Source organism: Mandrillus leucophaeus, unplaced genomic scaffold (genome assembly GCF_000951045.1).
Source record: "Mandrillus leucophaeus isolate KB7577 unplaced genomic scaffold, Mleu.le_1.0 Scaffold29, whole genome shotgun sequence".
Taxonomy (NCBI): Eukaryota; Metazoa; Chordata; class Mammalia; order Primates; family Cercopithecidae; genus Mandrillus; species Mandrillus leucophaeus.
In genome coordinates this window covers 1,181,369-1,251,213 of record NW_012103031.1, presented here as the reverse complement: position 1 = coordinate 1,251,213, position 69,845 = coordinate 1,181,369, and the positions used below count along the sequence as shown (strand labels likewise).

Sequence of the window (69,845 nt, the reverse complement as noted above, 5' to 3'; positions counted from 1 at the left end):
ATCTGGTTGGCAACACTTTTTGGTGCTGGGGCAATGTCCTCCAGGATGCAAAATATACTCTAAATCTGCATTCAACTTATCCTGCTGTTCCTCCCATAGCAAGATTCATGGAACCAGAAATCACCAGGCAGAAGCGAGAACGAGTCATCTCACTGTAGTTTCTGTAACTGTGACCCACCAGCAAAATTTTAGCTTTCTATCCCTTCACTTTTAGGTTCTGCTGTTTTAGAGGTCTTAGTTCCAAAGGGAGAAATTCTTTCACCAGGTGTCACAACAATAATCCCATTTTCTGATAGTTAAGACTGCCACCGTGCCACTTGGGGCTTCTCATAGAACTGAATCGATAGGCAATTAAGGTTACTCTATTGGCTAATGAGACTGATTCTGACTAGCAACGGGAAACTCAGTTACTATTACATGGTGAGGATAAGGAGAATTATGTCTGCAATCAGATTTTCTAGGGTGCACTCTCATGTCCCATGATGTAAGCCAATAGAAAACCACAACCCAATTCAGACAAGACTGCTAGTGGCCCAGATGCTTCAGGAATAAAGGTTTGGGTTACCCCACCAGGCAAAGAATCATGAATAACTGTAGACAAAGAGAATTGGAATGGGTAGTGAAAGCAAGTCATTATAAATACCAGCCAAAACCATGTAAGCAGCTGCAGAAACAAAAACTGTAATAGTTATGGGCATTTATTTTTGTGTGTGTGTGTGTATGTGCGTACTGAATATTTGTTTTCTTCTCCTCTGTCATCCCCTATATCTAACATAAGATATATTAATAATTGTTAATTTCAGGCTGGGCACAGTGGCTCACATCTGTAATCCCAGCACTTTGGAAGGCCGAGGCAGGCAGATCACCTGAGGTCAGGAGTTCGAGACCAGCCTGGCCAACATAGTGAAACCCGTCCCTACTAAAAACACAAAAATTAGCCAGGCATGGTGGCACATACCTGTAATTGCAGCTACTTAGGAGGCTGAGGCATTAGAATTTCTTGAACCCAGGAGGCGGAGGTTGCAGTGAGCCAAGGTTGTGTCACCGTACTCCAGCGTGGGTGACAGGGCGAGACTCCGTCTCAAAAAAATAAAACAAAAAAGATGCTGGAGAGGATGCGGAGAAATAGGAACACTTTTACCCTGTTGGTGGGACTGTAAACTAGTTCAACCACCGTGGAAGGCAGTGTGGCGATTCCTCAAGGATCTAGAACTAGAAATACCATTTGACCAGCCATCCCATTACCGGGTATATACAAAAAGGATTATAAATCATGCTGCTATAAAGACACAGGCACATGTATGTTTATTGCAGCACTATTCACAATAGCAAAGACTTGGAACCAACCCAAATGTCCATCAATGATAGACAGGATTAAGAAAATGTGGCACATATACACCATGGAATACTATGCAGCCATAAAAAAGGATGATTTCATGTCCTTTGTAGGGACATGGATGAAGCTGGAAACCATCATTCTGAACAAACTATTGCAAGGACAGAAACCCAAACACCGCATGTTCTCACTCATAGGTGAGAATTGAACAATGAGAACACTTGGACACAGAGTGGCGAACATTACACACTGGGGCCTGTCGTGGGGTGGGGGGAAGGGGGAGGGATAGCATTAGGAGACACACCTAATGTAAATGACGAGTTAATGGGTGCAGCACATCAACACGGCACATGTATACATATATAACAAACCTGCACATTGTGCACATGTACCCTAGAACTTAAAGTATAATTTAAAAAAAAAAAAAGTAACCTTAATTGATCCCTCAAATATCCACCACCCTATTCTTTTTGTGTTTTTTCTCCTAAATGTCTTTCTAGACTTTCATGCAGTGCAGATTATCTATTTACTTTTTAGAGTGAAGAACTCAGAAAGAGTCACATCTGGCCAGGCACGGTGGCTCACGCCTGTAATCCTGGCATTTTGGGAGGCTGAGGCGAGTGGATCACCTGAAGTCAGGAGTTCGAGACCAGCCTGACCAACATGGAGAAACCCCATCTCTACTAAAAATACAAAATCAGCCAGGCGTGGTGGTGCATGCCTGTAATCCCAGCTACTCGGGAGGCTGAGGCAGGAGAATCGCTTGAACCCGGGAGGCAGAGGTTGCGGTGAGCCAAGATCACACCATTGCACTCCAGCCTGGGCAACAAGAGTAAAATTCCCTCCGGGGGAAAAAAAAAAAAAGTCACATTTATTACTCTGTCTCTTCTAAGGCAACCTACAGTATCATCTTTCTGGCTGTCACTTCACACTGTTGTTTCATACTCATCTTCTAGTGGACTAAAAGCTCAACTTCCCCCATGCTCCTTCTGATCACTTCAACCCATTAGAGATATCCACACACTTCCCTTTTATTTAAGTATCCATATACTTCTCCATCACTTTCCACATTAGTGTCCATCTTTCTGTACAAATCTCCATGGTGTAAGTTTTTCACCATCTGACCCATGTCTCTCTTCCTCCCTTCAGCAACTTTGCTAATAATTTTCCATTCTGATTTGTGGCCTTCAAGTGACTTTTTTTTCTCTGTCTTCTGAGGAAGCTCTTCTCATGGGTTGGTCAAATGTCATCCTCTGACTTAAGGGATAAGCTGACAATGCCCTAGTTTCTAATGAAGTTTCCTAGATACTTCAAGCCTTAATATTACCTTACCTGGAATTTCCTCTGCAGAGACTCGTAGGAAGACAAGCATAGAAGTGAAATGCAGAGGGCAAGAGAGGTCCACGCTGACCCACGTGTTGGCTACTGGTGATCAAAACAAGCCTTTTCTGAGGTGCTCACCAGACTTCCTTCCCTAAGCCTGGAAATTTCCATTTACATTACATTTTGGTGGAACGGCATAGGAGAAATTGCCCCAATGCAGCCATTGTTGTTTGCACTAACTACCCTAATGACAGAACATCACCAGGACTAATGGGACACATGTGTGTTCATATCATGAGCTCCATCAACACACATCAGGACAGATTAAGCAACTGAACTTCTTTAGCCTCTACTAGTCAGGCCTTTGAATCACACATATGCTTCCTCTGGCTCTATATGTATATTTGAGACAACCCTCCCTTCCAATATCAGAGCTTGGGCAATAGGAATTTCCATTAATATCACTTTATTAAGAAGGTAAACTGAACACCAGTTTAATCGTGAATGTGCCCAGAGTCAAAATAAAATCTGTTATGGTTTTCCATTGTTTTGGATCTCTCAAGGCACTCTCTTCTTAGCTTTACACCTCCTCCCCTCCTTAATAAAATATAAATTTGGCTTTCTGACTGCATAAATGTCTTCTCAATAGTAATCATGGGGGTTAGAGTAAGAACGGTCTTGGTCTGATGTGAGCCAATCATAAGAAAAAACGGACATCATCTGGGAGAAATAAAACATCCCCCTAACCCAGAGGACCTATGCCAGCTGAGGCAAATTGAGGACACTAAATAGAATGGCATCAGGGATTCTATCCCAGAAGACACATCTTGCATCACTTCTGGAGACCATTACTCAAGATGTCAATTAGACTGTGCTGTACGCACTGACATAAGCATCCCCAAAGGGCTTTACTTGGAGTTTGTTCCAAGTGATGAGGAGAATGAGATATTCTGCGGAGTGAGCCTGAAGATAACAGAATATTCTCCTCAGGGGCCAATTAACTGTGGAGATAAACAATTCTTAGAGTCCATTGATTGTTTTTCATTTGGGAACCCAGATTTCTATAACCCCTTTCCACGCAAGTCTTTTGAGAAGACAGTCTGAGTAATAATATCTAGTCTCTTTTGCCCACAGCACCCTTTTGAGGGTTTTCCATGTGCCATATCATAGGAAAGAAGCCAAGGAATAGAGACAGGCAGTTCCCATCCTAGCTGTTGGTTGTACTCCAATGTCATAGACTACATGAATATAACATGTCAAGAGATTTCACGTAGAGTGTGGTGACTCACACCTTTAATCCCAGCACTTTGGGAGACCAAGGTGGGTGGATTACTTGAGGTCAGAAGTTTGAGACCAGCCTGGCCAACATGGCAGAACCCTGACTCTACTAAAAATACAAAAATTAGCCAGGCATGGTGGCACACATCTACAGTCCAAACTACTCAGGAGACTGAGGTAGGAGAATCACTTGAACCCAAGAGGTGGAGGTTGCAGTGAGCTGAGATCGCACCATGGCACTCCAGCCTGGGTGACAGAGTAAAACCTCATTTCCAAAAAAAAAAAGATTTCAGATACAGAGGGAATAGAAAAAAATGGCATATCCCTACCTCCCCTTCTTATGCACTCCCATATCACTCTCATACCCTGCTCTTCCTTTCCATTATAGGGTATGTTGACCTCTTCTTTTTTTCTCCATCTCAACTCAAATCCTAAAATGCTTTGCTTCACTGATATTCGCTGGTTGTTTAAAATTGTGTAGCACTCTCCCCCACTCACTCTCTCTCTCTCTCTCACTCCTGCTTTCTCCTGCTCTCACTTTGCCTTCTACCATGAGTAAAAGCTCCCTGAGGCCTCCCAAGAAGATCATCGGATACAAGCACCATGCTTCCGGTACAGCCTGCAGAACCCAGAACCATGAGCCAATTAAACCTCTTTTATTTATAAATTACCCAGCCTTGGGTATTTCTTATAGCAATGGAGGAATAACCTAATACAGATTGCAAATAATTTCTCTCATTCAATAGGTGGGCTTTTTATTTATTTTTTATTGCTTCTTTACTGTGCAGAAGCTTTTGAGTTTGATGTCATCCCACTTGCCCGTTTTTGCTTTTGTTGCCTTCCTTTGTTGTCATACTCAAGAAATCATGATAAAGGCTAATGTCAGAAAGCTTTTCTCTTATGTTTTCCTCCAGTTTTATGGTTTCAGGTCCTACATTTATGTCTTTAATTCATTTTATGTTGATTTTTGTGTATGGTGTAAAATAAGGGTTTAATTTCTTTGTTTGCATGTGGATATCCAGTTTTCCCAAAACCAGTTATTAAAGAGACTATCCCTTTTTTTCCTTCACTTTTGTTGTTGCTGTTGTTGTTGTTGTTGTTGTTTTGTTTTGAGATGGAGTCTCACTCTTTCGCCAGGCTGGAGTGCAATGGCATGATCTCGGCTCACTGCAACCTCCGCCTCCCAGGTTCAAGCAATTCTCCTGCCTCAGCCTCCCAAGTAGCTGGGATTACAGGCACATGCCGCCAAGCCCAGCTAATTTTTGTATTTTTAGTAGAGACGGGGTTTCATCATGCTGGCCACAATGGAAAAGAGACTATCTTGTCTTTATTGTACATTCTTGGCACCCTTGTTGAAGATAAGCTGACTGTATATGCACGGGTTTATTTCTGCACTGCCTATTCTGTTTTGTTTGGTCTATATGTATGTTTTTATGCCAATATTGAAGCGACGTCATTTGTCTGGGGAAATACCCAAGGTTCGTTGTCTTGTGCTAAGGAAATCAAATATGAGGACTCATACAAGGAGTGGGTTTAACAGCAGAAGTTTAATAGCGAAAGAAAGAAGAGAGAGCTTCCTCATGCAAAGGAAGGGAACCAAAGTGGGTTTCCAGGTTTGGGTGAGATGCAGTTGACTTTATAGAGGGGCTTAGAAAGGCAGTGTCTGATTTTCACAGGGCCCAGGGGATTGTTTGGACCCAGTGTGCCATTTACATAGCTGTGATTAGGCTGGCCATCCCACCCTAATCTTTTATTATGCAGGTGGGGTCTCCACCTGGCCAGTACCATGACATTTGCACATGTGGCAACAAAGAGAAGGGAGGAGAAAACCTCCATGTTGGATGTACCTGGCTTCCAAGTATCTCTTTTCTATTGGCACAGCTGCCAGTATTCACCTATGCAAGCTTCCAGCTTGTATATCTATGCTTGCAGCTTGATTTTTCAGGCTGCTTTTTGTTAGAAAAGAAATGATGTGGGGTCTGCTTTTTATTAAAAGGAAATTCCACTGATAATTCTTTTACCCTTACTAACTGCCTAAATAATTCCTTTTTAACTCCTATATCGGTATCATGCTGTTTTGATTATTGTAGCTATGAAATATAGTATTAAATCAGGACTTGTAATGGCCCTAGCTGTGTTTTTCTTGCTCAAAATTGCTTTGGCTATTTGAGGCCTTTTGTGGTTCCATATGAATTCTAGGATTTTTTTCTATTTCTGTAATAAATACCATCAGGATTTTGATAGAGACTGCATTTAATCTGTAGGTTGCTTTGGGTAATATGAACATTTTAACAATATTATTCTTCCAATTCACTAACATGGAATGTCTTTTCATTTATTTGTGTTTTCTCCACTCCAAAAACAAAATAATACACATTCTTATCATCTGCAGTGGCACATACTCTAAAATCAACCAATCAGCCATAAAACAATTCTCCACAAACTGAAAAAAACCAAAACCATACCAACCATACTCTCAGACCACAAAACAATAAAAATAGAAAACAATAAGAACAGCACTCAAAACTAAACAATTACATGGAAATTAAACAACCTGCTACTGAATGACTTCTAGGTAAACAATGAAATTAAGGCAGAAATCAAGAAATTCTTTCAAACTAGTGAGAACAAAGATATAATATACCAAAATCTCTGGGACATGGCCAAAGTGGTATTAAGTGGAAAGTTCATAGCACTAATGACCACATTAGAAAGCTAGAATCTCAAATTAACAACCTAATATCACACCTTGAGGAACTAGAAAAACAAGAGCAAACCAAACCCAAAGCCAGCAAGAGACAAGAAATAACCAAAATCAGAGCTGAACTAAATGAAATTCAGGTGCAAAAAGACCATACAAAATATCAATGAAACCAGAAGTTGATATTTGAAAGAATAAGTAAGATTGATAGACCACTAGATAGACTAATAAAGAAAAAGAGAGAAGATCCAAATAAACACAATCAGAAATGACAATGACAAGGGGACATCACTGCTGATCCAATAGAATTATTTAAAAAAAAAAAACAAAAAACCTCAGAGTATAACAAACACCTCCATGCACACAAGCTAGAAAACCTACTAAAAGTGGCTAAATTCCTGGAAACATATAATCTCCCACCATGAACCAGAAAGAAATTAAAAATCTGAACATACCAATAACAAGTTCCAAAATTGAATTAGTAATAAAAAGCCTATCAACCAGATAAAGCCCAGGATTAGAAGGATTCACAGCTGAATTCTACCAGATGTATAAAGAAGAGCTAGTGTCATTCCTGTTGAAACTATCCAAAAAACTGAAGCGGAGGGACTCCTCCCTACCTCATTCTATGAGGTCAGGATCATCCTGATACAAAAACATGGCAGAGACACAACAAAAAAAGAAAACTTCAGGTCAATATCCTTAAAAAAACATAGATGGAAAAATTCTCAACAAAATGCTTGGCTCGGCGTGGTGGCTCATGCCTGTAATCCCAATACTTTGGGAGGCTGAGGCGGGCAGATCACAAGAGGTCAGGAGTTTTAGACTAGCCTGACCAACATGATGAAACCCCATCTCTACTAAAAATACAAAAATTAGCTGGGTGTAATGGCGGGTGCCTGTAATCCCAGCTACTCGGGAGCCTGAGTCAGGAGAATCACTCGAACCCAAGAGGCAGAGGTTGCAGTGAGCCAAGATCACGCCATTGCACTCCAGCCTGGGCAACAAGAGCGAAACTCTGTCTCAAAAAACAAACAAACAAACAAAATGCTAGCAAACCTAATCCAACAGCACATCAAAAAGGTAATCCACCACTCTCAAGTAGGCTTTACCCCTAGGATGCAAGGTTAGTTCAACATATGCAAATCAGTGAGTGTAATTCATCACATAAACAGAACCAAAAACAAAAACCATATGATTATATCAATATATGCAGAATATATTGGGAGTCATCCACCTACCCTCCCACCTGGGAGTTGGGAAGGCAGGTGGATGACTACAAAGGGGATACACAGGGTAACGATAGGATGATGAAACTATTCTATTTGGTACTGGAGTGATAAATACATAACTCATGCATTTGTCAAAACCCATAGAACCATACATCAACAAGGAGTGAACTTCGATATACACAAAATTTTAAAAATTAAACAGGATGTTGGAAGAATTCCAGGATGAAATGCAGACTGTGAGGAAGAATCTATATTACAAATCTACTACACAATCTCACTGAAGAATGGAGTGGTAGGGGAAGGAGCTGAACAACTTTGGAAAATGCTGTTTTAATAGGAAAACATAAGGTGAAAAACAAAAGGAATTGTACACATATACTCCAGTTGATAAATTTCTCACTGGGATACAGGTTAACAATTCTGAATCTGCTTCGCGTGTATGATGGGTAGATGAGGAGAGCCAGGTTTCTATCAGAGAAGAAAATTACACATGATAAGAAAGGAGGGAAGGCTAGAATGAATCTCATGGAGCTGGATTAGAGTTGGAGACATCAGTATTAATTCATGCTTCGCTTAATATAAATATAGATGGGTAGACACAGAAATAATTCTAGAAGTGTTTGTATATATGGGTATTGTGATGGTTAATACTGAGTGTCAACTTGATTGAAGGATGCAAAGTATTGATCCTGGGTGTGTCTGTAAGGGTGTTGTGAAAGGAGATTAACATTTGAGCCAGTGAGCTGGGAAAGGCAGACCCACCCTTAATGTAGGTGGGCACCGTCTAATCAGCTTCCAGTGCGGCCAAGACACAAAGCAGGCAGAAAAATGTGAAAAGGCTAAATTGGCTTAGCCTCCCAGTCCACATCCTTCTCCTGTGCTGAATGCTTTCTGCCCTCAAACATCAGACTCCAAGTTCTTCAGCTTCAGGACTTGGACTGGCTTCCTCGCTCCTCAGCTTGCAGACAGATCTTCACGATACGCAGGCACCACCGCGAAGTGGACAACCGCAGCACTACAGCACCTTTCTAGGACATCCCTGAAGGATAGGAGGTCTGTTAGCTAATTCACTGCATTAGATTGACCTGTAAGGGTGTGTGACTTAAGGTCTGTCATGGCCTTTGGTCTTACTTACGATTTGGTATCTTATCGTCACAGAGCCCATTTTGTTAATCCTGTTGTCTCTATTTCACTCTTAAGGCTGGGCAGTTGTTGTGTCTAAACTCCAAAAGGGAGGAAATGCACCTGAGGCATGTCTAACTTCTCAGTCAATCATGGCCAGAAATTTGTTGTTCAGGTTTCTCTGGAGTCCCCTTAGCCAGGAGGGGGTTCATTCAGTTAGATGGGAGGCTTAGGATTTTTAGTTTACAACTGACAGTTTATTTTCAATCCTGTTTGTATATCAAGAAGCATGGAAAGAGTTTATGGGTGGGGTTTTGTGTTTTTTTTTTTTTTTTTTTTTTTGGTCGGCTTTTTAAATAAAAATGAACACCTAGGTCCCACCCCATACCTGATGAGACCAGAGGGGTCAATATCAAGACTCAAGCACAGAGACAAAGAACTGTGAAGAAAAAGAGAGGCAGAGGAAAAGAATTTTTTTTTTCTCTGTTGAAGACGCAAGTTCTTTGCAATTGTATGAAGGGGGACTCATGAAGGCTTAAAAGGAAAAGTTTGGAATCATTGCCACCAGATGTAGAAACAAGTCGAGTGATAAAAAAGTTTACCATGCAGCTCAAAGGGCCCACTTGAAGGCAGAGAGCAAGGACTTGTAGTAGAATCAACCTTTCAATAACCAGAAGGAAGAGAGGAGGGAAGGTACTGATGAGTTTCCAAAGGATTAGCTATTAGTAAGGCAGGCATTGAAGGATGTCCTGATGGGCAAGCATAGTCACCATTTCCTAAGGTGGCCATAACAAACTTGGTGGCTTAAAACAATGGAAATTTATTGTCTAACCTCAGTTGTTGCAGCTAGAAATCAGAAACCAAGGTGTTGATGGGGCCATGCTCCCTTCAGAGTTTCTAGGGGAAGGTTCTTCCTGGCCTCCCCCAGCTTCTGGTAGCCCCAGGTTCCTTGGCTTGTGACAGCGTAACTCCAGTCCAATCTCTGCCTCCATCTTCCAGAGCCTCTTTCACGTTGTTTCCATCTGGCATTTTTCTGTGTGTGTGTGGGCATGAGTGTGTGAACATATGCATACATTTCCTTCTTTTTATAAGACACCAGTCATATTGGATTAGAGCCCATCCAAATGACCTTATCTTACTTACATCTGCAAATAACCTATTTCCAAATAAGGTCATATTCACAGGCAGCTCTTCGACGTATCTTTTTGGGGAACATAATTCAACCTATAACAGCAAATATCCTGGGAAGTTGAGAACTCAGTAGAAACTGTTGAACGAGGGGGCTGCTCAGGCTGAACAGGAAGACAAGCCAAGATGGCTGATGTGTAAGAAGAGGAGAAGGGGAGGAAGAGTTAGGGAAGATACTGGAAGTTGTTTAAGAATCCTCACTACTGCCATTCAACCCAGCAATCCCATTATTCTGTATACACCCAATACCCGAAGACATTATTCAACCACAGAGACATATGCGTGGATACATTCACTGAAGCACTATTCACACTAGCAAAGACATGGAATCAACCTAAATGCGCATCAACGACAGACTGGATAAAGAAAATGTAGTACATCTATACCACGGAATACTATGCAGTCATAAAAAAAGAATGAGATCATGTCTTTGCAGCAACACGGATGGAGTTGGAGGCCATTATCCTAAGCAAACCAACACATGAACAGAAAACCAAACATCACATGTTCTCACTTATAAGGGGAGCTAAACATTGAGTACCCATGGACACAAAAAAGGGAACAATAGACACCAGGGACTACTTGAGGGTAGAGGGTAGAGGAGGGTAGGGTATCAAAAAAGTACCTATTGGGTACTATGCTTATTAGCTGGGTAAGGAAATAATATGTACACCAAACCCCTGTGACATGCAATTGATCTACAAAACAAACCTGCACGTGTTCCCCTTAAACTAAAATATAAGTTAAAATAAAATCCTTGTTAAATCGCTGCCTGAAAGTCTTTATTGAAAATCTGGGAGAAAATAAAATGTTAGTAGTGCATTACTTTAATTTTTATACTTTTTGTATCTTACAAACTTTCTGCAGTAAGTACACATGACTTATATGAACAGAGAAAAGCAATCATTATCTTAAAAATAACTATCCAGTAACTGCTACAATCTCCTGAGTCCAGACAATCTAGAGCAGAAGGGTAGAGTGAGGAAAATACACACAGTATAAAAAACATGTAACAAAATCAAAACCTGAAACAAAGATCAATATCCAATAAATGATTCCGAATAAACGGAGAGTAGATAAGAGCATGGGCTTTCATCTCAGACAAATCTGGATTTCAGTCCCAACACTGCCATTTACCAGTTAGCCAATACTGAGCTAGTTACTCTAAAGAGTTCGGTTTTCTCACTTGTACAAATAGGATTTTACTTTCCATCTCACTGAGTTGTGATGAGAATCATATGCAACAGCATATGAAGAGGCTAGCAAAAGGTAAGTACTTAACAAGCGTTCCAACATTCTCATGATGACATGAATAACCCCGTACATACAATATAGGAACTTGACAAATACACAGTACAGTTAATAGCTGAGGGCAGAGACATGGTTGGGAAGAGAGAGAATGCAACATGGGCAGAGTGAGGGGGGATTCCCACAATTTTCTAAGACAGAAAAGTGGGGGAATCAGTACTTACTGGAAAGAACAGGCCTGACTGGATAGAAAAAGATTCTTCTATGCCTTTGTCAAATTTCACAAACATAAGCCTATACTGTGGGATGTTCACACTATGTCCCTTTAGTGCCAGTTAGGGTACTTCAGGCTGCAAGTAACCAAATACAACTAAAATTGTCTTAGACAATAAGGGCATAATTATCTCATATAAGAAGCTCAGGATTAAGGAAATTTCAACAATTTCACAATGGCAACAAAAACTATGTTTCTTCTACCTTTCCACCATTCCTGTGTTCTGAGTTCCAATATGGCTGCTAACATCCATATGTCTTCCCCGCACATCTCTTTAAAACCTACAAAAAGATTTCCCAAAAGCACCTTGGAAAATTTCCTGTCCCATCTCCATTGGCCAGAACCACCTCCCACGGGACTGCCTCTTGTGAAGCACACAAAGGGCAGATACCAAATGGTTCCATTAGGGAGACCCAGAAGATGGACGATCCAGGATAGAGACATGAAGGGCAGAAGAGGGCCCGGGGATGTGTGTCCCTGAGCTGGACCACAGGGAAGGAGTTTTGGTCAGGGGAAGAAAAGCCTCATTTCCTGTCAGTCACTGGTGGAATGACTAAAGATGCTAATGGACTCAACCAAAAAAATGGCCGGAGGCGTGAGACAGAAGAACAAGCAAAGGTGTGCAGGTGCACTCCGTCCACAGCGCTGTAGAAGGAGACATTCCCAGTCCCACGATCCAGGTAAACCCCCACTCGGTGGAGAGCTGGCTCTTGCTGGGTGGGAGTTCCAGGGAAGCCTGTCAAGGGCCAATAGCCAGCAGCACTCCAATAAATTGCCCAGATGCCCACATCTGGGGACATTGTTGAACGATCAGTAATTCCCATGACATCCTCCCGACACACCCCAACGGCAACCTCCAGACTATCTCTTCTCTCAACTTCCCAGTAATGTTTCCCTGAGGTGAAAACGTTTTTTCCCAGAACACAGGGTAAGTGCTGAAATCTCTCTACATAAGCGGTCTTCTGAGGATTTCTCCATCCAGCGAAGTAGTTCCATGCTGTAGAAAACACTGGCCAAGAACTGGCTGATGCTGTATTTTTCACGTATCTCCCTTCCTGGGAGAAGACGAGTTTAGGATGAGCTGTGTCTTCAGCTAGGTTTACAGCCACTGTGGGGAAAATGAGAGCTGAGATAAGTAAGTTTACAGCCACTGTGGGGAAAATGAGAGCTGAGATAAGTAGCGCAGCAGCTTATCATCAACCCTTCCCCAGAAATGTCCATCTCTTCCAGTATCAGTTTCATCTTGCTCCTCCCAACAAGCACTCATGACTCCTCACTGCTGCCCAACTGATCCTCAGCCAGGCCTAGCAGGCCACAGCATGGCCTTTAGCAACCTGAAGTCCTCATTTCCCTTCTGCTCTAAAAGACTAAGCCCTAGGCCGGGCGCAGTGACTCATGTTTGTAATCCCAGCACTTTGGGAGGCTGAGGCGGGGAGATTCCTTGAGGTCACGAGTTTGAGATCAGCCTGGCCAATGTGGCGAAACCCTGTCTCTATTGAAAATATCAAAAAAAAAAAACTGGCCCGGTGTGATGGTGGGCACCTGTAATCCCAGCTACTCGGGAGGCTGAGGCAGGAGACTCACTTGAACCCAGGAGGCGGAGGTTGCAGTGAGCTGAGATCATGCCACTGTACTCCAGCCTGGGTGACAGAACAAGATTCTATCTAAAAAAAAAGAAAAAAACTAACCTCTAGAAACTGGGGATCTAATTATTTCATGATCCAAGTTTTCACAATCAGCCTAAAATTTGGAGAGATATTAACAAATTCTCACATGCTGAATCAAAACTAGAACCAAAGCTGCTGACTAGCTGGTTCTTTGGCTAGATACACACAGGTGTCACATAGGACAGAAAATCGAGGTCTCTTCAGGGGTTCCAGTTGTTTATGGGACATCTCTACAAATCTCCCCAATCATTCAAAACTGAGCTAATTATCTTACTTACTCCCCCTTCTATAATCTCGGGACTAATCCACTTCACATGCAGCTATCTTGCCTTCTACGTTCTCTAAGGTGTCAGAGTCACCTCCACCTGAACACCATGCTGTGAAATCTTTATTTGCGACTCCTTTTCCTCTAACCCTCAACAGCTAGTCAGTCACCAAGTCCTATCAATTCTACCTTTGAAATTTGTCACTCAGGTTCTTTTCCTCCCCTCCACTCCCATTGCCACTGCTTTTACTCCAATCTCCAGCATCACTCAATGTGTTAACAACGTCCTCCCTGGCCTCCCTGCCTCCAAATTCCCTTCCCTCCGACTCTCCATGTCTCTTGAGTTTGAGGACTTTTCTTAAAAATCAGGAATGTATGCTAGAGTTTGACAAATGCTTTTCCTGCTTCAACTGAGACAATCACATGGTTTTCCTTTTTTTTTTTTTTTTTTTACTTTAATGATATAAATTACATCGATTTTCAAATACTAAACCAACTACGCTTTTCTGGGATAAATCTCATATATTGTGATTATTATACATTATCCTTTTTGTATACCAAAGGATATATAAATTCGTTGTGATTAATACATATTATCCTTTTAATATATTGTTGGATTCAATTTGCTAAAGTTTTCTTAGAATTTAGGTATCTATGTTCATGAGAAACATTGATCTATAATTCTTTTCTCTTGTAACGTCTTTGTCGGATTTAGGCATCACGGTAATACAGGCCTCACAGAAAGAATTGGGAAATATTCCCTCTTCGTCAGTTTTCAGTAAGAGTTCTTGAAGAACTGGCATTTATTTCTTAAATATTTGGTGAAATGTTTCACCAAGAAAGCCATCTGGGGGCCAGGCGCGGTGGCTCACGCCTATAATTCCAACGCTTTGGGAGGCCAAGGCAGCAGATTATGAGGTCAGGAGTTCAAGACCAGCCTGACCAACATGGTGAAGTCCCATCTCTACTAAAAAAAAAAAAAAATACAAAAATTAGCCAGGCATGATAGCATGCACCTGTAGTCCCAGCTACTCAGGAGGCTGAGGCAACAGAATCGCTTGAACCTGGGAGGTGGAGGTTGCAGTAAGCTAAGACTGCACCACTGCACCACTGCACCCCAGCCTGGGTGACAGAGCAAGACTGTCAAAAACAAAGAAAAAAGAAAGAAAGAAGGCGAGAGAGAGAAAGAAAAGGAAAAACGAACGCCATTTGGAAGGTTTCTAACAGCAATTTCTTTCATAGAAATAAGATTACTCCAGTTATCTCTATCTTCATGAGTCAGTTTTTGTAATTTGTCTTTTAAGGACTTCGTCCATTTCATCTGCGTTGTCAAGTTTATTGGCAAAAGTTGCTCCTGATATTCTATTATCTTTTTAATATCTGTAGAATCTGTAACGATGTCACATTTTTCTTTTCTGACATAAATGTGTTTTCTTTTTTTCTGATCACTTTGATTAAAGGTGTATCAATTTTACTGAAATTCTCAAAGGACCAGCTTTTGGTTTCATTGGTTTCTGTTGGCTTTCTGTATTTTACTGCAATGACTTCTGCTCTGATTTTTTATTATTTCCATTCTTCTGTTTACTTTGGGCTTTACTTGTTCCTCTTTCTCTAGTGTTTAAGGTGGAAGCTGAGGTCACTGATTTGAGAAGTTTCTTCTTTCCAATATAGCACTATACACTTTTTTTAAGTATTGCTTTAGCTGCATCCCACAAATTCTGGTATGTGGTCTTTTCCTTTTCATTCCATTCAAACGACTTCCTAATTTGCCTTTTGATTTCTTCTTTAATTCAAGGGTTACTAAAAAGTCTATTATTTAGATTCTTGACATTTGGGGGGGGGGGGTTCCAAGGATATTTTGATACCGATTTCTATCAATTCCATTGTGATCAGAGAACATACTCTGTATGAATTGAATCCTTTGAATTTGACACTTGCTTTACAGCCAGTTTAGTCTATCTTGGAAAATGTTTCACGTACACTGAAAAAAATATGTAGTACATATCTGTTGGGTAGACTGTTCTATAAATAATGGGATCAAGTTGATTGATAATGTTATTCAAGTCTACTATATCCCTGTTGATTTACTGCCTACTCTAAAAATTAAAGAAGTTATTGAAAACTTCAAAAGTAATTGTGAATTTGTCTATTTCCCCTTGCAACTCTATTAGTTTTTGCTTAATACAGTTGAAGCACTGTTAAGTGCATAAATGTTTAGAACTTACATCCTCTTGACAAACTGACCCCTTTATCATTAGGATATAACATTCTTTATCTCTGGTAATATCCTTTGCTCAGAAATCTTTGACACTAATATACCCACTCCAGATCTATTAACATATCTTTTTCCATTCTTTTGCTTTAAACATATATAGTTCTTCATATTTAATGTGTTTCTTTTCCAGTATACAGTTGGGTCTTGCTTTTTTTTTTTTTTAGCCAATCCAACTTCTGCCTTTTGATTAGAGCATTCAGACCATTTATAGTTAATGTGATTATCAGTATAAGACTTGTATCTATTATTTTGCTGTTTTCTATTTGCCCTATATGCTCTTTTCTTCTTTTTCTGCCTTATTTTTTATTAACCATTTTTTATAATTTCACTTTATTTCCTTTATTGATTAGCTACAATTCTCTTATTTTAGTGGTTTAAAAATCATATGGCAGATGCGCCTGACAGCAATAACTCAAGCATACCCTGACAATGACCCTATGGTCTAAGTAGAATGTGTGTTCAGACTTCCAAGCTAAGGAAAGTGGGAGTGGCCAACCCAGAGATCTGCTCCTTATCTAGGAAGGACATCTGAACATCTGAACCTCTGGCCCATTCTTGGAATGCAGGCTGTACAGAGGATCAAGGCCCTTTGTTCCGGGTTAAATGGAGGTTGTTAGGAGGAGGCTGCTAAGTGAAAATGCTATATAATCTGCATGCTTTTTACAAACAGTAGTAATTGGTTTTCATGTCCAGCCCACTGCTCCTGGACCACCCAGCATATAAGTCCTCAATAAACCCTGTGTCTCATTCACTGGCTCCAGGTTTCTTCCACTTCTCAGACACAGTGCCATCCCTACTGAAATCAATAGGGGTCTAGCACAATTAGCCCAGCAGGAGGTCGGAGAAAATTCCACTTGAGTGCCAAGACAATGGGATTAGCGGAGGAGAAATCCACAAGGGAAATCCTGGGCTGGCTGTCTACATGTATGGGGGGCCTGATAGCCACTATCCTTGATGGGTGGGGCCCACCAGGTGAGTATGGAGATATCCCCGAAATGCCAAAAGATCTGGAAGAACTGCTGCAGGGGGTAGATCCAACTAAGGGAAAGTCAAATGCCCAAGCTGTGGCAGCTGCAGTTGGCTGACCGCTCCTGACTGCTTAGAACAGCCCCCAAGGCTGACCTTGCGGCACAGGCAAGGGTTCACCAGTTACAAGATGAGCCGCAACTAGAGAGATACTAGCTCAGGCTGAAGTGTTGGAGAACTTATTGTCCCACCTGTGGGAACAGGATGACAAAATGGAGACACTGGTTTGTTGCGTAACCTGTTTGAAGGGTCACTGACTGCCACATGGAGTTAGAACTATCATGACTAAATTGTCCTGGGACCCTAAGTCCTGGGACCCCGTGGAGAGATCTAGTGGCGAGGAGGATGAGGACTGGGATGAGTCCATTGAGGTTCTCATCCTCTCAGCATGTCTGATGGTCACCACCAAGATAAAAGAAGACCAACCACACCCACAGCGGGTAGCCCTAGAAGACTTGCCTGCACCTGAAAGAAGGCAGAACACCACAATGCAGGATTATACTGCTCTGAAATTGGTGAAGCTGGGAAATAAGTTCAGACAGAGTGGGAGAGAGTCAATCCACCCTCCCTGGGATTTTACACTCTCCCAGTTAGTGGAAATGGATTTTGAATGTTCCCGACGCAGATAATGGTAAATGTTTGAGGTGATGAATATGCTAATTACCTGATTCGATCATTACGCATTGTATACAAGTACTGAAACATCACACAGTACCTCATAAATATGTACAATTATTATATGGCAACTAAAAACAAAAAGAAGAAAAGATTTCTCAGGTCGGTTCTTGCACTCTATGGGGGAAGGGCCGAGAATAGAATACACAGGTCACACCTATTTTACATCCTACTCCCCAACCCCCTGTACTTCTAAAATAACGAATCCCAGTCTTCCTTGTGCAAGGGGACAATCATCCTCTCATAGAACATTATAATGCCCCCCACTGTCTTACTCTGGCCGCTTGCAAAGCATCACAGAGGTCCCAATTCACTTGGTATTATAAACCAGGCGCCAGGCCATTGCCAGGGGTGGTGCTCTCAGAATGACACAACTTCCTGTGTCTTACTAAATGGCTTCCCCTTTCTTGTACCCACTAAACATCTCACCTGTTGCCCATAGATAGGGTGCAGCAAACCGCTTCACCAGCTGGGTGCACACGGTGACCTCTTTCCAGAACACAACAGACTATTGGGTCTGCAGAGAGCTGCCCCTCTCCTCCACAATGGACCTGCCATGGCACATCCACGCTGCTAACTTGAGCACTTGGAGTCATGTCTATAGTCGGCATGATGAGCCTCACCCACTTCCCTTCAGCACCACCACCACATTATGCAGTGAGTTTCCCACCATCGATGAGACAAGATGACATATTTCCCACCTAGTATGGGAGAAGGTTAATGCTACCCCAGCTGTGGGGTATGCTGAACACGATGGACAAGGGTGAGTAACAAGAGTGCAGACACAGGTAGTACGTCACGCACCCTTACGTACTGAAAGGCATGATAATAACATGTCACAAGCTAAACCCATAATATGGATGGCTATCCCCATAGCAATGCAACCAGTCCCTTCAAATAGCCAATAACATGTGGCTAGGGTGGCACAGTGACTGTCTCCATGTGGGGGCCCATGCTCTCCCCTTGGGGATGGCTATGGGTAGATGGCAACCACGGCTGGCCTTACTTACCCTATAACTGGGCTGGTAGGTGCACCTGGGGTCGTCCTCACCTGCTGGACACATTGTGTCCCATTGAGACACCAGTCCTACGAACTGGGAGAGTGTAAAAGCCAGGCGCTTCCAGAAGTGTGCATTCTGGTGGTTCTACCCCTTGGTCATTTTTGCCCCCAAGTGGCAACAACAGGCACAGAGCTGCAAGTTGGAGACCTCACTAAACATATGGCTGCAGCCTTCAAGGATACCTGCGCCATGCCATTACTCTTCTCACTGGGCAACTGTGTAAAATCGCATGGTCCTGGATACCTTAACTGCTGCCCCGGGTGGAAGTTGCACGTTAATTAAAATCAAATGTTGTGTATATATCCCTATTACTTTCACATTATAACCGGGGCTATGTGAACCCTAGAAACCCATATTTCAGCTATAGAATCTCTATCTTATCAACTTCCAAGTGCTTGGAAAAGCTTTCTGTAGAGGATGATTGGACTATGCTTGTCATTGTCTTTTGTTGCTGTAGTTTCTAATGCTGCTGCAGCATCTGGCAGCAATGCTCCTGCACGTACCTTGCCCCAGGGAAGTTGCAGAGAATGACGTGGTAAGAATGTGGGGGCCATTCGAGGGTATGCTGGACTGCAGTGTATGGCAGACACACCTGACAGCAGTAACTCCAGCATCCCCTGAGAATAATCCCACGGTCTAAGAAGACTGTGTGTTCAGAGTTCTGAGGTAAGGAATCCAGGAGTGGCCAATCCAGAAATGCACTCCTTATCTATAAAGGCCATGTGAACTCCTAGTCCATTCCTTGGAAGCAGAGGCTATACAGGGAATCGAGGCCCTTTCTTTTTGGTAAAATGGAGGGTCCCAGGTGGAGACTGCTAAATGAAAATGCTATGTATCACCTGCATGCTTTTTACAAATAGTAGTGGTTTGTTTTCCTGTCCAGCCAGCCATTCCTAGACTGCCCTGCATGTAGGTCTTCAATAAACCCCATGTCTCATTCACTATTCCAGATCTCCTTCGGCCTTTTAGACATGGTGCCATCCTTAATGAAGTCAGTAGGGGACTGGCACCAGTATACACCTTTTTATTAGTCTCCCTTCAAGTGATATTACACCACTTCACATATAAGAACTGTATCATAGTACACTTTCATCTCTCCTCTCCCAATCTTCACACCACTGTCATGCATTTTACTTTTAAATATGTTATAAACTCCAAAATACATCATTTTTTGTCTATTGAAATACTCAATTATTATTAATCAGGGTTCTCCAAAGGAACAAAACCAAAAGGATATATATGTGTGTGTCTGTGTGTGGTGGGTGGGTGTGTGTGTGCACACGTGCATGTGTGCACCTATGAGTTTTCTGGGTTTTGAGATGGGGTCTCGCTGTCGCCCAGGAGTGCAGTGGTGCAATCACAGCTCACTGCGGCCTCAACCTCCTGGGCTTAAGCCATCCTCCTGCTGTGGCCTCCCAAGTAACTGGGACTACAGGCACACACTCAGCTAATTATTTTATTTTTTGTAGAGACACGGTCTATGTTGCCCAGGCTGGCCTCGAACTCCTGGCCTCAAGCAATCCTCCTAACTCAGCCTCCCAAAGCACTGGGATTACAGATGTGAGCCACCACACCCAGCCAGTGCATGAGATTTAATACAAGGAACCGGCTTATGTGATCATTGCTACCGACAAGTCCAAATCTGCTGTGTGAGTTGGCAGGCTCAAGACCCAGATAGAGCCAGTGTTCCAGTTTGAAGGCCATTAGGCAGGAAGAGCCAATGCTGCAGGTGAAGTCCAAGGCAGTATGCTGTAGAACTCCATCTTGCTCAGGGAAAGGTCAGTCTTTTTTTCTATTCAAGCCTTCAACTGATTAGATGAGGCTCACCCACATTATGAAGGGCCATCTACACAGGCCTACTGACTTAAATGCTAATCTTATCCAAAATCACCCTCACAAAAACACCCAAAATAATTTTTGACCAATATCTGGGCACTCTGTGGCCCAGTCAAGTTGACATATAAACTTACCATTGCAATTCCTTTTTAAAGGAATAAATAATGACAATAACATATATTTATTCATGTCATTACCATTTCTGGTGCTCTTTCATTCCTTTGTGTAGAGAGATTTCCATCTGGCATTTTCCTTCTGTCTGAAGGACTTCCTTTAACATTTCTTGAAGTGTCAGTCTGCTGTAAACTCTTTCTTTTAAGCTTTAGTTTATCTCAAAACTTATTTATTGCACCTTTGTTTCTGAAGGATATTTTTTGCCAGTTCTAGAACTCTAGGTTAACAGTTTTTTCTTTCAGGACTTTAAAGAGTTTGCTCACTTGCATTGTTTCCAATGAGAAGTGTAATGTCAACTTTGCCTTTGTTCCACTGCAAGTAACTGTCCTTTCTCCTGGTCGCATTTAAGATTTTCTTTTTACCACTGGTTTCAAGCAAGTTATGATGAGCCTTGGCGTATTTTTCTTCATATTTCTCATACTTAGGGTTTGTTGAGCATCTTGGATCTGTGGACTTAGTTTTTATTATATTCAGAAAATCTTTGGTCATTATTTTTTAAAGTATTTTTCCTATTCCATCCCCATCCCCACTCCTCTCTTTCAGGGACTCCAATCACCATAGATAATAAGGCTGCATAAAGTTGTCCCACAGGTCACTGATGCTCTTTGTGTTTTTGTAAATTCTTTTATTCCGTGTATGTTTCATTTTTTGTAGTTTCCATTGCTGTCTTCAAGTTCACCAATTTCTTCTTTTGTAATATTTAATCAACTATTAATCCCATCCAGTGCATTCTTCACCTTAATCACCACATTTTTCATCTTTAAAACTTTGATCTGGTCTCTATATACCTCTTTACAGAATACACTCATAATAAATGTTTTAATGTCCTTCCATGCTTATTCTAACATCTGTGTCAATTCTAGGTCAGTTTCAGTTGATTATTTTCCTCTATTATGGGTCACTGCTTTCCTCTCTTTTTGCATGCATGATAATATTTGACTGTTGGCCAGGCTGGTCTCCAACTCCTGACCTCAAATGATCCACCTGCCTTGACCTCCCAAAGTGCTGGGATTACAGGCATGCACCACCATGCCCGGCCTACAACATGGTTCTTAATCAAACATGTGCACGAGAATCGCCAGCACAGCTTCAAGAGCATGTACATGCACGCCTTGGTGTGTCCCTGGAGATCCAATGGGTTTATTTTCAGTCTGTCTTACACTCTTCTCAACCTCAACCTCTATCTTTCCTCAAAATACACCTTGCTCTTTAGCCTCATTGGATACCCACCCCTCCATTTTCTCCACACCTTAGCTCATGCTGCTGCCTCTGCTTGAAACAGTCATCCCTGTTTTCCACCTGCCAAACTCCTACTAATCCCTCAAATCTCAAAACTGTCACCTCTGCTGTGAAAACTTTCCCATCTCACCCTCAACACAGCCCTTCCTCTGGACTTCTATAACATTTTACTCCTCCTGCCAGCAAACACTGGCTCCTACTATATTACAGTGAGTGCCGTGTGTGTGTGTCTCCAATGTGCTTATGAACTCATGAAGAAGTGAACAGGTCTCTTTCTTTTTGTATCCCTAGCACCTCATAACGGTGTGTTAAATAAATGTTTCTTGAATGAAGTGTACACCCACTTATTAACCACCTTTCCTGACACTCTATTAGCTGCATGTTGTTTCCTCTTTCCTCTTCAGACTTCTCTCTTTATTCTCTTACTTGAAAGATTCCTAAGGAGCCCCAAGTCCTCCTAGAAATTCTGCTCACCTTGGAACTGCTTTAGCATTTCCTTCATCAATGGTATCTGGCACACTGTCTTCACCTTTACAGCTTCAAGAGAATAATTCATATCCTGGATCTCACTCCTAAGAAGGTAGAGAAGACTGCTCTTAGGGGACAACTAGGGTAGCCAGGACCCCCACTCCCAGTCAAACGTTCTTAGCCCAAAGTTCAGATGGCTTTTGTTCCCATTCCTCCTCGCAGAAGCAATCGGGAGAATTTTTCCTCAGATCCCCTCTTAGGGTGTGTCCAGACTGACCTATGGAGCCTAGGCCTTGTTTCCCTTCTGCTCAGCCTGTATCTTTACCATGCCACCCAGGTCCCCATAAGAGAACAGGAGCACATACCTGGTCAACACTTCTTTTGGATTCTGTGAAAAGAAGGAAGACATAAGCAAGTTACGAACCTTCTCCTGGAGACCTAGGACACAACTGTGTGAGCAGGTATTTTCTGACAGTTGCTTTTGCTCACGTCACATATGATCTCCTGCTGCCAAAGCCAACGGATTGACAGAATCTGGTCCTTTCTTTCACGTGGCCCCTCTGCACTATTCGACAATGCTGCCCGTGCCCCTACTCTTTCTCCTTTGGCACCATAACATGAACTGGCTCCTGGCTTCCCGCCGGCCTCCCCAACTAGTCTCAATCACAGAGCCTGCTCCTTTGCCTGCCTTTTGGTAGGTCCTCAGCAGCTCCAGCTTTGAGCTTCCGCTCTTCTCCTTCCCGTTGTTTTACAAGATGGCTTTTAAATTATAATCGCAAGGGATATTTTATCATGTCCAAATCCAAAGAATGTTTTCTACAGGTGAATTTTACTAAACTTTATGGAACTGAAAATACCCTAAGTTGTAGCAGAAAAGAGAAAAACAGAAATTTTCCCAACTGATTTTTCAGAGACTATTATAATCTTGTTCCTTAAGCCATGAAATGAAATAGTAGAAAAAAATATATATAGACCCATTTTACTTAAAGACATAGATGCAAAAATTCTAAGTAACATATCAGGTAACCAATGGCAACATGTACTTAAAAAATAGAGCTCCTCCAAAAACTTGTAACTCAGCCTAATCAAGAGAAAAACAGACAAATTCCAACAGGGAGGCATCCTACAAAATACCTGACCAGCACTCCTCAAAACTGTCAAGATCATCAAAAACCAGAAAAGTCTCAGCAAATGTCACAACCAAGAGGCACCTAAGGAGAGACAATGGCAACCAAATGTCATCTGGTATCCTAGGCGCGGTTCTGGAAAATGAACACTAGGTAAAAACTGAGGAAATGGAAATAACCTATGAACTCTAGTTAGGAAACAGTATCACTGGTTCATTAATTGTAACAAATGAACCGTATTAACGCTAGATGTTGACGATAGGGGAAACTGGGGGAAGGGGTATGTGGGAACTCTGTCCCATCTTCTTAACTTTTTTGTAAACCTAAATTGTTCATTTAAAAAAAAGAAAAAGGTTAATTACCACAGGAAAAGTGCTCAATCTCACTAGTTATCAGGAAAATAGCTTTATCTAGATGGGTGCAGTGGCTCACGCCTGTAATCCCAGCACTTTGGGAGGCTGAGGTGGGGGTATCACTTGAGGTCAGGAGTTCAAGACCAGTCTGGCCAACAAGATGAAACCCCATCTCTACTAAAAATACAAAAATTAGATAGGCGTGATGGCGGGTGTCTGTAATCCCAGCTACTCGGGAGGCTGAAGCACAAGAAATGCTTGAACCTGGGGGACGGAAGTTGCAGTAAGCCAAGATGGTACCACTGCACTCCAGCCTGGGTTACAGAGCAAGCAAGACCCTGTCTAAAAAAATTTTAAAAAAAAAAGAAAAAAGAAAGAAAATAGCTTTATATATATATACACACACACACACACACACACACACACACATATATCCATATACCTTTAGGAAGAGGAAAGGGGTGCCGACTGAGGGCAGAAGATGACATTTTGCACCTTTCAGGATGGCTAAAATTAAAGAACTGACAAATCTAAGTATTGGTGAGGATACAGAGCAACTGGAACTCTAACTTTACACAGTGGTAACAATAGTGTAAACCGGAACAATCACTTTCTACCAGTTTGAAAATGGTTTGGAATCATCTACTAAAGCGGAACACACATATATGTCCTATGACCAGGAATTGTTCTTACAGGTATACAACTAATAGAAATGTATACAAATGTGCACCCAAAAAGATATGTTCTCACATATCCCTGTGTTTTAATAACAACAGAAACATAAATCATCCAAATTTTCCTCAAAAGAAAAATGAATAATATGCTTTGGTATATTAATAAAATGGAATACGACAGTACTACACAGCAGGCACTACTGACATTTTGGGCTGGATAAGTCTTTGCTGGGAGTTGAAGGCAGGCATGTCCTGTGCATTACAGAATGTTTGGCAGCATCCTACACACAAGAGATGCTGGTAGTAACCACTCTTGAGTAGTGACAACCAAAAATGTCTCTATATAATATCAGATTTTGCCCTCGGAGGGAACAAAATCACCCTGATTCAAAACACTGGTGTATAGCAATGAAAACAAATACCTACTGCATGGATTCATCTCACAAACGTAATGTGAGCAAAAGAAGCCAGTACAAAATAGAGCATCCTGAAACATACTCACTCAAAAATAAGCACAAGTGCCAGCCGTGGTGGCTCACACGTGCAATCCCAGCACTTTGCGAAGCCAAGGCAGGCAGATCCCTCGAGGTCAGGAGTTCGAGACCAGTCTGGCCAACGTGGCAAAACCCCGTCTCTACCAAAAATACAAAAATTAGCCAGGTGTGGTGGCACACGCCTGCAAATCCCAGCAGAATCACTTGAACCCGGGAGGCAGAGGTTGCAGTGAGCCGAAATCGCTCCACTGCACTCCAGCCTTGGCAACATAGCAACACTCCATCTCAAAAAAAAAAAAAAAAAAAAAAAAAAAGGTAAAAAAAAAACAAGAGTCTGAGAAGTCCAGAGGGAGGCTACCCTTTGAGGAGAAGGGAAGAAGTACCGACTGGTGACATGAGGAAGCTTCTAGAATGCTATGTATGTTCTATTTTTTTCACTTGGATAGTAGTTACATGAGTGGTCACTTTGTGATAATCTGTCAAGCTTATGATTTATACATTTTTCTCCACGGGTGTCATCCTTTTTTTTTTTTTTTTTTTTTAAATAGAGGCAAGGTCTTGCTAAGCTGCCCAGGCTAGTGCAAACTCCTGAGCTCAGGATATCCTCCCACCTCAGCTTCCCAAAATGCTGGGATTACAGGTGTGTGCCACTGCACCTGGCCTTAAAATGTGTTTTAATGTTTATTTTATTATGACAATAAATAGGACAACTTGTCAAAATCTGTGGAATACAGAGCAATACTTAAAGGTAAGAGTATAACTTAAATAAATTTACCAGCAAACAAAAGGGTAAATATAAATGAGCCAAGCATTCCAACTCAAGAAGTTGAGAAAACAGCTAGAGAAGAAACCCAAGGACCAATTTAAAAAAAACAGCTGGGGGCAGTGGATCACACCTGTAATCCTCCAACACTTTGGGAGATCTAAGCGGAAAAATTACTTGAGCCCAGCAGCTTGAGGGTGCAGTGAGCTATGAGCACACCACTGCACTCCAGTCTGAGCAACAAAGCAAGACCCTGTCTCAAAACCTAAATAAAATAAATAAAAATAAACAATAAAGAGCAGATATTAATGGTTTCACTGCAGCATTATTTGTAGTGGTGATGGTGTTGGAGGCAACCCAGGTAGTCATCACTGGAGAAAGAAACAGGTAAAATGTGGAAGATGTACATTAGAAGTGGGTCATGGGGTAAAAGTGAAGGAAATCAATTTTTAAAATGGATGGATGGATAGATAGATAAGTACAGTAAGTTCTCTCAGGCTCTGAGATTCTATGTTCCAGTTTCATCTGTTTGTTTTGTTTTGTTTTTTTGGTATGGAGTCTCGCTCTGTGGCCCAAGCTGGAGTGCAGAGGCACAATATCAGCTCACTGCAATCTCTGTCTCCCGGGTTCAAGCGATTCTCCTACCTCAGCCTCCCAAGTAGCTAAGATTACAGGCATGTGCCACCGCCCCCAGCTAATTTTCAGTAGAGAGGGTTTCGCCATGTTGGCCAGTCTGGTCTCAAACTCCTGACCTCAGGTGATCCGCCCACTTCAACCTCCCAAAGTGTTGGGATTACGGGCGTGAGCCACTGCATCCAGCCCCAGTTTCATCTTTTTTAATCGTTTCCCTAACTCTGCATTTCTGTTTCTGATACAACTTTTTGTAAGCATTCTGCTGGTTCACACGTATCTTAGAGGTTTCAGATTCTAAGTAGACGTTAAGCCTGTATTTTAAATGTGTTATTTCAGAGATTCTTTTATGACACACATTCGGATATGTACTAGGAACTTCATTGCTTAAGCATGTTGTAAAACTTTTACATAATTCTTGGAAGTCATTACACTTAATATTAAATGTTAGGTTATATCTATCACATAAAACCTAGCTAGCAATTTCTTATTGATAATAACTAGAGGGTGGGTCCAGGTTTCTGAATTCCTTAAGAGTAGAAGAGAATGTTGTCTCTTCCTTATGAAAAAAAAAAATAGTAATGGTAGACAGAAAATGTTCTTGAGAACACCTTTTAGAGATCCTTTCATCTTCATTCACATGAAATGGAGGAGAGAGAGGTTCTGAGGCATCCAAGACTCAGCATGAATTATTTCAGCAAAAAGAAAAAACAAAGTCACAAATGTAGGACCTTAGCCAAAAACTAAAAGAAGCTATAAGGACACTTCAGAACTACAGAGGATATAAAGGTAAAGATCAACTCAAAGGAGGGGCTTTTGATAACAAACTGGCCTAAAGACCCAGACTTAAGTGCTGAGTTAGAATTACAATCTTTTAAAGGTTGCTAGACATTGGAAATTATTTAAATGAAAGTACCACTCAAAATATAGGGATAAGAACAAAGTTTTATCAAGCTGTGATTGTAATGATTAAAAACAAGCGAGAAACATAAGCGTCTCTTCACTATTGACACGATTATGTACTTGGGAGTTTTATGCTTGCTTTGTTTTATCGTTTAAATAAAGAATTATAAATGTACACATAAGATGAATGAAAAAGTCTTACATGTGCTAAGTCTCAGATCCTAGATGAACTGTGAGACCATGTGAATCAACTTATCTCATATGACCTGAGCTCAGCCTACCTAAGTTTCACATTAATTTCCTTTGAATGGTGAATCTTTGGCTTTTTGGTTGTGTGACATTACAGAACTAGCAAGAGATAAGACATGTCTATGAAACCCACTCACCAGGAAGGATATTCAGCTCTAAAGACAAGAGGGAGTTCAGTTAGTGAAGACGAGATCATCCCCGCCCGTAACTGTCTCACCTGAAGCAGCTCCAGGGTGGGGGCCTGGCTCTTCTCCCCCACCTCTAAGATGAGCTTCTTCAATGAAGCGATCATTTGATTGAGTTTTAACGTGTTCTCATTCAGCTTCTTCTTTGACTCTTCTTCTTCTTTGTTTAGTCTCTGAAGAAACAGGTCCTCTTCTTCAACCAGGAAGTTGTGCAGCTTTGAAAACTCTGTGCTGATTCTCATTCGCTGACTCTTTATCTTATCCTAAGGCCACATGAGATTTGTTCACTCTTTTTTCCTGCCTGACCTCAGCTACTAAATTCCTTACACAATTCCCCAGTAATCCACAGTCAATCCTAAGCAACCCCTCTTGAAAAGCTCCTGTCCACTCCCCTAAAATTTCCATTACTCCTTTATTTATACTTACTTGATAGCTCTGTACTAGTCATTATAGTATTCACTCATTCTTCCTAACATTTCAGTCTCTACTACTGACAAGTTTTAAACTAAAACAAACTTGCACATCTACTACTTAGTTTAGCCCTCAGAACACTCATTGAGTTTTGTTAAATCTTTAGGAGTATGAGTGTGTGTGTGTGCACATGCGTACCTCCCAACTACAACTGGCCTCCCCGAAAGCAAAGTCCATTCATCTGCTTCCTTCCACAATGCCATGGGCCCAAACCAACTCCAACCTAGGGAGTATATTTAGGAAAAAGTAGGAAGGAGAGGGGTGCTACCTTAAAGTAGAGAGATGGGGATGAAGTGTGTGGAACTCATATCACCAAAAGCCACTAGCAGCAGGGACAGCTACTTCCTCTCCTATCCCTGAATCTATAAGGGGCCTGACAACTGAACTGACACCCAGAAAGTTCTTCTTTCAGTCACTATATAGAGGAAACAGAGTTTCTGAGGCATCCAAGACCCTATGTGAACTGCATAACCCCATGACTAAAAGGACCTCAGGAGCAAGAAATGTCCCAGACCAAAAGGACCTCAGGAGCAAGAAATATCCAACCACTTCTGCTATTACCTTCCACTGTGTAGCGTTCTTCACTTCTACATCCTGTAAATGCATGACTTTCTTCATTTTGGACACGAGGTTACGCTGAGATTTAAGAAGTTTCTCCTGCCAGCAGAAACACACACGGGTAAGAAAACATCTCTTCAACCATCATCTTCTTCTTTTTTCTTTTTTTTTTTTTTTTTTGAGACAAAATCTCACTTTGTCACCCAGGTTGGACTGCAGTGGCCTGATCACGGCTTACTGTAGCCTCAGCCTCCTGAGCTCAAGTGATCCACCCACCTCAGCCTCCCAAATAGCTGGGACTACAGGCATGCTCCATCAGGTCCAACTAATTTTTTTATGTTTCGTAGAGACAAAGTCTCCCTATGTCGCCCAGGTTGGTCTCGAACTCCTGGGCTCAACAGATCCTCCCACCTCAGCCTCCCAAAGTGCTGGGATTACAGGCATGAGTCACCATGCCTGGCAACTTCATTTTTTAAGAGCTAAAAGTCACCTAATCAAAACAGAGAATGAGATTGAGAAAATACTGAAGATGGTCACACAGGCCTATGATAAGAATTATTCTGGTCTGAAATCATCACAACACTATATTGAGTTTTCCTGGTAAGTTGGCAAAAATAAAAACTGTTAGATTAGCAAATGTCTACTACTGGCAGGGAGAAGGCCTCTGGCACCACAGGAGATCAAAAAGGTGCCATTTTTTGATAGACAACTGGCAGGATTTAACAAAATTTTAAATGTGTAAAATGCTACTTCTAATAATCTATGCAACACAACACTAGCAAAAAAAACCAATATGTAAAGAAATGGTCACTATAGCATTATTCATTATCCACTAATTAGGAATTATTAAATAAATTATGCTATATTGATACTTTGCATCAATTTCAGGTAGCTGTCTATATATTGACATGAAATACACAATAAGTTGAAAGCAAGCCGTAAGACAATATGTATCATATAATTCTGTTTTGAAAAGAATAAATGTGTGTATGCGCATATGTGTTTATCTATGTGTGCGTATTTGTATGTGAAGGCAAGGGAAATCTGGAAGGATTTATACCCAAGTATTAACATTGGTGATTTCCAAGGAAAAAGAATCGCTTACAAATTTGGAGGTGGGGTACTAGAAATTTCATACATTTTTGCTTTAATTTCTACAAGTGGCATATGCCATTTTTGTAATTCAAAAACCCAAGTAAGTTATTAAAAACTAAAGCAAGTCAATCAACATTGACAAATTGGGCTGAGGGGCAGCACCCAATAATAGCAGAATGCCAGCTGCGAGTGCAGAGATGGAAGCAGAAAGGTTAGAGAAACACACAAGAGAAAAACCCACAGGAACTGATGACCAAATGGCTGCAGGAGGAAAAGGTCCAGATTTAGCCCCTCGGTTCTGGTTTAAGTAACTGGATGGACTGTAGGTTATTTATCAAATTAGAAAATATAGGAAGATGAGCAGTGTGTAAATGGGAGGAAGGAAAATAAATTTCACCTAAATAAATCGAGTCTGAGATGCCTATAGGACATCCAAGTGGGTATGTTAGCAATTAGAGTTGGGAAGGAGATGTATGCTGCAGAAGCAGATTTCGGGATTAAAGCCCAGGTGGCAGCTAGAGCCTCGAGTGAGTGTAAAATCAGCCAGTAAGATTCTATAGAGTAAGAGGATCAAGGCAACAACTGCATTTAAGCCGTATGCAGAGAATAAAATCCTGCAAAGAAGCTAAGGTGAGCAGTTGGTGAAAAACCAAGAGAGAATGGTTTCTCCTATGCCGAAGGAAGAGATCATTTAAACTACAAAACTAGGGAATAGTGTCAAATGCTGGAGGGTGGCCTGGGACAACTTTCTGTAAGTCTGAATATATGTTAAAATAAAATTTTAAAAATGTAAATAAAACTAAAAGAAAAAACAAGAAATAACGAGAACTAAAAAATAATCTGTACAACTTTTTAAATTGTTCCCTAGAAAACTAACTCTTACTCATAGGTATAACTTTTCATCCAATCATTTACAAGGGACAATGATTAAAATCAAGTTAAATAACTGACAAGGCTGATAACATCAAAGTTGGCAAGGATATGGAGCAACTGGAACTCTTACACAACATCAGTAGGCAAATGAAATGCTACCACCATTTTGGAAAAAGGTTTGGCGTAAAACTAAACGTACATTAATCCTAGGATACAGCAATTCTACTCCTAGATCCAGGAAAAAGGAAAACATGTACCCATAAATAGACCTGTACAAGAATATTCACTGCAAATATTCATTGCAGCTTTATTCACAATAGCTAGAAGCTGGAAACAGCCCAGGTATTCACTGATAGGAAGGTGGATAAATAATAGCAAAAACCGCAATTGCATTTGCACCAACCTATACAAAATGGATGAATCTCAAAATCAATATGCTGAGCAAAAGGATCCTACACAAGAATACAGACAATGGAATTCCATTTATATGAAGTTCCGGAACAGGCAAAACCTAATTTGTGTTTGAAAAAAAAATCAGAATGGTGGTTGCCCTGGTAGGGGAAGGGGGAAGAGAATAACTGGGAAAGGGCATGAAGGAATTCTCTGGATGGTAATATCCTTTATCTTGAGAAGGGCATTTGTCAAAACTCAGCAAATGTACAACTAAGATTTGTGTTTTTCACTGTATTAAATTTTACCTCAAAAAATACCATAGACCAGGCGCAATGACTCACCCCAGCATTTTGGGAGGCCAAGGCAGGTGGATCGCTTGAGGCCAAGAGTTCGAGATCAGCCTGGCCAACATGGTAAAATCCTGTCTTTACTAAAATACAAAAGAAATAGCCAGGTGTGGTGGCACAAGTCTGTAATCCAGCTACTTGGGAGGCTGAGGCATGAGAATAGCTTGAACCCAGAGGCAAAGGCTGCAGTGAGCCGAGATCATACCACTGCACTCCAGCCTACATAACAGAATGAGACTCCACATATTAAAAAAAATAAATAAACAAATGTTAAATCTGATTAATGATATACCTGCTAAAGTATTTTGTTTGCAATTGAATTTTAAAGGCATCAAAACAAGATAAGATAAGAATTGATGTATTCAGAGATACAGAAAAATGGACAGCGGTGTGATAAAACAGTCAAATGTTAATGGTAGAATATAGATGTGGGTACACTGGTGTTATTACAAAATTCTTCCAACTTTGATGTATGCTTGAAATTTTCATGGTAAAATGAAATAGGAAAACATAAAATTAAATTATAAAAGGGATTTATACAGTTCTGCTAAATGGCACAATACCATCTGTGCTATTTTGTTTCTACCATGATGTTTCTTAACATTATATAAACCATTTACTATCTCTAGTGGTTAGCTTTAATAGGCACATAACCCTGCTACTCTCTCATATAATTTCACTTCTTTATTCAATTAAAACTGCCACTTTGTGGTCACTGTCAAATTTGATGTTATGAGGTTTGTAATGATATATATATTAGCTCCTTCAAATAGGACCAAGCTTTTTTGAAAGTTTTCACTTTTGCTTGATAATGAAAAAATAATAATCTACTAAATAGAGATTTTCTATGTCTTAAAAAGACTTAACAAGTCATTATGCATGAATTCTCTCATATGAGAGAGTTAACTTGACAACCTTGGGGGAAATTACAAAACACCTTCCCTGCAACAACAGAAACTGCCAGGAGGTGGCAGGAGTGCAACACCAAGCATTTCAATCTGGGTTAGAAATACCAGAAATTTTAAAAATCACTTTCTCAGCCAGGCGTGGTGACTCACGCCTGGAATCCCAGCACTTTGGGAGGCCAAGGTGGGCAGATCACGAGGTCAGGAGTTCCACAGTAGCCTGACCAACATGGTGAAACCCCATCTCTATTAAAAATACAAAAAAAAATTAGCCGGGCATGGTGGCACACGCCTGTAATCCCAGCTACTCAGGAAGCTGAGGCAGGAAAATCGCTTGAATCCAGGAGGTGGAGGTTGCAATGAGCCGAGATCGCGCCACTGCACTCCAGTCTGGGCAACAGAGTGAGACTCTATCTCAGAAAAATAAATAAATAAATAAATAAATAAATAAATAAATAAATAAATATAATATTTTTTTAAAAACCATTTTCTCTTCATTTAGCACCAGAAAATTGTACCTATATGAAAACACAAGTATAATAAAAGAGCATACTTTTATAGAATGAAGACATTTACTGACTTGTGATCATGTAGCTCAGACAACATTAAACTTCCAAAGATCTTAGTTTCACTCTAGACCTTCAAACCAGCTGTACGTCTGTGAGCAAGTCAGCCTCACTTATTTCCTGGATCAAAGCTTCCTTACCTATGAAATGAAGACAACTGGACTAAATGTCTCTTAAATATCATCCCAGCTCCTGAGTTCTATGAATTTCAGTCACTGTAACTTTTGCAATCGATCCAAGCTGGTAGGTCTACCTCGGAAATACACCTCAACTCTACCTGCGTGCCAACCCCACTGCCACCACTAGCTTAAGTCACCATTGTCTTTTGTCTGAATTACAATAACCTCCCGACTGCTCTCCCTACTTACAGTCATGTCCTTCTCTCATACAATATCCACAAGGCAGCTGCAGTGACACCATTATAGCTCACTGCAGCCTCAAACTCCTGAGTGCAAGCGATCCTCTAGCCTCAGCCTCCCGAGTAGCTGGGACTAACAGATGTGCATCACCACATCCAGCTAATTTTTGTATTTTTTGTAGAGATGGGATCTCACAGTTGCCTAGGCTGGTCTTGAACTCCTGGACTCAAATGATCCTCCTGCCTCTGCCTCCCAAAGTGCTGGGATCACAGGCATGAGCCACCACACCTGGTCTTAGAATAACTTTTCTAAAAAATAATCAGATATTGTCACTCTCCTGCTCAAGATTCTTCACTGGCTTTCCTCTTCACCAAGAAAATTTGAACACTTCATTGTGGCCCAACATAAGCTGACCACTGCCTACATCTCGTGTCACATCTCATGCCACCTTTCCCCTTGCTCCTGGTCCTCCAGGTGCAAAGACCTTCTTCCTGTCCCATAAACATATCCAGCTCTCCCCAGCCTCAGGGCCTCTTCCCACGGTTCCTCAGACGGCAGACTCCGCATCCAGCAAGTTTCAGCTGCAATGTCACCTCCTGAGAGAAGACTGCTCACCTGATTGAAACCCTTTGGCATAGCACTTTCTTTTTGGTTTTTTTTTTTTTTTTTTTTTGAGATAGAGTCTTGCTTTGTTACCCAGGCTGAAGTGCAGTGACATGATCTCAGCTCACTGCAACCTCTGCCTCCCGGATTCAAGCAATTCTCCTGCCTCAGCCTCCCGACTAGCTGGGATTACAGGCAACCACCGCCGCACCTAGCTGATTTTTGTATTTTTAGTAAAGACAGGGCTTCACCATGTTTGCCAGGCTGGTCTCAAACTCCTGACCTCAAGTGATCCTTGTGCCTCAGCCTCCCAAAGTGCTGGGATTACAGGCGTGAGCCACCGCGCCTGGCCTGGGATGGCACTTTCTTTTTCTTTCCCAGCAGGCCATCACCATCTGTGATTATTTCATTTATTTGTCTGTCTGTCGTCTACCTCCCACCCTCAGCCCAACTGGACTGTGAGCTCCATGGAAAGCCTTTACCTGTCTTGTTCACCACTGGATTCCCAGCGCTGCCTCTGGTGCAGTGCCACAGCATCTGACACAAAACCAGTGCTCAAGAAACATCTTAAATTAATTAACAGAATGGAGGGATTAGCTCCTAGAGTCAGGCATGAAGGAAAAAAGAGCTGCGCTTAGAGGCCTTTTCCATGCAAACCATTTGCATCCAGAGATTTATGAAGCTATTTCTCCTTCTCTTTTTCTCCCCTCATCAAAACGGGTATAGGATGGGGATATTTTCCATGGATTTAGGAAACTTCCAGCTGTCCAACTTTTAAAACATAGTCCATCCATCTGAGTATATGCTGAGAATGGGATGCTTGGAAATAGGGCAGCTTTATCCAGGGGCAGTGTATGTTTTTCTAACTAACTTGGGGTGGGGATGGAATGAAAGGTGGTTGAATAGGGCAGTGACTAAGCAGAGGATGATAGAGAGATGGGTGGGTATTAGGGAATTCTGCCCAGTGACCTGGCTCCTGAACACCTACCCAGTCAATCTTGTGACATTCAGCTCATCCCAGTGTAACCCTTACCCATCCACTCCTGTCCTGTTGGGCCTTGTATTTAATCCTGAAATCCCATCTCTTCTAAGAAGACTTCTCAGATTAGTTGTGGCAGAGTGAAAAGTGTAAAGGATTAGGGGGTTAGAGGACCTCAGTTCAAGCGTAGCCATTTCCTAGCTCTGTGACCTTGGGGGCATGTAACCTCACATCTCTGTGGCATAGTTGCCTCATCTTCAAAAAGGGGATAACAGAATCCACCTAACAGGATGTCTATGAGGATTAAAGAATTACAATATGAAAAATGCTTAGAACTGTGGCTGGTACATAAGAAGTAATGAACAACTGATAGCTATTATTGCTGAAGATGGAAGATTTAAGGGCTGTGTTCCCCTTTCATACCCATACACTTATATTTCCCTCAGCCACCACCCACAAGTATATTTTCCCTTCCATTTATCTGATGGGTCCTCTCTATGTCTTTTGCTGGCTACTAACCAATGGTGTTTCCCAAGCTTCTCTTTGTGCCTTTTTTTTTACCCTCTATGTGGTCCCCCTAGGAGAATCTCATCTTCTTACTTCTTCCATGACTTCAAGAATAGGCTGAGGATTCTAAAATATTATCTCTAGCCTCCAAGGCACCCCACCTCCTGTCCCTCTTCCTTGGACTTCCTGTCACAGTTATTTTACACTCAGTACATTCCACAACGAGCATGGGATCTTCTGTCCTAAGACTATGCTTCCTCCTGTGTACCTGAACTCGGTTAACCTGACAGTCATCTACCTGCCATCTGAAGCAGAAACCTGGACTACCATCCAAGACTCCTCTCTCTCTCGCACCCACCAAGTCTAACTGATCACCAAGTCATTCGACTCTAGCTCATAATCACTCCATCCCTCCCTCTCCATCATCCCTGCCCCGAACTAATTCAGGTCCTTATTACCTCCTGCTTAAAATGGTACAACAGCAGCCTAATTAGTCTTCGTGGATGTCAAAGTTATCTGACTAAAACAAAAAAACTGATCATATCATTCCCTGCCTTAAAACCCTTTAATAACTCCCCATTGCCTGAAAGAGAAAGTTCAATCTTTTTACTATAGCAAACAAGATCCTTCGTGATAAGGCCCTGCCTTTTTCTTCAAGCTGGCGGCCCACCATCCTCCCTCCCATGCTCCATGCTCCAGAAGTACTGAGCAACCTCCAGTCCTCTCACACATCACATGCTATTCCACTCCACCACATTTGGAATATGGTGTTTCTTTGGCCTGAAATACCCTCTCTCCTACCTCTACTCATCCTTCAAGAGCTAACACATTCAACTCCTCAGTGGAGCCTTTCCTCACTCCTCAGTGATCACTCTGACCTCAGACCTTCTGTACACTTGGTAAATACTTCAGCAACTCTCACACACACTGAAATTAATGTTCTACACACTTAAGTTCTTTATAAGGCCCACGTCTTTCTCATCCATTTATGTCCAGATGCTAAAACAATGTTTGGCAAATAGTAAGCATCAATAAAGGTCACTGAGTAAAGGAATGAAGGTACACTTTCTAGTCCAGCTCTGCATGTTTCCTGTTCATAATCAGCTGGTACAACTGTACAGTATTTTACAGTTTCCAAACATTTTCACTATGTCATTAAATTCATGTGTTTGGCCAGGCAAGGTGGCTCACGCCTATAATCCCAGCACTTCGGGAGGCCAAGGTGGGTGGATCACCTGAGGTCAGGAGTTTGAGACCAGCCTGACCAACATAGTGAAACCCCATCTTTACTAAAAATACAAAATTAGCCGGGCATGGTGGCGGGTGCCTGTAATCCCAGCTACTCGGGAGGCTGAGGCAGGAGAATCACTTGAACCTGGGAGGCAGAGGTTGCAGTGAGTTGAGATCACACCACTGCACTCCAGCCTGGGTAACAAGAGCGAAACTCCGTCTCAAAAACAATAATAATAAAATAAATAAATAAATTCGTGTGTTCATGTACTTACTGCATATCAATTCTGCTGGAGACCACTGGAGTTACACCATCAGTAATGGGAGGGGGTGGGGCTACTCTGGAAAGGATGATCAGGGAAGGTCTTCGAGCTAAAAGCTAAAAGGATCTAAAGGATAGATGTGGGTAGAGAAAGAGAACAGACTTGAAACAAAAGCAAGAAAGCCAGTATGGCTGAAGCAGAGTAAGGTAAAGTGACTTATTTAACTGAAGCTTCTTAACCCATGAGATAGATAGGACAGATAATCCCCAAATTCAAATGTTACATGATTTTCCCAACTGATGAACGAAGCTAGTAATAAGCCAGGCTCATCATTACAAGCCAGGCTTTTCCCAAATCATCAGTTGTCTATGACATTCACAGATACAGACAGGCACAGTCCAATGCAGTATCCATTTAGCCATACAAGCACTTGAAATGTGGATATTCCAAACTGCTATGTGTTGAAAACGTAAAATACAGACCAATTTCAGGCCTATTATGAAAAAGGAGTATAAAATATCTCATTGAGGCCGGGCACAGTGGCTTACACCTATAATCTCAGCACTATGGGAGGCCAAGCCGGGCGGATCACTTGAGGTCAGGAGTTCGAGATCAGCCTGGCCAACATGGTGAAACCCCTCTCTACTAAAAAAACAAAAATTAACCGGGTGTGGTGGAGTGTGCCTCTAATCCCAGCTACTCGGGAGGCTGAGACAGGAGAATTGCTTGAAACCCGGAGGCAGATGCAGCAGTGAGCCAAGATCGCACCACTGTGCTCCAGCCTGGGCAACAAAGTTGAGACTCCAGTCTCAAAAAAAAAAAAAAAAAAAAAAACTCATTGATAATTTTCATCCCAACTTTGAATATTTGGGGTAATCAGATTAAATAAAATATATTATTAAAATTAATGTCACCTCGTTTCCTTATCTTACTAGAAAGATTTTAAATTACATATGTGGTTTCTATTGGACAGCAGCGGCATACACCCTCTCAGTATGTTTTTCTTTATTCGGAGCTCCCCAAGGGCCAGTTTCTTGAAAATTCTGCACAATGATTGCTGAGGGATTTGCACCTCCCCTCCTCTCATTCCAGTTTTAACCCCAGCTCTGAAATTTGTGTGTTGCTTAACTTCTCTGAGTTTCAGGGGCTTTTCATGCCATCCAATAGGAATGACGGCCACTTCGTGGCTCTTTCAGGAGAATTAAGTAAACTTTATTGGGCAATACTGGCAGCCCCGTCATCGTCACCGCGACAGCCAGCTCACCCGGTAGCTCTCGAAGGCCTCGTCGATGGGCGCCATGGCGTGGGTCTGGTGCTCCTGGGACTCCCTGCATACTAGGCACACGGGTCGCTGGTCGTCCTCGCAGAAGAGCCGCAGCGGCTCCCAGTGGCGGCTGCAAAGGCCTGGGGGCACGGGGCCCAGGCGCCGGCGCCGCGTCTTCTCCGTCAGCCTGGCCAGGGCCCAGTTGGGTCGCAGCGCAGCGGGCGCCGATGGGTGCCGGCATTCGGGGCAGGGGAACGGGCCTCCGCCCGGCGCCCAACTGCGGTGCAGGCAGCCGCGGCAAAAGTTGTGGCCGCACTCGATGGACACCGGGTCCTGGAAATACTCCAGGCAGATGGGGCACGTCAACTCCTCCTGGAGGTCCTCAGCTTCCATGCTGCTTCCCTGCCGCGGAGCCGCAGTCCGACGTGAGGCGAGGGAGAGGCCAGCAAGCTGCGAACGGCCGCGGGGAGACCAGACGACTCCCGAACCACCGCCACCGCCTCACGTAAGAGGGTACTGCGCAGTGTCTCTTCCGGGGTTCAGGACCCAAAAGCAACGCGCGCACATTGCCCGGCCTGAGCGCGCAAGACCGGAAGCTACTGGGTCTCCGCGCCGGAAGCGCGCGAGGGTTGGCCCAGGCCTAGGCGCGGGGCAGGACGGAACCGTTGAGCGGCTCCTCCAAACAGGTATAGAGACCCAGAAATGCCCGTGGAAGGCTAGAGAGGACTTGGGCAAGGCATTAGGGCTGGACGTTGTGACCCCTGGTGGAGCCAACCGGGGAAGTGCCTCTAATTTTGGCCTTTCTTTCCAAGTTTGAGTGTTCAGGTCTGTGTTTGTCTGCTAGTTAGACCGATTTAACTTCTAGAGTCCCAGGAGTTCTGGGCGAGCTGCAGCCTAGGGGCCTGGAATGCCAGGAACGCTTGAAGGATCTGTGTTGGTAGGCCTGGAGTTTGGCTAACGTGGGGATGATTTGGATTCAGAGATGCAGATATATTGCCTTTTTGGTATCCAATTTGAAAAGTAGCAACCATTTTGCTATCCCAAAGAACATCCATGGAGGCTTTCAACAAATAATATGCTTGCCTGTTTCAGGGAATTATCTATATCCCTTAAGTGGATTTTTGATCTTGTGTTTCTGAGGTGCTTTGCTTTTTATTCTTCCCACTTTCTTCCTTTTCTTGTGAATGATATTTGTTTAAAAAAAAGATAAAAACTCTGGACTGACAAATTTAGTAGAAGTTATTTGCACAAAGAACAATTCATGAATTGGGCAGCTCTCAGAACCAAAAGAGGTTCAGAGAGCTCTGCCCAGCAGTATGAGCTACTAGCTTTTGTAGGAAGCAAAGTAGAGAAATCACCTGGTTAGTTAACATCTAGGTGTCTGCCTTATTTCGCAATGATATGATGAGGCATTTGCCTTATTGGGGTATGGTCTGATCAGTTGGTTGTCTGTTATTGGCTGAAGGTTGGCTGTGATTGGCTGAAACCCAGCTATTTGCTATAAAAATATAGTAAGTTGGTCGGGCATGGTGGCTTACGCCTGTAATCCCAGCACTTTGGGAGGCGGAGGCAGGCGGATCACAAAGTCAGGAGATCGAGACCATCCTGGCTAACACGGTGAAACCCTGTCTCTACTAAAAATGCAAAAAATTAGCCAGGCATGGTGGCAGGTGCCAGTAGTCCCAGCTACTCTGGAGGCTGAAGCAGGAGAATGGTGTGGACCCAGGAGGCAGAGCTTGCAGTGAGCCGAGATTGCACCACTGCACTCCAGCCTGGGCAACAGAGCAAGACTCTGTCTCAAAAAAAAAAAAAAAAAAACATATATATATATAGAGAGAGAGTAAGTCAGACTTCAGTTCGTTTACATACTAAGTCACGTTGTATTTTGTTATATAAGAACTCAAGTACCAAGACAGCCTCAGGCTAATGGGCTTTTGCTTATTTAACAGATTTTTCATTCTTCTTATGTCCCAATATCAAATACTGCATTTCCCATAATAATTTTTCTCAGTAAGTAGTATGATTAAATGATTAGAAAAAGGGGTTCTTGAGATATCTGTTTTAGGGTTATTGCTAAAAGTTCTACTGAATATTTCTAAAACAATTTAAATTAGACAACTAATGAATGGATTTTCTTTGTAAGTTGGAATACTCTGTGGAGAAGGAATCTGGTTCTTTAATAGGGACCAAGCAGGAAGGAATGCTCTTAACAGTTACTGATATTTACCATGAGTGTTTATGGCATCTGTGTGTCTGTATGTCTACCTAAGTATTGGATGAGAAGTTTCAGCATTCCTGCAAAGTATTTATTCCCCTTACTGTGGTCATTTAAATATTTTCAGGTAAATTCCTTAAAATCCTTATGTCTTCATTCTTGCCATACCAGAGATTACCTTCCTTCTTTAGTGAGTCTCCCTAATTCACAATTTTTCTCCATCACAAAATGTCTATAAGTCTGTGTACCAGCCAAGGTTCAATCAGAGAAGTGGAATCACTATGTTTCTTTATGTTCACAGGGCAAGCAATTAAGAAGGGAAGATGAACATAAAGTAGGGAAGAGCAAGAATGAATTGTAACCTAAGACACGAGTTGGTCATTCTTTCACTGTCTCCAACTTTAAAGATACGAGTATCCTTGCTAGAGGAGCTGACACTCTTTGCCACAGGACTAGACACACACATGGCTCAGGAATCAAAAAAGCTGAAGATGACTCAGGGGAAGGCTTCTGCCCCATCCCAACAAGGAGAACCAGCTGATTGGTGACAAAGTGCATGAGCTGCAGTAGCACCTAGTGTCCCTGCACCACCGTTTCAACTATAAAACTGGAGGGATGCTTCGGTTCTGCCCTTCAGGACTTACACAACCATGTCTTTTCCGGGCTATTCTAACCAGAAACAAAAGGAAAGGAAATTCTGGGAAACATAGTTTAGCTTAGCAAAGTTGAGATATTACAAAATTACCACTGTCCACTCTGTGTCGAGTTGACATAAATACAGCCCTCCTTAAAACATACTTTCAAAATAAAGCCCACACCCTACACATAAGCTATCTCTGGAGAAATTTGAAGTCTCTTGTGCACTAAGGATAACCACAACAACAAACTGTAAACCTAGCCCAATTTCTGACTAGATTGATACCACCAAACCACCGCTATGCACTCAAGAGCACTAAAGTCCTAGCAGAAGGAAAGACACACTCATCTCCAAGCATAAAAAAAATTTTTTTTACTTCATACTATGAAGAAGGAATTGAAAAAATAAGCAAAAAAATATATAACATGTCCAACTTTTAACAGAAAGAAGAAAAGACACATACGGAAAGGCAAGAAAAAAACACAGTTCAAAGAGAAAACAATCATTAGAACCAGACTCATAAGACATAGACATTAGAACTGTCAGATAATTTTAAATAACTATGATTAATGTGATGAAGGCCCTAAGGGGAAAGTTAAACAAAATGCAAGCTCAGATGGGTGATTTTAGCAAATAGATGGAAATTATAAGGAAAAATAAAATGGAAACTATAAAAATAATATAAGGCCAGGCACGGTGGCTCACGCCTGTAATCCTAGCACTTTGGGAGGCTGAGACAGGCAGATCACTAGGTCAGGAGATCAAGACCATCCTGGTTAACACGGTGAAACCCCGTCTTTACTAAAAATACAAAAAAATTAGCCAGCCGTGTTAGTGGGCGCCTGTAGTCCCAGCTACTTGGGAGGCTGAGGCAGGAGAATGGCATGAACCCGAGAGGTAGAGCTTGCAGTGAGCCAAGATTGCACCACTGCACTCCAGCCTGGGCTACAGAGCAAGACTCCATCTCAAAAAAAAAAAAAAAAAAATTATATAGAGTTGAAGAATGCCTTCCATAGGCCCATTAGGAGACTCAACACAGTTGAGGAAAACATCAAACTTGAAGGTAGGTAAATAGAAATTCCTGAAACACACACACACAAAAAAGAGTCACAGAAACAGAACACAGCATCCAAGACTGATGGGAAAATATCAATATCAAATCAAGAAATAATGGCTGAGAATTTCCAAAATCTGTGAGACACCAAACCAATCCAAGGATCTCAGAGAACACACTGAGCAGGATAAATTCTTTAAAAAGAAACTAAGCTTATTGTATTCAAACTAAGCTTATTGTATTGATACCTGGTAGTTATAACTTTCCAAATACACTGCCCAACATCTCCAGATGATCTATTATTTCTGGAAGTTTCCTTTATTACATTTCTTACTTCAGAGAGAGGAACTTTGGTCAACTTTCCTCATCACTATACTAAAAATCCTGCCCAAGGAGGAGCTTATTCACCGTATAGCCTTGGCTTCATGCTATGGTCAATGTTGCAGTATTCTCAGAAAGAAAAGACTGGTTCCATTTTACCTCCATCTTTTGTTTCCTGTCAGAAAACCTACCATACCACCAAGTACACCTTCTCTACACTGCCTCTGATGTTTAAGTAATTTTAGAATTCTGTTGAGACTATCTCCCTTTTTAGGTATGATGAATCTCATCCTAAATTGCATGCCAAAGACTTTGAGAACTAAACTATGGGCCCAGTTCTCATGTCCCAGACTGGCCTTTCATTACCCACACAATGAATGGGTTAAATTGCTTGGCAGGTGACAGTCCAATGATCACAACCAAGGAGGATTTCCCAGGGGGATTTTATTACTTGCAATAAGTAAGGAGGACACTGGGAATAATTCCCCAAAGCATTGCCTCCCTGAGCAATGGTGCAAACATGGCTTTTATTAGTCTGGTTAGCTGAGTCACTGTATGTACAGATGGAGTCAAGGCAGTGCAGTCCCAGTTGTCGGTCATGCTTCTACATATGTCACATGTATAGAAAATGGTTAAGCTCCTCCTTGGGCAGGATTTTTAGTATAGTGATGAGGAAAGTTGGCCAAAGTTCATCTCCAACTCAGGCATCTCTGGGTCCAACTGGTCTTTGTTTTTCCTGGGCTGAGCTTCTTCCTGGAACTTTTTAAAACAAAAATTCAAGATATAACAGTTACAAGTGGGTAATTTTTTCACCATGCATACCCAAAAACCGAAGGACCCTGGGTTACACTTTAGGTGGCACTCATGTGGGACCTGTCGGAAGAGTACTACAAAGGCTTTGAAAACTGAACTGACATTGGAACCACAACCCTCAGAAGGCTGGTCAAAACTTATGACTTGAACCCAAATGGGTTAATTACCTTTTAAAACATAAATATCAAGATCCTCCACCAAACTTAACCAAGACCCAGAGCATCCTAATGACATTCAAAATGTCCAGGATACAATCGAAATTAATTGGCATGTGAAGAACCAGGAAAATCCCAACTCACGTTGGATAAAAAAGTAACAGATGCAGAATGTAAGTTGCCACACGTTGAAATTATCAAGACTATAAAGCAGCTATTCAAATGGAAAGTTAAAAAGTCTCAGAGAAGTAATAGAAAATATAAAGAATAGCCCCATGGAAATTTTAGAACAGGAAAATAACAAAAACCATCATCACATCATATCCAGGGTACATGCTGTCAATATTGCTTATCACTGTTGATGTTAAGCAATCACCTTGATCACCCAGCTGAGGTAGTATTTGACGGGTTTCTCGCCTGTAAAGTTATTCTTCCCCCTTTCCCCTTATTTTACTGTTTAGCAGGAAGTCACTATGTGCAGCCCATGCCTAAAAAGGGAGTAGTTGGTGGGCACGGTGGCTCACACCTGTAATCCCAGCACTTTGGGAGGCTGAGATGGGTGGATCACCAGAGGTCAGGAGTTCGAGACCAGCCTGGCCAACGTGGTGAAACCCCGTCTCTACTAAAAACACAAAAATTAGCCAGGCATGGTGGCACACACCTGTAATCCCAGCTACTCAGGAGGCTGAGGCAGGAAAACTGCTTGAACCTGGGAGGCAGAGATTGCAGTGATCCTGCCATTACACTCCAGCCTGGGTGACAAGAGCAAAACTGCATCTCAAATGAAAAAAAAAAAAGTGAGTAGTTATATTTCACCTCCTTGCGGTGGAGTATCTACATTCTTCTGTATGAGAAATTTGTCAGTTATCTCCTATTTATTATTTATATTATGAACTCATTGATTCTTGTTTTATACTTTGGGTTATAATCCAATACTATGTTGTTTTACTGCTGAGATTATTCCTGTGTAGGCCACTGGGAGCTTTTTCAGTTGACACCTGTGTCCCTTTGACGAACTCCTGTCATTTTGTGGGGAAGAGGGAGTAGCACTTTCTTTCTTTTCTACCGCTACAAAATTCTCCAGTATTATCTTGTATTTCTCTTCCCTAACCCCAACGTCAATAATTTGCATTTCTCTAATGATAAATGATGTTAAACATCTTTTCATATGCTTTCTTATTATCTATATATCTTCTTTGATGATTACCAAGGATGGAAAGGGTAGGGGGGGAAAGTGGAGATGGTTAATGGGTACAAAAATAGAAAGAATGAATAAGAATTAGTAGTTGATAGCACAACAGGGTGATTATAGTCAAAAATAATTGCACATTATAAAATAGCTAGTATAATTGGATTGTTTATAACAGAGGCTAAAGGCTTGAGGTGATAGATACCCCATTTAACCTGATGTGATTATTACACATTGCATACCTGTATCAAAATACCTTGTATACCCCATAAATATATAACCTACTATGTGCCTATTGAAATAAAAAAGTTTTTAAAAAAGAAATAATGCTGAGACAACTGAATATCCACATGCAAAAGATAAAGTTTGACATTTATCTTACACCATACACAAAAACTAACTCAAAACCAACCAGAGACCTAAATGTAAAAGCTGAAACTATAAAACTCTTATGGAAACATAGGCATAAATCTTTATGGCTGTGAATTAGGCAATCGTTTCTTAGGTAGTACACAAAAATCATAAGCAACAAAAGAAAAAATGGATGTTAGACTTCATCAAAATTTAAAACTTTTGTGCATCACTATCAAGAAAGTGAAAGACAATCATAGAATGGGAGAAAATATTTGGAAATCATACATACGATACGTATCTAATACCCACAATATATAAAGAGCTCTTACAATGCAACAACAAAAATATCAAAAAAAACAAGCCCTATTTATAAATGGGGAAAGGATTTGAATAGACATTTCTCCAGAGAAGATATACAAATAACCACTAAGCACATGGAAAATGTGCAATGTCATTAGCCATTAGGCAAGTGCAAATCAAAACTACAATGAAATACCACTTCACACCCACTAGGATGGCTAGAATTTAATAGATAAATAAAAAGTGTACCCACATTGCTGATAGGAATGTAAAAATAGTGCAGCTGCTGTGGAAAACAGTTTGTCAGTTCCTCAAAAGTTGAAACGTGGAGTTTCCTTATGACCCAAACATTCTATTCCTGGGTATTTATCCAAGAGAACTGAAAACATGTGTTCACACAACACTAAAACTGAGTCCAGGTGTGGTGGTTCAGACTGTTGTCCAAGCACTTTGGGAGGCTGAGGCAGGCAGATCACCTGAGGTCAGGAGTTTGAGACCAGCCTGGCCAACATGGCAAAACCCTGTCTCTGCAAAAAATACAAAAATCAGCTGGGTGTGGTGGTGCACGCCTGTAGTCCCAGCTACTCAAGAGGCTGAAGCAGGAGAATCTCTTGAACCCAGGAAGTGGAGGTTGCAATGAGCCAAGATCACACCACTGCACTCCAGTCTGGGTGACAGAGTGAGACTCCATCCAAAAAAAAAAAAGTGGTACACATATGTTCACAGCAGCGGTGGTCATAAGAGCCAAAAAATGGAAACAACCCAAATGTCCAGAAACTGAAGAGTGTATAAACAAAATGTGTCCTCTCCTTAAACAAAATGTGGTATATCCTAACAATGGAATAACAGTCAACCATATAAAGGAATGTAATACCGAAACATGCCACAACAGGAATGAACCTCAAGTTATGCTCAGTGAAAGAAGTCAGACATGAAAGACCACATATTGCATGATTCCATTTGTATGAAAGAGTAGGAAAACCAATAGAGACAAAACCATATGATGGTTGCATATTTCGAGTGACAATAAGAGGTTGAGAGTAACAGGGGGTAGGGTTTTTTTAAGATGATGAAAATGTTATTAAATTGGTAATGTTGATGGATATACAATGTGAATATACTGAAGGTTATTTAATTGTATACTTTTTTTTTGTCTCCGGTAGAGGGTCATAACTGCAAGTTGTTCAGGTTCTTGGCATTTTGAACAAGGAACTGGACAAAATGCCTAGCAAAGCAAAGAAAGAATGAAGCAGGGATTTATTGAAAACCAAAGTACACTCCACAGTGTGGGAGCAACCCGAGCAGTGGCTCAAGGGCCCGGATACAGGATCTTCTTGGCTCTAAATACCCACTAGAAGTTTCCCATTGGCCAGTTCATGCTTTGCAGAAAGCAACCAATCAGAGGCTAGGGTGAAATTACAAGGTTGCAAAGGAAGACTTATCTGCAAACAGCCTGATTTGTTGGGGACAGGCAATTTCCCATCTGCTGTGATTCCTTCCACCAGAAAAGGTTGTGGAGGGGGGTTGCAAAGGGAGTAGCCTCTGGTCCTTTTGTTACTTAGGCATAGAAAGTTAAGGTTTTCCTTTTGGTTTTGTCCTAGGAAGTTGGTGTGAAATAGCCTTAGGTTCCTTGCCTCCAGACCCTATTCTCCTGCCTCACTTTAAGTGGATAAATTATATGCTGTATGAATTATATCTCAATAAAGCTGTTTTAAAAGGGGTGGTATAAGGAAGAATTCCAAATGATGCCATTTGTGTTTTTCGTTGGTCACTGTGGCTGGGCTCTGGCTACAGTGGATGAGGGATTCTTCTGAAGAACTTGTGTAGCAGGAAGAAAAAAAATTTTTCCTAGTTATTGCCAAAGCGTCTCTTGGGAACCCCTAACTTACTTGGGGATAACTTGGGATTCAGAAAGAAGAAAAAAAAAAAAGAGATAACTGCTTTTGTTGAGAATTTCAGGGCAAGAGAAAACTGGAAAAGGGGGCAGCATTCTGGAAAAAGGAGAAGGAGAAGGAGAAGGAGAAGAAGAAAACAGTGTCCAACAGAAACGACTTAAGAGACTAGAGAAGGCTGATATTCAGATTGCAATTATCTGCCGAATCACACTGTGATGTCAGCCTCCCTTGCTGTTACTCCCAAATGAGCAGTAGAACTCTACTGCCTTTTCTGTGTGGCATTGAGGGTTATGAACTTCAAAAGTAGGAACCTGGTCCAGCATATGAGTTGCTGCTGTGCTGGAGACAATTCTAACAGCTGCAACAAGAACTGCAGAAATGAAGAATGAGAATTGAGCAGAAATCAGAGTTATCAGTGATCAAGGGGGCCTAAGCCCCTGAATTCACGGTAATCTTCCTTAAGGATATGGCTGGGCATTTGAATAAATCTCTAGATATTAAAGGACACTGACTTATATATGCTTGAAGCCCAGAGTTTCTGGCTTATGACATATGCTGCAGGTCTGAAGGGCATTCATTTACAAAACTTTGATGATAAGGGGAGCAGAGAATGTGGAAAAACAGAAAAGAGGTAAATGAAGCCACCGAGACAGGAAGGGGCATTATCTTCAGCAACAGGAATGTCAACAGGAAGCAACATCAAATATTGATGAGGAATACTCATCAATATTTATTAAGCAGGGCAGAGGAGAGACACAGTTCAGGGAGGCTTCTGCTGGCTGACTCTTGAACCAAGCCCATAAAAATTGTGATGCTGACACCAGAAAATTCCAGTGAAAAGGCACAGTCAGGAAATGCTTTAGACTACATGGCCCACGGGGCCCTTAGAGATCCTTCAACAGCCTCTAATTTGTCACAGACATGAATCCCCACTCACTGGATGTTGGGAAGAAGATTCAATTATAGGATTTCCTTCAGGCAAGCTGGGTGTCTTTATAACTCTGCAAAGTAGAGAATCGAGAAGAAGCTGAGATTTTTCCTAAGTGGAGAGAGACCTAAATGGAAGTTCAGGAGGGACAACGGATGGTTCCTTGTTCACTGGAAGGAACCATCAAGTTGATGGGGATGGACATTGGGGTAGATTTTGAAAGCAAGAGAGAACAAAGAAAAAGGTTGGGAGTGGCGGTCAGAACACATGTGCCTAGAACCTGGTTACCTACTTTGTAACATGCAGAAGTTGTACTTCCCAGAAAGGTGAGGGACCTGCCCCGGGAGGAGATCATCAGGACACAGACATCAGTGACAGGAAGAGAGGGTGTCCTTCTCACCTGCCTCTTGAAACTGCTCTTTGGTTTCCACCACTGGGAGGCTATCGGTTGCTTCCTTGTGTCTTCTGGTGCTCTCTGAAGTTGGGAAGTATTTAGAAGAGGAAGGTTTGTGCTTCCAGGTCCTCCACAATCTCCCCAAACCCAGAAGCACAAGTTCCAGAAAAGTAAACAAGAGACAGAACCCACTGACTCCAAACATAGTCTTCAGGAAAATGGTCTTCTCAGAGGGGCGGGACAGATGGCAGGTTATACTACCAAGGCAAGGCTCTCGGCGACATGCAAAGGAGCTGGGCATCTGGAACCCATACAAGTGGTACTGCAACCCCAGGGCTGTCCCCTCCAGGACAAGCCGAGCCCCGAGCTGAGCCACATAAGCCCAGAGCAGCCTGAGGCTTCCAGCCCCTGGGACATCTGTGTTGCCCTCCCCTCCCTGGATCAGGGTCTCCTCCTCCTTCCCCTTTCCTGATAATGCCCAGTGCCAGATCACGTGATACAGAGTGAAACCCATGTAGAGGGCGCTGGGTACAGCCACCAAGATGACCTGGAAGACCCAGAAACGCAGCGGGGAGAGGGGGTGGAAGGCATCAAAGCAGGCGGCCTTGCAGCCCGGTTGCTGAGTGTGACACACGAATTCACTCTGCTCATCGCCATAGACTCCAGGCCCACTGGCAGCCAGCAGCACAAGGCGGAATCCCAGGAGCACGGGAAGCAGGAGGCGCCCCACGGTGGTAGAGTGCCGGCTCTCCTCCACCAGCAGCCGCCACAGGAACCTGCCACACATCCTGTTTTGGAGCAGAGGACAAGGGATCAGTGTTGCTCACTGTCCTGCAGGGGGAGCGCCAGTCTACCTTGTCACTTCTAATCCAAGGATCACTGAAGGCAAGATTTTTTATTCCTCTCCAAGTATCTGACTGATTAAACACCAAAACTCTGATGGCACCTCTTTACTACTTAATGAAATCATCTATGAAATAATAATAGTGAGTATGTGTGGTGTGGCTGTCTCTTCTGCCCTCCCCTTCTGTACTGCTGGAGTGGAGAGGAATTCTCAGGTTGGAGAGATCAGGATACATCTTCATCTCTCTCTTTCCCTCCTTTCCTCCCTCTGTCCCTTTCCCAAAGGCTAAACGTTAAGAGAGTAGACTGGGATGTTTCGTTAATTTTCCTTTGAAAGCTATTGCTTCCCTAGCTGATGGCTGCCAGGCCTGGTGCTACTAACAGCATCATCTTAAGCAAATCAGTGCTGATGCTGAGAGGGAATGTGTATTCTCTTGCTGTCTTCTTTTCTCTGTCTCCATGCCCTTGGATTATCACAGGTGTATCTGGATGTCCTCTCCTCCCATCACAGTGGTAAAGTTGAGAGGTAGTTAGGTTATGGGGCTAGATGTGATGGATGAAATGAACAGAGCAAGCATCGAGGCTCGCTTTAGTCTGAGTCTCTTAGGCCTTACAAGCTGAGGAAGAAGAGAACATTCGGAAGGTAACCCAGCAGAATTTACCAGAATTCCATACTATAGGATTTGGGGCCAGAGACAGAACTGACAAGATAGAAATTCAGATTTTGACCCCCACTTGCCATTGTTGTTTGGGCATATATCTCCCTCATGGTGACAGGTGACCATGATCAAGAACAGGTTTCAGAAATCCCTCTGTTCCCCAGCCAAAATACCACAAGGCTACAAGCCCAAGTTCACCGTCTCCATATTTGTCCTAATCAGCTGCCTTCCTCAATGCCCAGCGGCTATTTCAAACCGTCCCCATTTAGCCTAAATTCTCACTCATCTGCTTACCCTCACATCCAGAAGACTATGTGGTATGGTCTGAATGATGATCAAGATTCATATGTTAGAACCTAGTACAGTAGTCCCCCCTCTTATCTGCGGTTTCACTTTCTACAGTTTCAGTTACCTACAGTCAACCGAGGTCCGAAAATATTAAATGGAAAATTCCAGAAATACAAAATTAACGTTTTAAATTGTGTGCTGTTCTGAGTAGCATGATGAAATCTCACACCATCCCACCCAGGATTCACAAATCATCCCTTTGTCCAGGGTATCCACGCTGTAGACACTCCTTGCCAGTTTGTGACTTAATTGCCATTTTGGTTATCAGATCGACTATCAGTATTTGTGTTCAAGTAACCGTTATTTTACTTAAGAATAGTCCCAAAGAGCATGAATAGTGATGCCAGCATATTGTTACAATTTTTTTTTTTTTTTTTTTTGTTACAATTTTTTTTTTTTTTTTTGAGACAGAGTCTCACTCTGTCACCAGGCTGGAGTGCAGTGGCGCAATCTTGGCTCACTGCAATCTCTGCCTCCCCGGTTCAAGCGATTCTGCTGCCTCAGCCTCCCGAGTAGCTAAGACTATAAGCGCACACCACCACGCTGGACTAATTTTTTGTATTTTAGTAGAAACAGGATTTCACCATGTTGGCCAGGATGGTCTCGATCTCCTGACCTTGTGATCCACCTGCCTCGGCCTCCCAAAGTGCTGGGATTACAGGTGTGAACCACCACGCCTGGCCACAACTGTTCTATTTCATTAGTAGTTATTGTTGTTAATCTCTTACTGTGCTAATTTATAATTAAACTTTATCATAGAGATGTACATATGGGGAAAAAAAAACCATAGTATATATGGGGTTTGGTACTATCCACAATTTTGGGCATCCACTGGACGTCTTGGAACATATCTCCCACAGATGAGGTGGAAGTGCTGTACTCAGTGTGATAGTATTAAGGGGTGGAGCCTTTACCAGATGTCTTAGTCCATTTTGTGTTGCCACAAAGGAGTACCTGAGGCTGGGTGATTTATAAAGAGGTTTATTTGGCTCACTGTTCTGCAAGCTGCACATTTGCTTAGCTTCTGTAGAGGGCTTCCATACTGTGTCAAAACATGGCAGGGAAGGTCAAAGGGGAAGAGGGACCAAACCCGAGGGACATCCTGGCTTTACAACAACCCACTCTTGAGGGAACTAATCCATTCCCTCCAGAACGAATCCAGTTTCACAGGAGTAATAACCCACTCACTGCCACAAGAATGGCGCCAAGTCATTCATGAGGAATCTGCCCCCAGGACCCAAACACCCCCCCCAGACCCCGCCTCCCAACACCATCAAACTATAGGGATTAAATTTCAACATGAGATTTGGTGGGAACAAACAAACCATATCAAACCATAGGAAGAGGTGATTAAGCCTTGAAGGAAGAACCTTCATGAATGGTATTAGTGCTCTTATAAAAGATGCTCCAGGGAGCCCCTCCACCCCTTCCCACTGTGTGAGGATACACAGGAGGTGCTATCTAAGAGGAGCAAGCCCTTGCCAGACACTGAATCTGCTGGTGCCTGGATCATGGACTTCTCGGCCTCCAGAACTCTGAGAAATAAATATCTCTTGTTTATGAATTACCCACTCTATAAAGTATTTTGTTATAGCCGCCCAAACAGACTAAGACACCATGAAAACCTCTTACTCCAAAGAGAAAATAGAGACACTGATGTGAAACCCCACAGATACTGCTTTCTCTTGTCTTAATATTTACTTCCTTGTCTAACATCGCAAGAAAGAAGTGGACCTACAGTTACCCAACTCTACCATCCCTTCCAAATTTGTGTCCTTGGGTCTCACCTTTCCTGCTTCTTCAAGGATTTGTTCCCCAAATTATCTTCCCTGTAATTCGGACTTGCCCTGTGGTCTCAGTCAGAAGGATGGGTTGAGATGCATCCCAGGGACAATTCTAAGGGTCTCAATTGACCAGAGAAATATGTCATCATCCACCAACTGCAAGACACTATATTTTGAGCCATTAAGAGTCACAGTTTGAGTTCATCTAGGTTGGTCACTCATCCTCCCTCAATCGGCCCCATCTGTGAGGATACCTGCAGCCCTGCCCTGCCTTGTAAGTCTAGGGGGTCCCTGGATTTAGGGAAAGCATCCCCAGGGCTCTGAGGGTTTCTGTCCTTCCTCTCTTGAGAGTTATCAGACTAGATGATCGTTAGGTAAATTCTCAAGTCTTGCTGTCAGCCTTGTTTTATTTCGAAGTGCAGGTCCACTACCCTCTAAACACATTTCTAGCACATTTCCAGCAGACCTGGAATTTAACACAGGGTGGCTCTGACATATTTCAAGGGTCAGGGATTCAAATCATTTCCAGAGGCCCTATCTAGTGTCTCCTTTCTTTCTGTCTCTCCCGTGCCCACCCCAGGCCCATGAAGAGACACCTAAATCCTCTCAGAGTCTCTCAGAACCAAGCTGAAGTCTCCAGAGCTCACCACAGAGCTTTGGGATTTTAGAAAGGAGAGAGGGGCAAGAGTAGAACAAAAGGTCTTGCCTAGGGCCCCTTGGTTTGGAGCTCTCATATCTAACCCTAAGCACCCTTCCTTGTCATTCACCTGCCTTCACCTGCAGCTGTTATCTCCAAAACAATGCTTATGTCCCATGCTTTCAGGGCCTCCTGGAGGGTTCAGACAAAAGTGTCCTTTCTCTCCCAAAGTCTGCATATCAAAGGGACCTCCCTATATGATAGCCTTCTACCCCCTTACCCCCTGCTTTTCTGGGACCCTGTAGTCTCTCCCATCTGGTCCAGGTGTCCCCAGCTCACCTTTCTCTTTTTCTAAGATCTACATCCTCCTCTCACCAACAAGTCTGCAGCTTTGCCCCACAGTGGACAGGGCCCCCAGGTCAAACTTCAGGGCCTAGAGAGCTGAGGCTGAGAAGGTGGGGGAGATGTACCAAAGCCCTCAGCTCAGCATTGTTGGAAAAGCTCGGCTGAAGGGACACCCCTGTTTCTAAGAGTAGAGAAACAGCTTGCAAATAAAGTTGTCTGGGAGGTAGTAGAATCAGAGCTCTGTCAGGATTTTAGTCAGCGAAGCAACACCTGTGAGCTCAAGAGTTGGGAGAGGAAGGAAGGGCCAGAGTTTGGAGAAATTTTCTAATATCCGAACAGAGTTTTGAAATTCCATCATGATTTTGGTATGAATTTTTCTTATCATCTCTTGGAAGAAAATGTCCAGGATTCTGTTGGTGGCAGAATCCATGTTGAAGAGTCAAGGTATGAGGGAGGGAATGCCCACCCCATCTGGCCTGGAAACCCTTCTAGATGCTTTTATCCAGTGTGGCCACAGAGCAGCAACACTGGCATCACCAGGCATGCAGAATCTCAGGCCATATGCCAGGCCTCCTAATCATATCTGAATTTTGATAATATCCCCAGGTATGATCGTGTGCACGTCAGAGTTGGAGATGCCTCTCGAGAACCCAGAGCAGCTCCCCCCACCACCACCACCACCAGGCGCTGAGCCAGCCCAGTGGCTCTCTGTCCCTGCACTCACCCAGCGGCTTTCAGCAGAAGCATTCACAACAGCGGAGAGAGGCGGAGAGAGGAGTCCTCAGGCTGGAGCCTGTGGGGTCCCACTCTTCCCTGGCCCAGCCTCCTGCCACCACCCACTTCTTTTTCCTCCCCTTTTCATTCCTGGCAGCCTTCATGAAGGGGAAAAGAATTGCAGCTGGAGCAGCAGCGGGGCTGCTGTTAAAGAATGAGTTCTGCAGAATAACCCTCTGTTGTTGAGGGTGAGGGGTATTTTCGAAATGAACTGAAACAGGGATTTTCAGATCATCTGAAGGGGGAGAAATGACTTCAGTGTGTTTCCAGCATTGGGGCATGCAGGCAATGACAGATAGAATAAAACGCCCCTGCTCTCCTGCCCAAAGTACCCAAAGCACGAGTTTACCCACAGAAGGATGTGTGTGTGCACGTATGTGTAAGTGTGTGTGTGTGTATTTGTATGTCTTTGTGTATTTGTGTGTGTTTGCTTCATTTCCTCAGGCAGCCTGCATCCCAGAATTTGCGGTTATCTCAGGATGTCCTCTCCTCTTGGCTGTCAGAATAGCACAGGCTCCCCGCCACAGCATGATGAGAATCTGCTCCACATCCCTTCAGGAATCCAGAGAACCCAGACCCCTCTCCATCAGGCCCAGGAAGAACCGTGACGCCTGTCCCCATGGCCATTCCTAGCCCCATTGCTAGAGCCAGGATTCTTTCCAGAGATACCGCCAAGAATGGGAAGCAGCAAAGTGAGGAGAGTAACTCATAGGGCTGAGGGAGTGTGCAGGGAGGGACTGGTCTCCTGTGTTCAAGGTGACAACCATCAGGGTCAATGCTGGACTCTTCACAGAGATGCCAGAGGTAACCTCATGTATTAGTCCGTTTTCACGCTGCTAATGAAGACATACCTGAGACTGGGCAATTTATGAAAGAAAGACGTTCAGTGAGGCCGGGCGCTGTGGCTCACGCCTGTAATCCCAGCACTTTGGGAGGCCAAGGTGGGCAGATCACGAGGTCAGGAGATCGAGACCATCCTGGCTAACATGGTGAAACCCCGTCTGTACTAAAAATACAAAACATTAGCCGGGCACAGTGGCGGGCGCCTGTAGTCCCAGCTACTTGGAGGCTGAGGCAGGAGAATGGCGTGAACCCGGGAGGCAGAGCTTGCAGTGAGCCGAGATTGCACCACTGCACTCCAGCCTCCGATCGCGCCACTGCACTCCAGCCTGGGTGACAAAGCGAGACTCCGTCTCAAAAAAAAAAAAAAAAAAAAAAGAAGACCTACAGTTCCTCATGGCTGAGGAAGCCTCACAATCATGGGGAAGGCAAGGAGGGGCAGCAAGTCATGTCTCACGTGGATGGCAGCAGGCAAAGAGAGAGCTTGTGCTCTTATGAAACCATCAGATCTCATGCGACTTACTCACTATCACGAGAACAGCACAGGAAAGACCTGCCCCCATGATTCAATTACTTCCCACCAGGTCCCTCCCACAACATGTGGGAATTCATGATGAGATTTGGGTGGGGACACAGCCAAACCATGTCACCTTGGTCCCAGATACTGCCCCTTGCTAAGGCATAAGGCTCAGTCACAACAGTCCTCTCCATTCATGAGAACAACCACTTCCTGGGTGCAAAACATCCTCATAACCCAGGACTGAAGCAGACATCCACCACCCAAAATCTTATTCCCAGATGGCCTTCCTTTCCTCAGACCCTCTCAGGACTCTGGTACCTTCTTGTCCAAAATATCTGCTGCCAGCCATTGGTTCTGCAGGACTGTGGTCCCTGCAGCAACTGAGATGTCCTAATTCTCTGGTGCTCTCCAGGGATTCAAAGAGGGGGTCTTGAGAACATTCTCCAGCCAGTGAAGCTTCTTGACTGAAGGGGGGCTAGCCTAAGTGCCTCTGGGAAACCTTGCAACCTTCCTATGATTCTCATGATTCCCATAATGGAGCAGCCTGCACAGCATCCTAAGAGAAACTAAGGTCCAAAGAGAAAACTTCTTGGCACCTCTCTCTAAAGCAAAGGAAAAAATCAGCACAAAATAGCATATATCAAAAAAGCATCTTACTAAAATTACGTTGAGAGCTTATGCAAATTATAAGATAATTCTAAGTGCGCTGATATGTGAACTTAGCAAAGACATAAAAAGACCATTCGTAGAAAAGGTCATGCAAAGCCTGTAAATGTTTAGTCCAGGTAGGAATCAAAGAAATAGTAAAATAGCAATGAAATACTAATTTTATCCACTTGTCACAGACTAGTTTGGTGTAAGGTGATCATATCACGCTGTTTTTTTTGTTTTGTTTTGTTTTGTTTTTTGAAATGGAAATTCACTCTGTCGCCCAAGCTGGAGTACAGTGGCGCAATCTCAGCTCATTGTGACCTCCACCTCCCAGGTTCAGGCAATTCTCCTGTCTCAGCCTCCTGAGTAGCTGGGACTATAGGCACATGCCACTATGCCTGGATAATTCTTGTATTTTTAGTAAAGACGGGGTTTCACCATGTTGGACAGGCTGGTCTCAAACTCTTGGCCTCAAGTAACCTACTCGCCTCAGCTTCCCAAAGTGCTGGGATTACAGGCTGAGCCACCGCGCCTGGCTGTATCACACTGTATAACCTGGGCATGCAGGCCAATTCCAACGTCTTCGGTTCATCTGCTGGTGGTCTTAAGATTCAAAGAGCAGCACCCTCAGCCCTTGCTCTTGGGGAGAACGCATAGCACACCTCTCTCCAAAAATACCTTCTCTCTTGGCTGGTCAGAGTGCAGTGGTGTTTTCAACCAATTTATCACAACCAGTTACAAATTTCTTTGTTCCTTCTCTACTCCCACTGCTTCACTCGACGAGCCTAAAAAAAGAAAATAAATTTTAAAAACAAACAAACAAACAAAGATGTCTTCTCTCCAAAGTTAATTCTCTCTCCCTGTAATTTCCAACAACTCTGCCATTTTATACAACTTTGATGTGATGTAGGTTTTAAGAGTAGCTTAACCATTATTTATTTATTTATTTGCTTTTCCTTTGAAATGTTGCATCTCAGACTAGCAAATCACTTTGGAATGTGATATGGGTTATATTTCCTAAACATTACATCTCAAAATCCCAATCAAAATGTCCAGTTTAACATCCTGTTTGACTAACATTATTCAATGCTTAATAAATGATAGATTTTTTTTTTTTTTTTTTTGAGACAGGGTCTCACTTTGTTACCCAGCTGGAGAGCAGTGGTATGAACACGGCTCACTGCAGCTTCGATTTCCAGGCTCAAGTGATCCTCCCACCTCAGTCCCCCAAATAACTGAGACTACAGGCATGCACCATCATGCCCAGCTAAGTTTTGTAGTTTTCATAGAGACAAGATTTCTCCACATTACTCAGGCTTGTCTAGAACTCCTGGCCTCAAGCGATCTACCCACCTTGACCTCCCAAAGTGCTGGGATTACAAGTGTGAGCCACCATGCCCAACCTTGAGTTAATTTCTGTGTATGTTATGAGGTAATCTCATTCTTTTGCATATGCATATCCAGTTGTCCCAGTACAATCTGTTGAAATGACTGTTCTTTCCCAACTGAATTATTTTATCAAAAATCAATTGGCCATAAATTTAAGAATTTGCTTCTCAGCTTTCAATTCTATTCCACTGATTGAATTTATATTTATGTATATTGCTTTTCTTTTTCAATATTTTTAATTTAGTTTGGGTCTTTTGTAATTCTGTTTGAATTTTAGGATCCGTTTGTCAATTTCTTCAAAAAAGGAAGCTGAAATTTTTATAAGGATTGCAATGAATCTTTTATCAATTTGAGAGCACCACCATGTTAACAACATTAAATCTTCTAACCCATAAGCATGGAATATCTATTATTTAGATTTTCTTTAATTTCTTTCAGCAATGTCCTGAAGTTTTCTGTGTAGAAGCCTGGCACTTCTTTGATTACATTTATTTCTTTTTTTTTTTTTTTGAGATGGAGTCTTGCTCTGTCGCCTAGGCTGGAGTGCAGTGGCGCGATCTCAGCTCACTGCAAGCTCTGCCTCCCGGGTTCACGCCATTCTCCTGCCTCAGCCTCCAAGTAGCTGGGACTACAGGCACCCGCCACCATGCCCAGCTAATTTTTGTATTTTTAGTAGAGACAGGGTTTCACTGTGTTAGCCAGGATGGTCTCGATCTCCTGACCTCGTCATCCGCCCACCTCGGCCTCCCAAAGTGCTGGGATTACAGGCGTGAGCCACCGGGCCCGGCCGATTACATTTATTTCTAAGTATTTTGTTCTTCTTTATGCTATTGTAAACTCAATCATTTTCTTAATCTCTTTTTGTATTATTTATTGCTAGTGTATGGAAATAGAATTGATTTTAGTATATTAATCTTGTATCCTGTGATGTGGCTGAACTAATTTACTAATTTTAGTTAGTTACTGTGGGTTTCTTAGGATTTTCTCTACACAAGATTATGTCATTTTCAAACAAAGTTTTATTTCTTCCTTTCTAATCTCGATGTCTTTTTTCTTGCCTAGTTGCTTTAAATAGAACCACCAGTACTAGCTAGGTGTTGTTGAATAGGCATGATAAGATCACACATCCTTCTCTTGTTCTTTCTTTTAGGAGGAAAGCTTTCAGTTTTGTATATGTCTTTTATGTTTACCTATATCATTACCTTTGCCACTGTTCTTTATGTCTTCATATGGACTCTTACTAGTATTCTTTCATTTCAGTCTGTAGGACTTCTCTTAGTATTTTCTGTAAGTCAGTTATGCTAACAATAAATTCTCTCAGTTTTTATTATCTAGAATTGTCTCAATTCATCATTTTTGAAGGATACTTTTGCTGGATGTAGAATCTTTGACTGACAGCCGATTTCTTTCTGCATTTTGAGTATATCATTCCACTGTCTTCTGGCCTCCATGGTTTTGAGGAGACATCAGCTGTTAAACTTATTGAGGATCCTCTATCCTGAATGAGTTGCTTTTCTCTTGCCACTTTCAAGATTCTCTCTTAAGTTGTTGTTGTTGTTGTTTTATCTGGTCTTTAGCTTTTGACAGTTTGATCATCATGTACCTAAGTGTAAATGTCTTTGAGTTTATCCTACTTGGAGTTTGTTGATATTCTTAAATATATTGATCAATCATTTTAGCAAATGTGATGCATTTGCAACTGTATATCTTCTCCATGGAAACACTATTTTCTATTAGCCATCTCCACAGATCCCTGAAGGTCGAGGCCCTTTGGCCATAATTTCAACCTTCCTGATTATTATAATAATTATAACTACTTTGCTTCTGATTATTAAGTGCTGCCAAATAGCTTCTGCTGATTTAGGATCCTATCATTCCTAGTGCTATTAGGGAACCAGTATATCCAGTATATAAGAGCATCTGCTGACAGCCTTCGTCTACAGAGGATGAACACTACTGAGATTCTTATAGCTATTAAACTCCTCATCACCAGCACATTCATTATTGCTTTGGTGAAAATGAGTATTATCCAGAACTTCCCAAGGAATAGAGTCTGGTGGTGGATTTTCCAGTCTTTTGTTATAGATCAATTCTCCCACATCCATTTCTCTGACAACTGTGAACCCTTTACTCACAATTTTCCATATGAGTTCTGACATCTCAACTTTATTAATAGAAGCTCTTATTTTTTTCCAGCTTTCAAAAAGCCACCCCGGTATCATTTCATATCAACCTCTTAAGAATAAACTTGCTAGGGTGTTAAGTCCTATGTCCCGTAAGAATGCCCTATATTGACAAACTCCTACATCCAGCTTTCTATTTTTAGTCCCTTCCCTTTGATCCGGGATCTTCAGAATCTTCTCTCTGATTTACTTTCCTTGCACCTGATGACACATGTTGTCCAAGTCTTGCAGCTCCTTTAGTATCTAATCCATCTCTCTCCCTAATAAGTCAAGTACTTCCCCAATTGGGCCATGCTACGATTTGATTTTTGTTATGGGTCTAGTGGTCAAAGGGGGAGGTGCAACATATCCTGAGGGGAGCCAGCATTTTCTTACAATGGATTTGTCTAGTGTAAGACTTTTGTATGGTTTTCAAGCAAGAGTGGGCCTCTATCTTCCAATAAAAAGCGTGAGCCACATCTGCAGGTCCAAATGGTCCAGAATAATCTGATGATCCAAGGACCTCAAAGGGCATCTACCTAATATCACCATCCCAAGTCTCAGGATCTTATTCTTTCCTATTGGGATCCTGGTTTTGGTACTAGAAACTTCCCTAGGCTGAAAAATGTGAACTTCTCTGTAGTTATGCCACTCTTAAAGTTAAATATTCAGCCTGGCCTCTCTGCCTTCAGGCAACAAGAGATAAGGATCTCTTTAAATGTTGCCAAGGAGGCATTGTAACTCTTATATTTTGCTTTAAATTGATTACTTGTTGTTCTGAGCCTTTCATTTTTTTCTCTTTAAGGCATCACTGAAGCTCAATAATAACCACCTAATTCCATAGTCCTTCATTTTATTTTATTTTATGTTTATTTTATTTCATTTTATTTTATTTTATTTTTGAGACAGAGTCTCGCTCTTGTCACCCAGGCTGGAGTGCAATGGCGCCATCTCAGCTCACTGCAACCTCCGCCTCCCAGGTCCAAGTGATTCTCCTGCCCTGGCCTCTTGAATAGCTGGGATTCCAGGCGCCCACCACCATACCTGGCTAATTTTTGACTTTTTAGTAGAGACAGGGTTTCACCATGTTGGCCAGGCTGGTCTTGAACTCCTGACCTCAGGTGATCCGCCCGCCTCAGCCTCCCAAAGTGCTAGGATTACAGGCATGAGCCACCAAGTCAGGCTCCATAGTCCTTATCCTTGCAATTTGTCTTATATCTCTTAAATGCCAGACACACTGCATCAGCCAGTGAATCTAATTCCACCCGTGTCCTAGCCAGGTTATTCCGAGTAAAAGTCTTAACAGTTGCACTGCTAAAGCAAGTCAGAAACTATGCCTGCCATCAACATGGCTGTCCCTATTGCCAGAGGACTGACAGGTGACCCAGCCCTAGAATCCCATCCTCATATTTTGCTTCCTAGGACCACTCCTGGTGCCCGCTGTCTTAGGTTTGATTCCTTAGAAGCAGAACTTAAAAGAGATTTGAATACATGTGATTTTTTTAGGTTGGACTCACCAGTAAAAATCTCTAAGGAAATATATAGGAAGCAGAAAAGGTAATGTTAAAAAAAAAAAAAAAAACTGTGGAAAGATGTGATCTCAGGTAAGGTTTGAACTTGATCTTATCCACAGGGGGCCCTGAAGCATAAATCATACCACAGATTTTATCCACTTGAGGTAAAAGGGCTGGTCTTTTGTACTCCAATATCATTCAGTCATTGGCATTGGGATGCCATGGGGGAGAGGAAGAATCATATTACCCCAGGTGAAACCATCCCTTTAGAAAGGGACAGAGTTCATGAGCCAATAGTAGCCAACATTAACAACAGCTTGTGAGTGGGCATGCCAGCCCAGAGAAGGACATCTAGGCAGGGCACCAACAGTAGATAAGAATGACAGTAGCTTTCTTGTTGGAAACAATACAAGCTAGAAGATAGTAGAAAAACATGTTTAAAGTAATCAAAGGAATAAATTGCCAATGTAGAATTATATACCCAGCAAAAATATTCTTCAGGCCAGGCACAGTGACTTACACCTGTAATCCTAGCACTTTGGGAGGCTGAAATGGGCAGATTGCTTGAGCTCAGGAATTCAAGACCAGCCTGGGCAACATGGTGAAACACTGTCTCCACAAAAAAAATAAATAAATAAAAATACAGGTGTGGTGGCACATGCCTGTAGTCCCAGCTGCTTGGGAGGCTGAGGTGGGAGGACATCTTGAGCCTGGGAGGTGGAGGTTGCAGTGAGCTATGATCACACCACTGCATTCCAGCCTGGGTGACAGAAGGAGACCCTATCTCAAAAATATTTTTTTTTCAAAAGTTGAGGCAAAATTAAAACTCTTTAAGATATATAACAGTTGGAAGAGTTCATCTCCAGAGTGAATGAAAAAAATATATGCACCATGATATATGGTAAAGGAAGTCCTTTGAGCTAGAAGAATTTAATACCAGATAGAAACCTGGATCTACGTTAGAGAATAAAGAACACCAGAAGTGGTAACTATGAGGGTAAATATAAAGATTATTTTTGTTATTTAAATTGTTTTAAAGATAATTGATTGCTTAAAGCAAAAAGATAACAATGTATTATGGGGTTCATAGCATATATTGAGGTAAGATATATGGTAACAATTATATAAAAGCTGGGACGGAAGAAATGGGAGTATACTGTAAGGTTCTTATAATGTGTGAAGAGTGGTATAATATCAATTGAAGTAGACTAATAACATGAAGATATAAACCATAAGCCCTAATATAACCCAAAAAGGGTTATAGTTAATAAGGCAAACACGGAGATAAAAATGGAATTATATAAAAATATATGCTCAATCCAATAGAAGGTAGAAAAAGAGGAAAGAGGGAACAGATCAAGCAGATGGCACAAATAGAAAGCAAATAGGAACGTTGAGAGGTTTAAACCTAACCATACAACTCATCACATTAAATATAAATGATCTAACCGTTCCAATTTATAGGCAGAGATTAACGTATTCACTTACAAAGCAAGACCTAACTATATACTGCCCAAAGATAACTCACTTTAATTATAAAGGTACAAGGTTAAAAGTAAAATAATGGAAAAATTGACCATGCTAACACTAATCAAAAGTAACTTACAGTGACGATATTAATATCAAAGTAGATTTCAGAGCAAAAAATATTACCAGAGATAAAGAAGATATTTGATTGTTACAAATGAGTCCTTTTATCAAATCCTAAATGTTTACACACCTAATAACAGAGCTTCAAAATACATACAGCAAAAACTAATAGAACTACATGGAGAAATAGACAAATTCACAAAATAGTTAAGGAGCCAAAACCCATCTCTCAAAAATCGATAGGACAAGTAGACAGAAAATCAGTAAACAAATAGAAGGCTTGAACAACACTATAAGCCAAATTGACCTAATCAACAAAATTGACAATACAACATTCTACGCAACAACACATTGTTGTCAAGGGCACACAGAACATCTACCAAGATAGATCATGTTCTACACCATAAAACAAGTCTTGATACATGTAAAAGGATTTAAATGATACAAAATATATTCTTTGATCACAATGGAATTAATAGTCATGGTTTCAGTGCATATATATATGTGTGTGTGTGTGTGTCAAAACATCACATTTTACACTTTGTGTGCAGATTTTTGTATGTTACACTTCACTAAAAAAAAAAAAATTATAAAGAACATGAAAAAACAAGCCTTGTTATCAGGGATATATAAAGAACTACAAATCAAAAACAAGGATAAACCTAAGAGAATATAGATGAAAATCGTGAAAAGGCACTTCACAGAAGTGTTTATGAGGGTAATTATAAAGATTATTTTTGTTATTATTTAAATTGCTTTACAGATAATTGCTTAAAGCAAAAAGATAACAATGTATTATGGGGTTTATAGCATATATTGAGGTCAGATATATGGTAACAATTATATAAAAGCCAGGATGAAAGAAATGGGAGTATACTGTAAGGTTCTTATAATGTATGAAGAGTGGTAATAGACAATAGTTGCCAATAGACAAATGAAATATTTCCAGAGTCAACCCTTCTCCGCTCTGCAAAATCACTTCTCAAGAAGGAGCCACAGGCCTGGTGCGGTGGCTCACGCCTGTAATCCCAGCACTTTGGGAGGCCGAGGCGGGCGGATCACGAGGTCAGGAGATCGAGACCATCCTGGCTAACGCAGTGAAACCCCGTCTCTACTAAAAAAGTACAAAAAAATAGCCGGGCGTAGTGGAGGGCGCCTGTAGTCCCAGCTACTCGAGAGGCTGAGGCAGGACAATGGCGTGAACCTGGGAGGCAGAGCTTGCAGCGAGCCAAGATCGCACCACTGCACTCCAGCCTGGGTGACAGAGCAAGACTCCGTCTCAAAAAAAAAGAAAAAAAGAAGGAGCCACAGAGTCAGAGTCAGGTGTGCTCAGCACATTTTTGCTCACAACACGTGATTATATCCTTGGAAACCGAGAGTTGTGACCCCACCATTCTGGGTTACACAGATGGTCTAGCCAGAGTGACCAAAGTCCTTGTCTAAATTCTGAAGTGGGAGTGGAAAGTGGGGAGCTGCCTAGGACCCAGGAAATAGGGGATATTTTTCAGTTGCATGAGTTTCTCCTGATTGCTCAATGGCTCCATTTATAAATGTCCCTAACCCCAGGTCAGTGTGGGTATCAGGGGAGGAGACTAGGCTGGTAATGGGGATTGGGGGGATGGGGATTCTGCCTAATTATTTCTAAGCTTCTGACAGCACCCTAAAGCACAAAGACAAACTTCTCTTTCACAATTATTTTCTGAGGATTAATGCCAGAAAAGAAGCCCCCAAGGGTAAAGGGAGCTCTCATTCCACTTCTTTATTCTACCAACAATGCCCTCCTTGTTCCTCTCCTTCCCACCAGACAAGACCAGCCTCCTCCCACAGCCATACGTCGACAACACGTGCCAAGACCTAGGGCAACAGGGCACCCAGGGTGAAGGGATCACCCAAGAGTAGGGAGTGGAGAGAAATGTGGAAGCTCAGCACCTCTGTGCCTCAAGAACGATGATGAAGTGGCGTCATTTGTCTGGGGTAATACCCAAGATTCGTTGCCTCACGCCTAGGAAATCAAGAAGGCGGAGACACACAAGGAGGAGTTTAAGACTGGAGGTTTAACAGGCAAAAGAAAGAGAAAAGAGAAAAACTCTCTCTCCTGCAGAGAGAGAGGGACTCCCGAGTGGGTCTTCCGGTTTTGTGGTGAAATGCACAAGGGTTTTATAGACAAGCTTGAGGAAGCAGTGTCTGATTTACATAGGGCCCGAGAGATTGGTCGAACCAGGTGTTTCATTTGCATAGCGCGCCAAGAAGTTGGCCATCTCACACTAATATTTTATTATGCAGGTGAGCTCTCCACTTGGCCAGCGCCATGTTGCCTGCTTTTTTACTGTACACGTGGCGACAAAGGAAAAGGAAGAGGGAACCTCCGCGTTAAATATACCTGGCTTCCAGGTGTCCTTTTTCTATTGGCACAGCTGCTGGCATTTACCTATGCAAGATTTTAGCTTGATTATCTATGCCTGCAGCTTGATTTTTCAGGCTGCTTTTTGTCAGAAAAGAAATTATTTGGGAGCTGCTTTTTGTTAAAGGGTAATCTTGCCGCAGACTCTGTTACCCTCACTATCTGCCTAAATAATTTCTTTCTAGCTCCTGTATCAATGATAGAAGGGATCTTTCTTCTCTCTCCCTCTTTTCCGCAGCTAGGTGCATCTACCTGGTTTGGGGGAGAGTGCGTGACACAAGGAACCCAGGTTGAGAAGGAATCAGCAGAAGAAAAGGCTCAGAACTAAAAACAAAGCATCTTCCGCAGAGTCAGATATGTCAGCACAGGGCCTGGGATACTGTGTGACCTAGAAAAGGGAGCAAAGCCAGCCTTGGGCCCATCATTACCCAGAAATCTGGAACAAACAAAACTATAAACTGGTGAGGTCTTAAGAGTACACAGGTTTTAAATAAGGCACACACCACCATGCTTGGCTAATTTTTTATTATTATTATTATTTTTTTTTTATTCTTTTCTAGTGCCGTGGTCTCACTATGTTGCCCAGGATGTCTGAATTTTCTAATAAATTTTCCTTCCTGTACTTTCTTTTTTTTTTTTTTTTTTTTTTTTTTTGTGGAGACGGAGTCTAGCTCTGTCACCCAGGCTGGAGTGCAGTGGTACAATCTCAGTTTACTGCAACCTCTGCCTCCCAGGTTCAGGTGATTCTCCTACCTCAGCCTCCCAAGTAGCTGGGATTACAGGTGCCTGCCACCACGCCCAGCTAATTTTTGTATTTTAGTAGAGATGGGGTTTCACCACATTGGCCAGGCTGGTCTTGAACTCCTGACCTCAGGTGATCCACCCACCTCAGCTTCCCAAAGTGCTGGGATTACAGGAGTGAGCCACCACACCCGGACTCCTCCATGTACTTTCTAGCATATAAAGGCAAGTCTTTCTGCCCATGTGAGCATGCAACACTAGAAGGCTGATAGGAGAAAAAGGCTGGATGTGAAGAGAGTGTGGGCAGCTCTTGACCCCAGTTGCCAGGTCCTCCTTCTTGACTCCTTGCTGCCCCACAGTGGGACTCTGCAGTTGACCGCCACCTTAGAGTCCTCTACATTTTCAAGTCCTTACTTAGTGACTGTCTCTACACCGGAATGTTTAGGCCCAGTGAAGTCCTCCCCAGGTTTCAGGCCACTACCCACCCCAACAATCAGGCCTTCTTCCACTATGGTTTTGAATGCAGAAAGCCTGAGCCTCTGGGATCCTGGAGCCAGGTGGTAGGGATGGAGGATAGGAGAAGATCCAAGTTCAGAAAGTCAGGAAAGAAATCTTGTGGGAATGTGAATTAATTCAACCGTTGTGAAAGACAGTGTGGTGATTCCTCAAAGATTTAGAACCGGAAATTCCATTTGACCCAGCAATCCCATTACTGGGTATATACCTCAAAGGAATATAAATAATTCTGTTATAAAGATACATGCACATATACGTTCATTGCAGCACTACTCACAATAGCAAAGACATAGAATCAACCCAAGTGCCCTTCAAGGATATGCTGAATAAAGAAAATATGCTACATATACATGATGGAATACTACGCAGCCATAAAAAAGAATGAGTCCATGTCCTTTGCAAGGACATGGATGAAGCTGTAAGCCATTATCTCCAGAAAACTAATGCAGGAATAGAAAACCAAACACTGCATGTTCTCACTTATAACTGGGAGCTGAACAATGAGGACACATGGACACAGGGAGGGGAACAACACACACTGGGGCCTGTCAGGCGAGAGCAGAGGTTGGGAGAGAGCATTAGGAGAAAGAGCTAATTAATGCAGGGTTTAACACCTAGGTGATGGGTTGATAGGTGCAGCAAAGCACCATGGCACACGTTTACCTATGTAGCAAACCTGTACATCCTACACTTGTACCCAGGAACTTAAAATAAAGCTGGGCACAGTGGCTCATGTCTGTAATCCCAGCACTTTGGGAGGCCAAGGCGGGTGGCTCACCTGAGGTCAGGAGTTCAAGACTATCCTGACCAACATGGAGAAACTCTGTCTCTACTAAAAATACAAAATTAGCCAGGTGCAGTGGCGGGCGCCTGTGATCCCAGCTGTCCGGAGCTGCGCGCCCCGGCCATAGCGAATAATAATTGACGATTAACGCCTGAGCTCTATTCATTTCCACCTTACACCTCCCCCCTGTATTTACCTTTTTCCCTGTTCTGCTGTCTCATATGCCAGCACAAGATGGCGCTCTTCCTGCTTCTTCTTCACCCATTTTTCCCGCGCCCGCGAAAATTGTTACTTTGTAGCGCAGGCGCCATCCTGCGCCCGGGAAAATTTCCAACTGACAGCGCAGGCGCAACATGACGTCCGACCAGAGAAACCAATACCTACCTGGCCACGCCCTCCGCAATGAGATCATCTCCGCCTCTGGCCCAACCCCTTCCCCTCCAAGTGTATATAAGGCATTGCATTACCGCCATTAAACGAGACTTGATCAGAGCACTGTCTTGTCTCCATTTCTTGTGTCTCTTGTTCCCCAAATTCCCACTCCCTCTTCCAGGGCCTGCTTCGGCGATCCCGCCGGCCGGGATACCCAGCTACTCGGGAGGCTGAGACACGAGAATAGCTTGAACCCCGGAGGCGGAGGTTGCAGTGAGCTGAGACCGTGCCATTGCGCTCCAGCCTGAGCAACAAGAGCGAAACTCCCATCTCAAAAAAAATAAAATTAAAATTAAATAGAAAAGAAAGAAATCTTCATGGTGACTTTGAAAGACGTCGTAGACTCTGCCAAGGAGAGAGAGGGCCAGTGCACTGAGGACTGTGGTTGGAAGGTAGAAACATGCTGTTTTCACAAGCTCATGGGGCAGCCCCAAGCAGGTGTGAAAAGGAGGATTCGCAGGAAGAAAATATCAAAGCCCTAAAGGAGAAATCAAAGGTAAAAGTAGAAATGCACAGACATTTCCCCATTCCCCCACCTTACAACACATCTGCTTCCTCCTTCCCCATCATTCCCTCATCTTCTCTCCAGGCCTCAGCTCACACAGGAAGTGATAGCAGAGTCACTTCTTATCCAGGCACCCCTGACCTCTCACCTCCACACCGACTCATCTGAGGATGATCCCTCTTAGAAGGTATCAGACTTAGGGCCGGACATGGTGGCTCATGCCTGTAATTGCAATGTTTTGGGAAGACGAGGCAGAAGGATGCTTGAGACCAGGAGTTCCAGACCAGCCTGGGCAACAAAGCAAGACTCCATCTCTACAAAAATTTAAAACTTAGCTGGGCATGGTGGTGTACACCTGTAGTCCCTGCTATTTAGGAGGCTGAGGCGAGAAGATCACTTGAGCCCGGGAGTGAGACTGCAGTGAGCTATGATGTCACCACTGCACTCCAGCCTGAGTGACAGAGCAAAACCTTGTCTCAAAAAAAAAAGAAAAAAAGAAAGAATCAGAATGGTAGCCCTGCTACTCACTACCTGTTTGACAATGAGCAATTAACTTAATTATCTAGGCTGCATTGCATCAATGAGTTGTGAGAATTCAGTGTAGCAAAACCAGCCTATATGGGTTTCCTGAGGACAGGGAAGGTGTGGCTCTCGAACTGCCCTGAAACCCCTTTGCCGAAGACAACGTTCGGCATTTAGAACTTGCTTGGTAAATAGAGTTCATACTTTGCAGTCCATGCTAGCTACTCACAAATTGTTGTTTTACTTGCCATAGTCTGTGAGAGCTACATGGAACCCTAAGGAGCTACTAACCCAGCTGACCCATGCGGAAACTGACTCAGACTAAGTGATATGTACAGGCCATATGGACTGCCAGACACAGGGTAAGACTAGACGCTGGTTCCTCAGACCAGGCGAAGCGTTGATACCAAGGCATGCAATAAGGAGTAAAAGGTGGAATTAAAGAACAAAATGCTGAGAATCTGGCTCCAGGAAGAGAGATAAGAAGGTAGCCTGGGCTGTCGCCTAAGCAGGAGTAATTAAAGCACGGGGAACTGGGAAAGAAGTTATGAGTTACAGGGATGATGGGCACTGGGTATTTACAGTAGATGGGGTTTATTAAGTACTGTGTGCCAGGTACATGTTATCTCTTTTATTTTACCTTAATTGTTTTAGAAACAGGGTCTCACTCAAGCCCAGGCTGGAATGCAATGGTGCAATACAGCTCACTGTGGTCTCCAACTCCTGGGCTCAAGCAATCCTCCCACCTCAGCCTGAGTATCTGGGACTACAGGCATGAGCCACCACACCCAACTAATATTTTTAAATTATTTTTTGTACAGTCAGCGTCATTAATCATAATGCTTACTATATTGGGTAAAATCCTTGTTAGGAGTTACTTTTAAATAATCAGATGGAGGAGGTTGAAGCCCTAAATGAAGGTTGCACTGATCTCAGAAAGTGGGATTCAAGGAGAGGACAACAATGGAGAATTATTTAAAATGGATAGTAGAGATGGGAACACCAGGAATTTGGGATAAGGATGCTAAAAGTAAGATAAAAGATGGCCAGGCATGGTGGCTCACACCTGTAATCCCAGCACTTTAGGAGGCCGAGGCGGGCAGATCACCTGAGGTCTGAAGTTCGAGACCAGCCTGACCAACATGGAAAAACCCCCGCCTCTACTAAAAATACAAAATTTACCAGGCGTGGTGGCACATACCTGAAATTGCAGCTACTTGGGAGGCTGAGGCAAGAGAATGGCTTGAACCCAGGAAGCAGAGGTTGCAGTGAGCCAAGATGGCACTGCTGCACTGCAGTCTGGGCAACAATAGGGAAACTCCATCTAAAAAAAAAAAAAAAAAATTTAATTTAATTAAAATGTATAAGCAATTGCCTAGAAATCCTTACTTCAGAAATTACTTGATGGCACATGGATTGTGGAGGGCCTCGAACGTTAGGCCACAGTTTGGTTT

The 69,845-nt window shown here is 42.5% G+C and overlaps 2 protein-coding genes across 2 annotated transcripts; both read right to left on the bottom strand.

The window, feature by feature from the left end:
• Window positions 1–10,948: 10,948 nt before the first annotated feature.
• TRIM4 (tripartite motif containing 4) lies at window positions 10,949–38,771 on the bottom strand. The gene is given in 8 exon segments (XM_011985737.1): window positions 10,949–12,810; window positions 22,395–22,492; window positions 22,754–22,776; window positions 27,799–28,029; window positions 28,799–28,894; window positions 35,881–35,921; window positions 35,924–35,942; window positions 38,180–38,771. Coding segments are annotated over 8 exon segments (1,485 nt in total). The 5' UTR covers window positions 38,573–38,771; the 3' UTR covers window positions 10,949–12,226.
• Window positions 38,772–42,833: 4,062 nt separating this feature from the next.
• On the bottom strand, window positions 42,834–49,221 carry LOC105543704 (gap junction gamma-3 protein). Its single transcript, XM_011985736.1, has 2 exons — window positions 48,441–49,221; window positions 42,834–43,165 (listed from the first exon to the last, which is right to left on the bottom strand). The coding sequence occupies exons 1-2, from the start codon at window positions 49,219–49,221 to the stop codon at window positions 43,107–43,109; spliced, it is 840 nt and encodes a 279-aa protein (XP_011841126.1). The 3' UTR covers window positions 42,834–43,106.
• Window positions 49,222–69,845: the final 20,624 nt, after the last annotated feature.

Excerpts from the sequence above, each read along its gene's own strand:
- LOC105543704 (XM_011985736.1), bottom strand. The coding sequence starts at position 49,221 with ATGTGTGGCAGGTTCCTGTGGCGGCTGCTGGTGGAGGAGAGCCGGCAC. Across the intron at positions 43,166-48,440 it reads AGAGCAGTTTCAAGAGGCAG|TTCCAGGAAGAAGCTCAGCC; the intron begins GTGAGAAGGACA and ends TGTTTTAAAAAG.